Genomic DNA, 72,089 nt, shown 5'->3' on the forward strand with positions numbered 1-72,089 from the left:
TCTCAAAGTGGGGACCAGGGACCTCCAGGGGAACCTGAGAAGGTTCCCAATGGGTACCCACTGCTCCCCAGTAAAAAGAGGAATCCTTTATTTTCACTATAATTCCAACCATAAGTAACACAATGACAGAATGACTTTTGGGCATGGGTTTCATACACTTTCCTTAACAAAACATCCAAATGCAAAACATCTTATCAGATGGGACCCCGGGACAAAATCAAATGTGGGTAGTGCTCTAATTTGTGTCAGTTTAGGGGTCCTTGAGATGAAAAGGTTTGAGAGCCACAGGCCTCTATGGAACCTAGATCTGCCTTTCCCTTCTTCCCTGTCTGTCTCTCTCTCTCTCTCTCTCTCTCTCTCTCTCTCTCTCTCTCTCTCTCTCTCTCTCTCTCTCTCTCTTTAAATAATGACACATAGGCCCAAATAAATTAAGTACCCTATAAACAAACCTAAACATGTATCATTGTTTATCCTTGTGTGGTAATTACATCATGCAGATACAAATAACAAAATATTTTTTTTACTTTACTTAAGCAGATTTTTAAACCAGTAATTTTACTTTCATCAAATTAACAGACTTCTACTTAGATTGTATTTGTAGCCTACTTTTATTTATATGTTGGTAGGCTACTCTTTCCACCCCTGGTGATGTCACTGACTGATAGCTTCGCAGCTATTGTTTATTTCAGGATTAGCTGCAGAGCTATTCTTTGTTAGGATTGTTGCATTCCTGCCACAGAGCTGTGTGTGTGTGTGTGTGTGTGTGTGTGTGTGTGTGTGTGTGTGTGTGTGTGTGTGTGTGTGTGTGTGTGTGTGTGTGTGTGTGTGTGTGTGTGTGTGTGTGTGTGTGCGTGTGTGTGTGTGGAGCGTCTCCCCCTTTGTCCAAGTGGTGTTGCCGTAGCTAGCTCGCGCATGTGCAGAATGATTCTCAGGGACCGATTTCCTCATGCTGAGGACGGCGCGTGTGTGTAAACAAAGGTCTCTGCTGTAAATATTCGAGGTCTACTTTGCTGATTGCCCCTCTTTCATTAGTAGTTGACATTTGTAATTGACCAACAGAAGACTCTGTATGTATGGATGATATTATCACGAATATATAAACTGGAGACGAGGCTCCGTTTAGCACTGAGAGAGGAAGAAGCTCCTCTCTTATGGACTCAGATGAGTGGTTTAGTTAGCTGTGAAGCTAATGGAGCTAACTAACGTTCATTTGAGCTTTGAAGGACAACGTTTGTGAGTAAAACGTCCAGGAGGAACGTTGCTGTGTCACTGTATTGAAATGTATCATGTCCAAAACCTGACAGAGTTGGTGAACTAGCGTCTAACTGCTGTTGAAGAGATATTTGGACTGTTTGAAAGAAGATAGCAGAGTACGAGGAGGAAGCTTCTTTGCCTGAGTCCAGACCTTCAGATCTTCACTCCACTGAGTTGACTGCTTCTGGAGAAGGAAATGGAGTGTGACGAGTTAAACATTCAGTCTGATATCAGGCTACAATCTTCTTCCAAAAAGATCGAGCAACACTGTTGGACACTGCTGGACATTAATTTAAATCCTGTAGTGCGGTTACATAGAGTAGCCATACCTCCAGACTTCCAGCAGCTGTTGGTCATTAAAGAAGAAGTTCCCCTTAAGCTGCAGGAGTGGAGCCCCAGTCTGGATCAGGAGGGCACAGAGCCCCCGCATATTAAAGAGGAACAGGAGGAACTCTGCATCAGCCAGGAGAGAAAGCAGCTTCACGAGGACCCAGAGCCTCCACATATTAAAGAGGAACAGGAGGAACTCTGGATCAGTCATAAGGGAGAGCAGCTTCAGGAGGACCCAGAGCCTCCACATATTAAAGAGGAACAGGAGGAAGTCTGGACCAGTCAGGAGGGAGAGCAGCTTCAGGAGGACCCAGAGCCCCCACACATTAAAGAGGAACAGGATGAACTCTGGACCAGTCAGGAGGGAGAGCGGCTTCAAAGGCTGGAGGAGGCTGATATCACCAAGTTCCCATTCACTCCTGTTCCTGTGAAGAGTGAAGATGATGAAGAGAAACCTCAGTCCTCACAGCTTCATCAAAGCCAAACTGAGGAGAACAGAGATCCAGAGCCTCTAACCAGCAGCGCAACTGAACAGATGAAAACAGAAGCTGATGGAGAGGACTGTGGAGTATCAAAACCAGCCTCGAACTTCTATCTTAGACATCCAGCTAGTAAATCACATCCAACTAGTGAAGACAAGACTTCAGACTCTTCTGAGGCTGAATACAGTCATGATGAATGCATGGAAACTAGTGAACCTCAGTCAGGTTTATACTCACACAAAAACAGTGAAGTTCTTGGGAAGAAACACCTCAGCTGCTCAGTTTGTGGTAAAATATTTGGTAATAAAGCACGCTTGAAGAAACACATCTTAGTTCACACAGATGAGAAAAAATGTATTTGCTCACTCTGTGGTAAAGGTTTTGGTCGAAAAGGATCATTGAATGCACACATGATAGTTCACACAGGTGAGACACAATTTAATTGCTCACTCTGTGGTAAAGGTTTTGGTCGTAAAGACAGCTTGAAGTCACACATGATAAACCACACAGGTGAGAAACCATTTATTTGCTCAGTCTGTGGTAAAGGTTTTGGTCATGAACAAAACTTGAAGAAACACATGATAGTCCACACAGGAGATAAACAATTTAATTGCTCAGTCTGTGGTAAAGGTTTCAGTCGTGAATTCAGCTTGAAGACACATATGATAATCCACACAGGTGAGAAACAATTTATTTGCTCAGTCTGTGGTAAAGGTTTTGGTCATGAAGCAAACTTGAAGAGACACATGATAGTTCACACAGGTGATAAACAATTTATTTGCTCAGTCTGTGGTAAAGGTTTTGGTCTTAAAGCACACTTGAAGTCACACATGATAGTCCACACAGGATATAAAACATGTGTTTGCTCAGTCTGTGGTAAAGGTTTTGGTTTTAAAGCAACCTTGAAGACACACATGATAATCCACACAGGTGAGAAACAATTTAATTGCTCACTCTGTGGTAAAGGTTTTACTCGTAAAGACAGCTTGAAGTCACACATGATAGTCCACACAGGAGATAAAACATTTGTTTGCTCAGTCTGTGGTAAAGGTTTTGGTCTTAAAGAAAACTTGAAGAGACACATGAAAATCCACAAAGGAGAGTAAACATTTAATTCAGGGTTCCCACATGGAAAACCGTGAAAAGTCATGGGATTTTAAAATCTTGTTTTCCAGGCCTGGAAAAGTCATGGAATTAGTAAAATCCTTGAAAGTTTAGGAAAAGTCATGAAATGTTGTGTGTAATGAAATTGTTACAGTAATCTTCCTGTGGATAACCTTCCACATAATGTAACATAACAGCGAATTGATTCTCTGTAGCTGTTGACGTAACGTCACTCTAATATGTCTTGATTTTACTGCTTCTTGTATTTTATATTAATACTTTGATAGAAAATTGCTGTTTTAGTTCAAAAGCTTCTATGATGCAGTGACAGTAAAGCAGTAAAAACCCATATAAATAGCAGCTGTGTCCTATTTGTCCGAGGTCATCATTTCTGGTATTGATTCAGAGTCACCGCCTCACATTACATGGAAGTTCTATTATTGATGGTTGAAAAGTGTGTAAATGGTATCATGAACATGTTCATTGCTTTCTGTGCTGGAGGATATGACTGTTTATACATGTGGAGGTTGTTGTTTCTGTGCTTTGTTGTGCTGTCCTGTGTTGATGCTTGACAAAGAGCCTTGACATGGAAACGTTGCAAATAAAGAACCACTGATGGAGCCTCAGTGTGTGGACCTTCTCTCTTTCTTCTGTCCTGTGTTTATATCACCAATACAAAAATGCAATAAAAAAGGTTTGTGCTTCCCAGCTCTTAACTTAATTCATACTCTCTTCAAAAGTGTGTGATTTTCATCATAATCTGGTGTTCCATCTACACAGTCAGTCACTCATGTCAACCAAAAATATTTTAATATCTGAAATGAGGCGATCTCATCATGTTTATTGTCTCTATTGTCTCACACAGGATGCAGAGTAGACAGCTAGTGGACCAGAGCTGGATTGACTGACATGTCAGTCCGTGCTGAGTGCTGAAACCTGCTATTCATATGGGGCTGGATACCAGGCTAAGTGACATGGGCTCTGAAAAATTCTCAAAATTAAAAATGATCAGTTTTAACAGTAATTGACCTTAAATTCCAAACTGATGCAAACACAACCTAAATCCCACTTTCCCACTCTCTGGATCCATAGAGCCATCTGTAAAAATGTCTAGAGATCCCATTACTGTAAGCTACTCGTCTACTTTTGAGGATATCTCACTTTTATCTTTTTCTTGTAGAAAACTGACGTCAATGTCTTTGTCTGGCATTCGTCGAAATGCTACTGATACCCAGCATGTATGTTAAGCAATGCTTACCTGATCTAATCTCAGTTTCCTGGCCCACTGATTTACACTGTGAGAAAAGGTTTGTATTTGACCTTTCTTCTAGTCTTCTCTGCCTAGTCCTTTAAATACACACATCTATAGAGACGTGTGTCTATTAAAGAGTAAAGCATTTTTATTTCATTATTATTATTATTATTTTTTGGGTGGGGGGTTGTAACTATCTCTTTACCCCATAATTTAGGCTATTCTATGTGCGACTCCTTTTGATAACTAATGTAATATTTTTTCACTTCCATTCACTGAGCCTCCCCTGAAACTGCTTGGAGCACCCCTGTGGAGGCCCGCCTCCCACTTTGAAAACCTCTGGTCTAGTTTATTGTAGTGTGTGGTTACAGAGCTCAACAGTTACACAGTCACGTGACTTTTCATGACATAATTTGCCCCAGAAATAAGTAACTCATTCATTTTCTCCATAGACATATCGATAAAAAAACATGTTAATTAATGATTCATAAACATGTCTATGGAGAAGATGAATGTGGAACTTACTTCCGGGGCAAATGACATCACAAAAAGTCACATGACTGTTGAGCTCTATAGCCTGCTCTACTGTAAGTTTCTGCTTGGAGTGAGATTTCCACCAGGGGAGGGGGTGTGTGCTCCTGGGGCTCCACAGCAAATTGATGAATTGTTATTGTTGTTATTATTCATTATTATTCCATTTACAAGAAGTTAACACAATGACAGAATGTAGGCTACAAGAAGTGTTTTGATCCTAGTGTCACTGTTATCTCTACCTACAAGGCTACATATCTAGTCCTCATGGAACTGGACAAGATCAGATCTAAATATTCTCAGATTTAGGTACAAATTCTCATCAAATGGGGGTCCATAGCCCTGATGTGGACTAATAATATGAGTCATTGATATGAAAAAGGTTGAGCATCACTGGCCTGGGGCAGTGGTTCTCAAAGTGGGGACCAGGGACCTCCAGGGGAACCTGAGGAGGTTCCCAATGGGTAGCCTACCCACTGCTCCCCAGCAAAAAGAGGTATCCTTTATTTCCACTATAATTCCAACCATAAGTAACACAATGACAGAATTACTTTTGGGCATGGGTTTCATACACTTTCCTTAACAAAACATCCAAACGCAAAACATCTTATCAGATGGGACCCCGGGACAAAATCAAATGTGGGTAGTGCTCTAATTTGTGTCAGTTTAGGGGTCCTTGAGATGAAAAGGTTTGAGAACCACAGGCCTCTATGGAACCTAGATCTGCCTTTCCCCTCTCCCCTCTCTCTCTCTCTCTCTCTCTCTCTCTCTCTCTCTCTTTAAATAATGACACATAGGCCCAAATAAATTAAGTACCCTATAAACAAAGCTAAACATGTAGCATTGTTTATCCTTGTGTGGTAATTACATCATGCAGATACAAAAAACAAAATATTTTTTTACTTTACTTAAGCAGATTTTTAAACCAGTAATTTTACTTTCATCAAATTAACAGACTTCTACTTAGATTGTATTTGTAGCCTACTTTTATTTATATGTTGGTAGCTACTCTTTCCACCCCTGATGTCACACTGATAGCTTCACAGCTATTGTTTATTTCAGGATTAGCTGCAGAGCTATTCTTTGTTAGGATTGTTGCATTCCTGCCACAGAGCGGTGTGTGTGTGTGTGTGTGTGTGTGTGTGTGTGTGTGTGTGTGTGCGCGGGCGTGTGTGTGTGTGTGTGTGTGCGTGCGTGTGCGTGCGTGTGTGTGCGTGCGTGCGTGCGTGTGCGTGCGTGCGTGTGTGTGTGCGTGTGGATGGAGCGTCTCTCCCTTTGTCCAAGTGGCGTTGCCGTAGCTAGCTCGCGCATGTGCAGAATGATTCTCAGGGACCGATTTCCTCATGCTGACTGAGGACGGCGCGTGTGTGTAAACAAAGGTCTCTGCTGTAAATATTCGAGGTTTACTTTGCTGATTTCCCCTCTTTCATTAGTAGTTGACATTTGTAATTGACCAACAGAAGACTCTGTATGTATGGATGATATTATCACGAATATATAAACTGGAGACGAGGCTCCGTTTAGCACTGAGAGAGGAAGAAGAAGCTCCTCTCTCTTATGGACTCAGATGAGTGGTTTAGTTAGCTGTGAAGCTAATGGAGCTAACTAACGTTCATTTGAGCCTTGAAGAACAACGTTTGTGAGTAAAACGTCCAGGAGGAAAGTTGCTGTGTCACTGTATGGAAATGTCTAATGTCCAAAACCTGACAGTGTTGGTGAACTAGCGTCTAACTGCTGTTGAAGAGATATTTGGACTGTTTGAAAGAAGATAGCAGAGTACGAGGAGGAAGCTTCTTTGTCTGAGTCCAGACCTTCAGATCTTCCCACTCCACTGAGTTGACTGCTTCTGGAGAAGGAAATGGAGTGTGACGAGTTAAACATTCAGTCTGATATCAGGCTACAATCTTCTTCCAAAAAGATCGAGCAACACTGTTGGACACTGCTGGACACTGATTTAAATCCTGTAGTGCGGTTACATAGAGTAGCCATACCTCCAGACTTCCACCAGCTGTTGGTCATTAAAGAAGAAGTTCCCCTTAAGCTGCAGGAGTGGAGCCCCAGTCTGGATCAGAAGGGCACAGAGCCCCCATTTATTAAAGAGGAACAGGAGGAACTCTGGACCAGTCAGGAGGGAGAGCAGCTTCAGGAGGACCCAGAGCCCCCACACATTAAAGAGGAAATATGGACCAGTCAGGAGAGAGAGCAGCTTCAAGGGCTGGAGGAGGCTGATATCACCAAGTTCCCATTCCCTCCTGTTCCTGTGAAGAGTGAAGATGATGAAGAGAAACCTCAGACCTCACAGCTTCATCAAATCCAAACTGAGGAGAACAGAGATGCAGAGCCTCTAACCAGCAGCGCAACTGAACAGATGAAAACAGAAGCTGATGGAGAGGACTGTGGAATATCAAAACCAGCCAGGAACTTCTATCTTAGACATCCAGCTAGTAATTCACAACCAACTAGTGATGACAAGACTTCAGACTCTTCTGAGGCTGAATACAGTCATGATGAATGCATGGAAACTAGTGAACCTAAGTCAGGTTTATACTCACAGAAAAACAGTGAAGTTCTTGGCAAGAAACACCTCAGCTGCTCAGTTTGTGGTAAAATATTTGGTCGTGAAGCACACTTGAAGACACACATGATGGTCCACACAGGTGAGACACAATTTAATTGCTCACTCTGTGGTAAAGCTTTTACTCGTGAAGTCAGCTTGAAGAAACACATGATAGTTCACACAGGTGAGAAAAAATGTATTTGCTCAGTCTGTGGTAAAGGTTTTACTCGTAAAGACAGCTTGAAGTCACACATGATATTCCACAGAGGAGAGACAAAAATTAATTGCTCAGTCTGTGGCAAAGGTTTTGGTCATGAACAAAACTTGAAGAGACACATGATAGTCCACACAGGAGATAAACAATTTAATTGCTCAGTCTGTGGTAAAGGTTTTGGTCCTAAAAGAGGCTTGGAGAGACACATGCTAGTCCACACAGGTGAGAAACAATTTATTTGCTCAGTCTGTGGTAAAGGTTTTGCTCGTGAAGACAGCTTGAAGACACACATGATAGTCCACACAGGTGAGAAACAATGTATTTGTTCAGTCTGTGGTAAAGGTTTTGGTCAAAAAGGATCTTTGAATACACACATGATAGTCCACACAGGAGATAAACAATTTAATTGCTCAGTCTGTGGTAAAGGTTTTGGTCGTAAAGAGAGCTTGAATAGACACATGATAGTCCACACAGATGAGAAACAATTTAATTGCTCAGTCTGTGGTAAAGGTTTTACTCGTAAAGACAGCTTGAAGACACACATGATATTCCACACAGGTGAGAAACAATTTATTTGCTCAGTCTGTGGTAAAGGGTTTGGTTGTGAACCAAACTTGAAGAGACACATGATAGTCCACACAGAAGATAAACAATGTATTTGCTCACTCTGTGGTAAAGGTTTTGGTAGTAAAGGAGATTTGAAGAGACACATGATAGTCAACACAGGAGATTCAAAATTTAATTGCTCAGTCTGTGGTGAAGGTTTTGGTTGTAAAGGATCCTTGAAGAAACACATGCAAGTCCACACAGGAGAGACAAAATTTAATTGCTCACTCTGTGGTAAATGTTTTACTTGTAAACACAGCTTGAATAGACACATGATAATCCACACAGGAGATAAACAATTTAATTGCACAGTCTGTGGTAAAGGTTTTAGTACTAAAGGGGATTTGAAGAGACACATGATAGTCCACACAGGTGAGAAACAATTTATTTGCTCACTCTGTGGTAAAGCTTTTACTCGTGAAGTCAGCTTGAAGAAACACATGATAGTCCACACAGGTGAGAAAAAATGTATTTGCTCAGTCTGTGGCAAAGGTTTTGGTCATGAACAAAACTTGAAGACACACATGATAGTCCACACAGGAGATAAACAATTTAATTGCTCAGTCTGTGGTAAAGGTTTTGGTGCTAAAAGAGGCTTGAAGAGACACATGCTAGTCCACACAGGTGAGAAACAATTTATTTGCTCAGTCTGTGGTAAAGGTTTTGGTCGTGAAGACAGCTTGAAGACACACATGATAGTCCACACAGGTGAGAAACAATTTATTTGCTCAGTCTGTGGTAAAGGTTTTGGTCTTGAAGCATACTTGAAGAAACACATGATAATCCACACAGGTGAGAAACAATTTAATTGCTCAGTCTGTGGTAAAGGTTTTGGTAGTAAAGACACCTTGAAGACACACATGATAGTCCACACAGGAGATACAACATTAGTTTGCTCACTCTGTGGTAAAGGTTTTGGTCTTAAAGCAAACTTGAAGAGACACATGATAGTCCACACAGGAGATAAAACATTTGTTTGCTCAGTCTGTGGTAAAGGTTTTGGTCTTAAAGAAAACTTGAAGAGACACATGAAAATCCACAAAGGAGAGTAAACATTTAATTCAGGGTTCCCACATGGAAAACCGTGAAAAGTCATGGGATTTTAAAATCTTGTTTTCCAGGCCTGGAAAAGTCATGGAATTAGTAAAATCCTTGAAAGTTTAGGAAAAGTCATGAAATGTTGTGTAATGAAATTGTTACAGTAATCTTCCTGTGGATAACCTTCCACATAATGTAACATAACAGTGAATTTATTCTCTGTAGCTGTTGACGTAACATCACTCTAATATGTGTTGATTTGACTGCTTCTCGTATTTTATATTAATACTTTGATAGAAAATTGCTGTTTTAGTTCAAAAGCTTCTATGATGCAGTGACAGTAAAGCAGTATAAACCCATATAAATAGCAGCTGTGTCCTATTTGTCCGAGGTCATCATTTCTGGTATTGATTCAGAGTCACCGCCTCACATTACATGGAAGTTCTATTATTGATGGTTGAAAAGTGTGTAAATGGTATCATGAACATGTTCATTGCTTTCTGTGCTGGAGGATATGACTGTTTATGCATGTGGAGGTTTTTGTTTCTGTGCTTTGTTGTGCTCTCCTGTGTTGATGCTTGACAAAGAGCCTTGAGATGGAAACGTTGCAAATAAAGAACCACTGATGGAGCCTCAGTGTGCGGACCTTCTCTCTTTCTTCTGTCCTGTGTTTATATCACCAATACAAATATGCAATAAAAAAAGTTTGTGCTTCCCAGCTCTTAACTTAATTCATACTCTCTCTCTTCAAAAGTGTGATTTTCATCATAACCTGGTGTTCCATCTACACAGTCACTCATGTCAACCAGAAATATTTTAATATCTGAAATGAGACGATCCCCTCATCATGTTTATTGTCTCTATTGTCTCACACAGGATGCAGAGTAGACAGCTAGTGGACCAGAGCTGGATTGACTGACAATCCGTGCTGCGTGCTGACACCTGCTATTCATATGGGGCTGGATAGCAGAAGTGACGTGGGCCCAATCTCAATGTCCGCACTCACAGACTCACAGACTTTGAGGCGCGTGTCGGTGAGGTGTGCGAGGGCTTAGGGCTGTCCTAGCCTGGGTAAACCCAGCCTCCACATGACCTCTATGTGCTATCAGTCATAGAGGTCACGTGGAGGCTGGGTTTGCCCAGGCTAGGGCTGTCCCCCTGTGAAATTGCCAAGTGCATGAGGGCTCTCGGCAGACATTTTCGAGCCCTAAATGCAGACTTTCTGTAAGTCTGCAGCTCTGCAGACTTTGCCCGAGGGGATTTCCCACAGTTCATAGTGTTGTGATGCTACATTTGGGTTACCGTGGTTACTAGGGGGTTTCCCGGAGGTGTGAAAGAAACGGTAAACACAATGGAAGGAGCAAACGTTACCGCTACCAAAAACAAGTTCACATGTAGGGTGTATAAATTTTTTAGGTTGTGTTTTTTTATTAATCCGTTTTTGTTTTTTTGTCTTGTGAAGGGATGGGGGAATGGGGTGAGGGGTGGGAGGAAGGTGGCTGGAGCGAAAATATATACAATTGTTTGCAAAATAATCTATTATACTGTCACTGTTACAATCATTTGCAAACTGAAACGAATACAAAATATTGTAAACAAAAAAGTAAATGTAAGAGAACAAATCCCAACCCCACAAAGCTGAGAAACATGGCTGCACTTGTTGTTGGTGTTGTCAGGGTAATGTGAGAGTGCTGTCCTATTCCTCTTTATACTATTTTGACCCCTTGCAGCCTCTCCCACTCAATCACTTCTTACCAGCTGATCTCAATTAAGTTTGTGAGGGCTCAGGGCTCAGTGCTTAGGGGGGACATTGAGATTGAGCCATGGACTCCCAAATAAAATGAAAAGGTGTGTTTTTCTCTTCAGCTCCACTCCTCGTCATGAGGGTGACCATCTGCTCTGAAATAAAAGTGCTTGAGTTGAATTTTACTGTTAAAAAGCTGCATGAACCCTGAATGTAGGTGATATGTTTTGTGCAAGTATAGACATTAAAGTTCTGTTTTTTTATTTATTTTACTTTGCGGTGTATAAGTCTGGGCCCCTCTCTCTCTCTTGATACATGTGGGGAAAAAATGCAGTAAAAGAAAGTGTGCGCTTCGCAACTCTAATCTTATTTCATACGCTCTTTTTATACTACTTATAATCTTAGACTTGGCTTGATTTGTGACTGGCCATATTGAAAACCTCTGACCAGTATGCTAGTAATTCTGTAGTTTTGATGACATTTTGTTGAGTATTGTTGGAAGATCTTTCCTGCTTCTGCCGTAGTCGAGAAGCACAGGGGAGGTTTCTTCTCCTCCAGGGCCGAAGTAGTTTACTTTTAGCTTCGAGACCAACCACCCACAAATACACAGCAGCGGGAGACACGTAGTAGCACACCGGGACACACCTTTAGTCTTGAGATGATGTTGCCTTTATTTCCGACCACTTCTTCCGTACAGTACAGTTGTGATTATTATTCTATGTGCTAACTTTGCTAACGTTAGACTTCTCGTTCATTCATTCACAGCCTCTTCCTTGACTTGCTGAGCGCGGTCTCCCTCACGCACACTCGCTCTCTCTCGCTCCACCACCCACTCGCTACGTAAAATCACTAGCACCTCCCATTCTCTTAAATGGCTACGCACGTAGTTACCCTGATTCCATAACAGTATCATCAGATAATGTATTTATTGAACGTAGGAAATGCTGTGCAAACTAATGAAGTTGGAGACAGCCAGCAGGAACGCAGAGAAGACCCAACCTTTGAAGAAGGCTGCTGTGAGTGGCCGTGTCCTGATACAGATGTGTTTTTTCTTGTGACCAGCAGGTGTCAGCAACGTTCTGCTCAGCTGAATCATTATTCAGTACCTTCACAGCTGCTAGGGAAACCTGATTTTAGGACATGAGATGCCCGTAGGCTATATACTAAGTATAATGATCAGTAGGCTACATTTATTTTGATGAACACCAAGTGTATAATGATGATTACATGATCTCACTCACTCCCCAATTCTGGCTAAGTTTGAAGAAGCAAAAGATAAATCTATATGGGTACAAGTCAAATATTATTATCTCGCCGGTCTTCCATCATGTATCACTACCGAATCATACTTATTTGTCCAAGTGGGGTTGCCGTAGCTATTTCGCGCATGTGCAGAATGATTCTCAGGGACCGATTTCCTCATGCTGACTGAGGATGGCGCGTGTGTGTAAACAAAGGTCTGCTGTAAATATTCGAGGTCTACTTCGCTGATTTCCCCTCTTTCATTAGTAGTTGACATTTGTAATTGACCAACAGAAGACTCTGTATGTATGGATGATATTATCACGAATATATAAACTGGAGACGAGGCTCCGTTTAGCACTGAGAGAGGAAGAAGAAGCTCCTCTCTCTTATGGACTCAGATGAGTGGTTTAGTTAGCTGTGAAGCTAATGGAGCTAACTAACGTTCATTTGAGCTTTGAAGAACAACGTTTGTGAGTAAAACGTCCAGGAGGAAAGTTGCTGTGTCACTGTATGGAAATGTCTCATGTCCAAAACCTGACAGTGTTGGTGAACTAGCGTCTAACTGCTGTTGAAGAGATATTTGGACTGTTTGAAAGAAGATAGCAGAGTACGAGGAGGGAGCTTCTTTGTCTGAGTCCAGACCTTCAGATCTTCCCACTCCACTGAGTTGACTGCTTCTGGAGAAGGAAATGGAGTGTGACGAGTTAAACATTCAGTCTGATATCAGGCTACAATCTTCTTCCAAAAAGATCGAGCAACACTGTTGGAAACTGCTGGACATTGATTTAAATCCTGTAGTGCGGTTACATAGAGTAGCCATACCTCCACACTTCCAGCAGCTGTTGGTCATTAAAGAAGAAGTTCCCCTTAAGCTGCAGGAGTGGAGCCCCAGTCTGGATCAGGAGGGCACAGAGCCTCCACATATTAAAGATGAACAGGAGGAACTCTGGATCAGTCATAAGGGAGAGCAGCTTCAGGAGGACCCAGAGCCTCCACATATTAAAGAGGAACAGGAGGAAGTCTGGACCAGTCAGGAGGGAGAGCAGCTTCAGGAGGACCCAGAGCCCCCACACATTAAAGAGGAACAGGAGGAACTCTGGACCAGTCAGGAGGGAGAGCGGCTTCAAAGGCTGGAGGAGGCTGATATCACCAAGTTCCCATTCCCTCCTCTTCCTGTGAAGTGTGAAGATGATGAAGAGAAACCTCAGACCTCACAGCTTCATCAAAGCCAAACTGAGAAGAACAGAGATGCAGAGCCTCTAACCAGCAGCGCAACTGAACAGATGAAAACAGAAGCTGATGGAGAGGACTGTGGAATATCAAAACCAGCCTGGAACTTCTATCTTAGACATCCAGCTAGTAAATCACAACCAACTAGTGAAGACAAGACTTCAGACTCTTCTGAGGCTGAAGACAGTCATGATGAATGCATGGAAACTAGTGAACCTCAGTCAGGTTTATACTCACAGAAAAAGAGTGAAGTTCTTGGGAAGAAACACTTGTGTTCAGCTCATAGCTGCTCAGTTTGTGGTAAAATATTTGGTAATAAAGCACGCTTGAAGAAACACATGATAGTTCACACAGGTGATAAACAATTTATTTGCTCACTCTGTGGTAAAGGTTTTGGTCGAAAAGGATCATTGAATCCACACAGGAGACAAACCATTTAATTGCTCACTCTGTGGTAAAGGTTTTACTCTTAAAGAAAACTTGAAGAGACACATGATAGTTCACACAGGTGAGAAACAATTTATTTGCTCAGTCTGTGGTAAAGGGTTTGGTCTTAAAGCACACTTGAAGTCACACATGATAGTCCACACAGGAGATACACAATTTAATTGCTCACTCTGTGGTAAAGGTTTTGGTCATGAACCAAACTTGAAGAGACATATGATAGTTCACACAGGTGAGAAAAAATGTATTTGCTCAGTCTGTGGTAAAGGTTTTGGTCATGAACCAAACTTGAAGACACACATGATAATCCACACAGGTGATAAACAATTTAATTGCTCAGTCTGTGGTAAAGGTTTTGGTCTTAAAGCACACTTGAAGTCACACATGATAGTCCACACAGGAGATAAAACATTTGTTTGCTCAGTCTGTGGTAAAGGTTTTGGTCTTAAAGCAACCTTGAAGACACACATGATAATCCACACAGGTGAGAAACAATTTAATTGCTCACTCTGTGGTAAAGGTTTTACTCGTAAAGACAGCTTGAAGTCACACATGATAGTCCACACAGGAGATAAAACATTTGTTTGCTCAGTCTGTGGTAAAGGTTTTGGTCTTAAAGCAACCTTGAAGTCACACATGATAGTCCACACAGGAGATAAACAATTTAATTGCTCCGTCTGTGGTAAAGATTTTTGTCGTAAAGCACACTTGAAAAGACACGTGATAATCCACACAGGTGAGAAACAATTTAATTGCTCAGTCTGTGGTAAAGGGTTTGGTCTTAAAGCATACTTGAAGTCACACATGATAGTCCACACAGAAGATAAAACATTTGTTTGCTCAGTCTGTGGTAAAGGTTTTGGTCTTAAAGAAAACTTGAAGAGACACATGAAAATCCACAAAGGAGAGTAAACATTTAATTCAGGGTTCCCACATGGAAAACCGTGAAAAGTCATGGGATTTTAAAATCTTGTTTTCCAGGCCTGGAAAAGTCATGGAATTAGTAAAATCCTTGAAAGTTTAGGAAAAGTCATGAAATGTTGTGTAATGAAATTGTTACAGTAATCTTCCTGTGGATAACCTTCCACATAATGTAACATAACAGTGAATTTATTCTCTGTAGCTGTTGACGTAACATCACTCTAATATGTGTTGATTTGACTGCTTCTCGTATTTTATATTAATACTTTGATAGAAAATTGCTGTTTTAGTTCAAAAGCTTCTATGATGCAGTGACAGTAAAGCAGTATAAACCCATATAAATAGCAGCTGTGTCCTATTTGTCCGAGGTCATCATTTCTGGTATTGATTCAGAGTCACCGCCTCACATTACATGGAAGTTCTATTATTGATGGTTGAAAAGTGTGTAAATGGTATCATGAACATGTTCATTGCTTTCTGTGCTGGAGGATATGACTGTTTATGCATGTGGAGGTTTTTGTTTCTGTGCTTTGTTGTGCTCTCCTGTGTTGATGCTTGACAAAGAGCCTTGAGATGGAAACGTTGCAAATAAAGAACCACTGATGGAGCCTCAGTGTGCGGACCTTCTCTCTTTCTTCTGTCCTGTGTTTATATCACCAATACAAATATGCAATAAAAAAAGTTTGTGCTTCCCAGCTCTTAACTTAATTCATACTCTCTCTCTTCAAAAGTGTGATTTTCATCATAACCTGGTGTTCCATCTACACAGTCACTCATGTCAACCAGAAATATTTTAATATCTGAAATGAGACGATCCCCTCATCATGTTTATTGTCTCTATTGTCTCACACAGGATGCAGAGTAGACAGCTAGTGGACCAGAGCTGGATTGACTGACAATCCGTGCTGCGTGCTGACACCTGCTATTCATATGGGGCTGGATAGCAGAAGTGACGTGGGCCCAATCTCAATGTCCGCACTCACAGACTCACAGACTTTGAGGCGCGTGTCGGTGAGGTGTGCGAGGGCTTAGGGCTGTCCTAGCCTGGGTAAACCCAGCCTCCACATGACCTCTATGTGCTATCAGTCATAGAGGTCACGTGGAGGCTGGGTTTGCCCAGGCTAGGGCTGTCCCCCTGTGAAATTGCCAAGTGCATGAGGGCTCTCGGCAGACATTTTCGAGCCCTAAATGCAGACTTTCTGTAAGTCTGCAGCTCTGCAGACTTTGCCCGAGGGGATTTCCCACAGTTCATAGTGTTGTGATGCTACATTTGGGTTACCGTGGTTACTAGGGGGTTTCCCGGAAGTGTGAAAGAAACGGTAAACACAATGGAAGGAGCAAACGTTACCGCTACCAAAAACAAGTTCACATGTAGGGTGTATAAATTTTTTAGGTTGTGTTTTTTTATTAATCCGTTTTTGTTTTTTTGTCTTGTGAAGGGATGGGGGAATGGGGTGAGGGGTGGGAGGAAGGTGGCTGGAGTGAAAATATATACAATTGTTTGCAAAATAATCTATTATACTGTCACTGTTACAATCATTTGCAAACTGAAACGAATAAAAAATATTGTAAACAAAAAAGTAAATGTAAGAGAACAAATCCCAACCCCACAAAGCTGAGAAACATGGCTGCACTTGTTGCTGGTGCTGTCAGGGTAATGTGACAGTGCTGTCCTATTCCTCTTTATACTATTTTGACCCCTTGCAGCCTCTCCCACTCAATCACTTCTTACCAGCTGATCTCAATTAAGTTTGTGAGGGCTCAGTGCTTAGGGGGGACATTGAGATTGAGCCATGGACTCCCAAATAAAATGAAAAGGTGTGTTTTTCTCTTCAGTTCCACTCAGGGCCGGTTCCAGAACTAGATGACTAGGGATGCATCCTAGATAGGAAGGGGTGCACATGCACGGGCCGATCCGGGTGGCCGGCCGCCCGGAAAATTTGAGAATGATACCAGCCAAGCAAGAATATTTCAAGTGTTTCAAGTGCTTTACTGAAATATTTGGACCATATAATGACAATTATCTCAACGTTAAAAGGTTACATATAGGTGCCAAAAAGTCATAAATTCACATCTAAGAACAAAGAAAAACAACAATTATAATTCAAGTTTAAACAGTAGGCTAAGTGTGCAGCTGCAGCATTTTTTTTTTTTTACTTTTCAACTGAGCATGCAGACAATTAAAATAAGGGTGCAATGCGTGCTTTTGCACCCCTGTAAAACCGGGCCTGGCTCCACTCCTCTTCATGACAGCGACCATCTGCTCTCACTGCTCTGAAATAAAAGTGCTTGAGTTGAATTTTACTGTTAAAAAGCTGCATGAACCCTGAATGTAGGTGATATCTTTTGTGCAAGACATTAACGTTTTTTTGTTTTTTTTTACTGCGAAGTGTAGAAGTCTGGGCCCCTCTCTCTCTCTCTTGATAAATGTGGGAACCCCTACATGTATAAACAAAATGCAGTAAAAGATAGTGTGTGCTTCGCAGCTCTAATCTTATTTCATACGCTCTTTATATACTACTTATAATCTTAGACTTGGCTTGATTTGTGACAGCTGGCCATATTGAAAGCCTCTGACCAGTATGCTAGTAATTCTGTAGTTTTGATGACATTTTGTTGAGTAGCCTATCATCAGATATGTATTTATTCAGTGTAGGAAATGCTGTTCAGGAGAACGTGCAAACTAATGAAGTTGGAGACAGCCAGCAGGAACGCAGAGAAGACGCAACCTTTGAAGAAGGCTGCTGCGAGCGGCCGTGTCCTGATACAGATGTGTTTTCTTGTGACCAGCAGGTGTCAGCAAAGTTCTGCTCAGCTGAATCAGTATTCCTACCATCACAGCTGCTAGGGAAACCTGATTTAGAACATGAGATGCCTGTAGTATAATCAGTAGTAGGCCTACATTTCTTTTGATGAACACCACTCACAACACTCACTCCCAAATTCTGGCTAAGTTTGAAGAAGCAAAAGATGTGAGGCGGTGACTCTGAATCAATACCAGAAATGATGACGTCGGACAAATAGGACACAACTACGGCTATTTATATGGGTTTTTAGTGCTTTACTGTCACTGCATCATAGAAGCTTTTGAACTAAAACAGCAATTTTCTATGAAAGTATTAATATAAAATACAAGAAGCAGTAAAATCAACACATATTAGAGTGACGTTACGTCAACGGCTACAGAGAATAAATTCACTGTTATGTTACATTATGTGGAAGGTTATCCACAGGAAGATTACTGTAACAATTTCATTACACACAACATTTCATGACTTTTCCTAAACTTTCAAGGATTTTACTAATTCCATGACTTTTCCAGGCCTGGAAAACAAGATTTTAAAATTGACTTTTCACGGTTTTCCATGTGGGAACCCTGAATTAAATGTTTACTCTCCTTTGTGGATTTTCATGTGTCTCTTCAAGTTTTCTTTAAGACCAAAACCTTTACCACAGACTGAGCAAACAAATGTTTTATCTCCTGTGTGGACTATCATGTGTGACTTCAAGGTTGCTTTAAGACCAAACCCTTTTCCACAGACTGAGCAATTAAATTTTGTCTCTCCTGTGTGGACTATCATGTGTCTCGTCAAGGATCCTTTTTGACCAAAACCTTTACTACAGAGCGAGCAAACAAATGATTTATCTTCTGTGTGGATTATCATGTGTGTCTTCAAGTTACCTTCATAACCAAAACCTTTACCACAGACTGAGCAAACAAATGGTTTATCTCCTGTGTGGACTATCATGTGTGTCTTCAAGTTGTCTTTACGAGTAAAACCTTTACCACAGACTGGGCAGTTAAATTGTTTATCTCCTGTGTGTATTACCATGTGTATCTTTAAGATTCCTTTTTGACCAAAACCTTTGCCACAGACTGAGCAAATAAATTGTTTCTCACCCGTGTGGACTATCATGTGTCTCTTCAAGTCTCTGTTATAACGATAACCTTTACCACAGAGTGAGCAGTTCAATTGTTTCTCACCTGTGTGAACTAGGTTGTGTGTTTTCAAGTATCGTTTACGCATAAAACCTTTACCACAGACTGAACACTTAAATTGTTTATCTCCTGTGTGGACTATCATGTGTCTCTTCAAGTGTCCTTTCTGACCAAAACCTTCACCACAGACTGAGCAAATAAATTGTTTCTCACCTGTGTGGACTATCATGTGTGTCTTCAAGCGTGCTTTATTACCAAATATTTTACCACAAACTGAGCAGCTAAGGTGTTTCTTCAGAAGAACTTCACTGTTTTTCTGTGAGTATAAACCTGACTGAGGTTCACTAGTTTCCATGCATTCATCATGACTGTCTTCAGTCTCAGAAGAGTCTGAAGTCTTGTCATCACTAGTTGGTTGTGATTTACTAGCTGGATGTCTAAGATAGAAGTTCCTGGCTGGTTTTGATATTCCACAGTCCTCTCCATCAGCTTCTGTTTTCATCTGTTCAGTTGAGCTGCTGGCTAGAGGCTCTGCAACTCTGTTCTCCTCAGTTTGGCTTTGATGAAGCTGTGAGGACTGAGGTTTCTCTTCATCATCTTCACTCTTCACAGCAACAGGAGTGAATGGGAACTCCTTGATATCAGCCTCCTCCAGCCCTTGAAGCTGCTCTCCCTCCTGACTGGTCCAGAGTTCCTCCTGTTCCTCTTTAATATGTGGGGGCTCTGTGCCCTCCTGAAGCCGCTCTCCCTCCTGACTGATCCAGAGTTCCTCTTTAATAAATGGGGGCTCTGTGCCCTCCTGATCCAGACTGGGGCTCCACTCCTGCAGCTTAAGGGGAACTTCTTCTTTAATGACCAACAGCTGGTGGAAGTCTGGAGGTATGGCTACTCTATGTAACCGCACTACAGGATTTAAATCAGTGTCCAGCAGTGTCCAACAGTGTTGCTCGATCTTTTTGGAAGAAGATTGTAGCCTGATATCAGACTGAATGTTTAACTCGTCACACTCCATTTCCTTCTCCAGAAGCAGTCAACTCAGTGGAGTGGGAAGATCTGAAGGTCTGGACTCAGACAAAGAAGCTTCCTCCTCGTACTCTGCTATCTTCTTTTAAACAGTTCAAATATCTCTTCAACAGCAGTTAGACGCTAGTTCACCAACACTGTCAGGTTTTGGACATGAGACATTTCCATACAGTGACACAGCAACTTTCCTCCTGAACGTTTTACTCACAAACGTTGTTCTTCAAAGCTCAAATGAACGTTAGTTAGCTCCATTAGCTTCACAGCTAACTAAACCACTCATCTGAGTCCATAAGAGAGAGGAGCTTCTTCTTCCTCTCTCAGTGCTAAACGGAGCCTCGTCTCCAGTTTATATATTCGTGATAATATCATCCATACATACAGAGTCTTCTGTTGATCAATTACAAATGTCAACTACTAATGAAAGAGGGGAAATCAGCAAAGTTGACCTCGAATATTTACAGCAGAGACCTTTGTTTACACACACGCGCCGTCCTCAGTCAGCATGAGGAAATCGGTCCCTGAGAATCATTCTGCACATGCGCGAGCTAACTACGGCAACCCCACTTGGACAAAGATGGTCCAGAGGGAGAGAGAGATGCATGGAGAAAGAACGACAACGGGAGACACTTTACGCACGCACGCACGCACGCACGCACGCACGCACGCACGCACGCACGCACGCACGCACACACACACACACACACACACACACACACACACACACACACACACACACACACTCTCACACACTCTCACACACACTCACACTCACACACACTCACACTCACACACACACACACACACACACACACACACACACACACACACACACACACACACACACACACACACACACACACACACACACACACACACACAGAGCGCTGTGGCACTGGCAGGATTGCAACAATCCTGACAAACAATACCTGAACAGCTAATCTATCAGCGTGACATCACCGGGTGGAAAAATAGTTAAAAAAAGAGTCTACTCAAGTGTTACTTTGATGGTGGTGTTGGGTCGCCCCCCAGTGACACGCTGCTCAACCGACATTTTGATTTGTAAGAATACATTTTTCTTTGGCAGATGGATACACGGTTGAATAGCATAACTCTGGTTAGCTTGAATGTAAACGGAATTCAGAATCCAATTAAAAGATATAAAATATTGGTGTACTTACAATCCCTTAAATGTGATATAGCCATGCTACAGGAGACTCATTTGAACTCTACAGATTCTAAAAAGTTAAGACAGAGATGGGTAGGGCAGGTATTTTCCTCCCCTGGTGATAAAGGAAGCAGAGGCGTCAGTATTCTAATTTCTAAGAACATGTCTTTTATATCTACAAGTGTGCATTCTGACCATGATGGAAGATATGTAATTGTCTCAGGCAGGTTAGAAAATGAAACCATGACACTTGTGAACTTGTATGCCCCAAATACATCACAGTCTAAATTCTTGTCTGCTCTGTGCCCCATGATAACTCAGTCCATGGTAGGTCCTCTCCTTATAGGAGGTGATTTCAACTCTGTTTGTGATCCTACATGGGATCGATCCAACCCCCCCCTCCCTTCAGATAAACGTATATTGGTGGCCATGAGGGAATTTCAATCTCAGCTTGCTGTAACAGATGTGTGGCGCTTAATCAATCCAGACGCCCGAGAGTATTCCTTTTACTCGGGTGCACATAATTCTTACTCTAGAATAGATTATATTATGATGTCGACAAATTTGATCCAAAATGTTCTGGAGGTCAAGATGAAGAGTATCTTTATAAGTGACCATGCTGCAGTCTCTGTAAAATTCTTTCCTCTGGCCAATCCCTGTAAATCCAAACTGTGGCGACTCAACACATCTCTTCTTAAAAATACAAATTTTACCCTCCGTATAAGAAGTCAAATTGTTGAATTTTTTGAGTTAAATTTAAATTCGGTATCACGTGTGGCCACGGTCTGGGAGGCTTTTAAGGCTACGTGCAGGGGCTGGCTTATCAGCTTCGCCTCAGCAGAGAAGAAAAAACGTGGCGAGGTTAAAGTTAAGCTAAACCTCAAACTCAAGAACTTAGAGGAGCTGCACATGCTGAACCCCTCCAACTTAGAACTGAGGAACTCCCTCCTGACCACCAGGGCAGATTTACAGAGGCTCATTCATGAGGAGACAGCTTTCTCCCTTTTTCGTTTGCGTAGGTCATATTTTGAAACTGGAGATAAGGCAGGGAAGATGTTAGCTCATAGATTAAAGCAAATAGAAAATAGACAGGCAATTCCACCAATTAGAGATGAGAACGGGGTGTTACAATGTGATGCATCTGCAATTAATCAATCTTTTAAAAAGTATTACTCTAAACTTTATAGTACAGTAAGCAACGCAAATGAATCTGAATTAGAGAGTTTCTTTAAAAGTTTCAACCTTCCCACAATTAGTTTAGCTGACAAGGATCTGATGGAGGCTCCTGTTACACGGGCTGAGATTGAGAGTGCAATTTTAAAGATGGCCTCAGGAAAAACTCCAGGGGATGACGGCCTGAGTATTGAATTCTACAAATGTTTCAAGGAACAACTTTCTCCTTATATTTTGTTGTTATTTAATGAAATACTTAAATTTGAATCTATGCCTCCTTCCTTGTGCAGGGCCATCATCTCTCTGTTGCCAAAACCAGGCAAAGATCAGGCGCAGCTGAGTAATTATCGCCCTTTAAGTTTGTTAAATTGTGATTATAAGATTTTGGCCAAGATTTTAGCTCTTAGATTAGAGAAAGTTGTCCCATCTATTGTACATATAGACCAAGTGGGTTTCATCCCAGGCCGTCTCTCCTCAAATAACATGCGGAGGGTTTTTCAGGTTATGTTAGAAGCAAGTTCCAGTAAGTCACCAGTCATTGCAGCATCTTTAGATGCTGAAAAAGCGTTTGACCAGATAGAATGGTCTTATTTATTTTATACATTTAAAAAATTTGGTTTTGGCCCTAAATTTACCAGCTGGATAAAAGCTCTCTATAACTCCCCATCCTCCTCAGTTAGAACTAATGGTTTAATCTCAGACTCCTTCCTGTTACAACGTGGCGTGAGACAGGGATGTCCTGTCAGTCCTTTACTCTTCATCGTCGCCCTAGAACCACTAGCGTGTGCAATACGCGCTAGTGGCAATATACACGGTGTGAACTTCCATGGTCATAATTTTAAATTGAATATGTATGCTGATGACATCTTGCTCACCCTAAGCAACCCAGCTATCTCTATTCCTGCCATTCTTAATTTGATTAATTTATTTGGAAAATTTTCAGGCTATAAGATCAATTGGAACAAGAGTGAGGCAATCCCTCTTAACTCTTATACATTTAAATCAGATCTAAAGGATGCTCCTTTCATTTGGAAAACAAATGGAATGAGGTACCTTGGAATCAATATCATTTCGCCTATTACTAAAATATTCAGCCTTAATGGTCCTGGTACGCTTCAATCTATCAAAGATGACATTAACAGATGGACAGTATTGCCACTGTCTTTATGGGGCAGAGTGGAGATATTGAAGATGAATGTTTTACCAAGACTTACGCATATAATTTCATCTATTCCCCTTAGAATTCCGCAGAACTGGTTTAAAGATGTCAAATCTCTTTTTATTAATTTCCTTTGGAATAGCCAAAAACCCAGAATTGCTTACAAGAAACTAAATATACCAAGATCGAGGGGAGGACTGGGAGTCCCTGATGTATTCCAGTATTATCTTTCATATAATGCAAAGTATCCTTTGATGTGGGCCTACAAACCCGACTCTGTGGTAGGTAGCTGGGACTGGTTGGAGAAATCCATCATGTCTAAATGTAAAACAATTTCCTTGGCATCACTGTGGTACTGTCCTAGTCCACCTCCATTAGACAATATCATCATCAGGTTTTCTTGTTCTGTGGTAAAGCAGCTGCATAGGAGATTTAACATTGTGGGGCTTGCTCTCCCATCCTGCCCCATTTGGAGTAACCCCATCTTCTCAGCAGGAGGTGGTACTTTAAGTAATAAAACCTGGCAGAGGCTTGGCATCACAACAGTTGGTCAGATTTTTAAAGATAATTTGCTTTCATTCCAAGACCTTAAAATTCAATTTAGCCTTACTGACTCCTCCTTTTTAATATACGCACAATTATGTTCTATCATAAACAAGAAATGTGGGGAGGGAGTCATGCCAGCCTCTTGCTCAGAGTGGGACCAGCTCCTCAAGAACACAACACTGAAAAGAGGTGTGGTCTCAAATATTTATAGTTTATTGTCCAGGGCCGCCCCTGATGCATATTCTCCTGTTCAGCAGGCCTGGGAGCATGACCTCAATGTATGCTTGACTGCTCCTCAGTGGAGTACAATTTGGAAATCAGCTCTAAGATCGTCTAAATGTGTTAGATTCAGGATTATACAATTTAAGATACTTTGTAGAGCATATATCACTCCTGTTAGAATATCAAAAATGGATGATAAATGTCAAGACTTATGCTGGCATAACTGCGGCAATCGAGGTTCATTACTACACTTGCTTTGGGACTGCCCAGCTGTAAAAACATTATGGTCAGATGTAATAGCCCTAATGTCGAAGTTTCTTAATTTTCCTTTCTCTGTATGTCCTAAGGAATGTTTGTTGGGCTTAAAAACAGGCAATAATAACGTTTCTGTCGACCGACTCTGGACACTGGCTTGTTTAACCACTAAGAGACTAATCCTTTTAAATTGGAAGGAACGTAAACCAACCTGCTTCTCCAGGGACTCATGGTTGGAGGAATACTTGGACTTACTAAATATGGAGCGTGCAGCCTGTTTGTTAAAGGACTTTGATAAGGGTTTAGAGGACGACCACTGGGATATTGTTCGCAAGTTCCTAACCTGATTCTCTTTTTTTTTGTGTTATTCTGCTCTGTATCTTTTTTCATTATAATGTCCTTTACTGGTAATGAATCCCATGTCTAATATCTGTGGCATCTTTGTTGTACAAATACCTATTGTATAATATGACGGGCTCAGGTTGACACCCCTGCATCACCCCCCCCCCCCATCCCCATCCCAACCACTATCCTTTTTATTTTATTTTTTGTTATTTAGTTTTAGTTTTAGTTTTTATTGTCTTGTCCTGTAATGTTCTTACTTTTCGGTTATTGTCTTTGTTATGTTTAAAAATGGCAAATAAAAAACCTAAATGACAAAAAAAGAGTTGGACCAAAACACAAACCGTCTGAAATGCGACAACTTACTGTGGAGAAACACAGATATATCCGCTGTTAAGAAGAGTCAGTGGAAAAAAGAAGAATCCCACTCATTTGTTCTGAAGCGATCTCGACTTGGCGGGGAGGGAGAAAGAAAGTCGCTGCAACCTGCAAACGCGATTGGAAATGGCAGTGTGACTTTTACCTCCATGTCTGAGGAGCAGCTTCTACCCTTTACGACTAAGAGCTCAAACATGATGTCTGCTACATCTGGGCTTTGGGCCTGGCAGCCACTCACCAGGCTTTGTGGTGATTATGGAAATATGTGAAGATCTCTCTCTGCCCTGAAGAAGACCAAAGGAGCGTTTAGCACCCCCCCCCCCCCCCCCACTCAAGACCAATATTCAGTTCTTTTTCAAGGACCTTGCCATGGTGAACCACATTGCATGAAATAAAATGCTCAAACATGAAAAAAAAAAAAAAAAAAAAAAAAAAAAAAAAAGTGTTACTTTGATGAAATTTTACTTAAGTATAAGTAAAATTACTGGTTTCAAAATCTACTTGAGTAAAATTAAAAAATATCTGATATTTGTATCTGCATATGTCATTGAATTACCACACAAGGATAAAAAAGGATAAATGTTTACAGGGATGCAAATTCATGCAGAGTGAAAAAGGTGACAGATAGGCCTACACAAAACCACTGAGAAACTTAAGTGCCCTATTTTGGGATAAAAAAAGTGACGGTCACCTACAAGTGACTAGTTTGCATCCCTGTGCATAGGTTTGTTTATTTAGCCTATGGGTTAGGCTACTTAATTTATTTGGGCCTAGATGTCATTATTTAGAGAGTGAGAAAGGGAGGGAGAAGGGAGAGAGAGATCTAGGTCCCATAGGCCGGTGGTTATCAAACTTTTCACATCAAGGACCCCTAAACTGACCCCAATTAGCCCACATACCACATTTGATTTTGTCCTTTAAGGAAAGTGTATGAAAGGCCATGCCCAAAATGTCATTGTGTTAATTATGTTTTTAGAATTGTAGTGAAAATGAATGATTCCCCTCTTAGCTGGGGAGCAGTCTGGACCCCCTCAAGGACCCCTGGACCCCACTGTGAGAACCACTGCCCTAGCCCCTAGGCCAGTGATTCTGAACCTTTTTCTATATCAAAGACCCCTAATTCAGTCCACATCAGGGAAATGGACCCCCATTTGATGAGATGTTGAATCTTGAACCTAAATCTGAGAATATTTAGATCTGATCTTGTCCAGTTCCATGAGGACTAGATCTGTAGCCTTGTAGGTAGAGATAACAGTGACACTAGGATCAAAACACTTCTTCTAGCCTACATTCTGTCATTGTGTTAACTTCTTGTAAATGGAATAATAATGAATAATAACAACAATAACAATTCATAAATTTGCTGTGGAGCCCCAGGAGCACACCCCCCCCCTCCCCTGGTGGAAATCTCACTCCAAGCAGAAAATTACAGTAGAGCAGGCTATACCCCACACACATGGCCGTAACTAGCTATGAGGACGGGGAGGTCCGAACCTCCCCTAATATTTCAGAGATTTTTTTTCTTTTTTTCTTATATATATATATAAAACAATCTGCATGGAAAAGCATGAAAAACACGGGATCGCTTTTATTTTGAAACGAAAGGCAGGTCAGGCAGGAAGTCATCTGACGCCGCGTCCGTGGTAACTTGATTCCGAGAGAGCAGCAGCATGGTGGTGAGTGATGACTGTTTGTCTGCCTGGCGAGATAATTGAAGGTGAGCGAGCCGCGAGACAGTGAGCGAGTGAACGACAGACAGTGAGTGACACTGACAGATTTTTTAGCAACAACCAAGAAAGTAAGTGTCTAGTCTGTCTCTTAACACATTGACTGCCAGCCTTTTTTCAATGCTGTAGGTAAGTTCTGCCAGGGTTTTTTTTGAGGATTCTAGGCTCATTTTACAAGAGCCTAGGATTCTTTTCTGTTAGGACTTCGTGAACACCAATCATCTAAAAATAACTAATAGAATGTGTGCTTTCTCTGTCTAAAAGAGTTAGTTTGTAGAGTTAGTAGTTATGTAAGCATTAGCAGTTGAATACAGCATGGTTTCAGCGTCTGAAAATTTATTCAGAGATAAACGGCTTTTTGTGAAATTCGATAGAACAGTCACTTTAACCATTCATTTTTGGCATCAGTAAGACCTAAACAATAGTTTTGAACAGTAATTTCCTCCATAACAGCAGGAAACTCCCCTCTGCTCAACTCCTCCCTCCGTGGGCGTTCTTCTTGGCTGCAGCGCCCACTTTCCTACCTGTGCAAATGCACTTTCTCATACTCTCGACCTCTCAAATAAATTTCTGAATAGAAATTAAATTACTCTAAATTAGAGCGAAAAAGAAACAAAAAAGAATGGGTTGAAAATCCCATTCTAAAAGCCTTTTATGGCTGTTTCCAATTTGGTGCTATTTTGCAAGGCAAAATTGCCTGCTGCACCACAAGCTTGTCGCCAGTCTCACTGCCCCGCTGCCGCTGTGCGTGTCTGCGTGGCCGCTCCCCGAGGAAGCCCGGCTGGACTCGCCCGCCTCCCGGAGCCCTGGCCGAGAGCTCCGATGAAGCCCCTGCGACTCTGGTCATATTTACGCTGCGTGCCTCAAAGTGTGCTCCATCCGCAATCCACCATGCAAGTTTGCAATGCCGCACCGCCAGCAATCAGCGCGAAAACGAAAGTGTTTTCGCCCCATCCATTTTCATCTAATGGCTTCCATGCTGCTGTCTTGGCTTGCTTGGCTCTCAATAGTCTGAGCACCGTCTCCACTCAGTGGGTCGGCGGAATGGATTGCACACGCCCGGCGGCTCTAACACTATAATAGAAGATGCAAAAGGGCCAGACCAACGATCCACCGTCAAAAAAAAAAAATCGATTTTTTTGACGTGTTAACACGTTAACTGCCAGCGACGTATGCATACGTCAAAAAAAATCCAGCGCTTGACTGCCAGCGACGTATGGATACGTCAAAAAAAACGTTTTTTTTTTTTTGACGGTGGGGCGTTGATCAATCCCTTTTACGTCTCCTGTACAATTATTGGAGGTATTGAATGTGTATAATCTATTTTACCGACCCACTAAGTGTTGACAGTGCTCCCCCAGACGAGCGAAATCAAAGAAAAAGGGAGCAAAGCCATTCAAGGAAATGGCGAGGCGATTTTACAGTATTACATTCTCATGAAAATGGTTGGGGGAAAACGCTCTCGTTTTCGCACTGATTGCTGGCGATGCAGGATTGCAAATTTACATAATACATTACAGGTGGAACACACTTTGAAACACGCAGCATAAATATGACCAGAATCGCAAAAGCTTCTCTCAACCAAAACTCCCAAGAAGCGAGCGAGTCCATGCCGACTTCCTCAAACAGCAGCCTGCAGACAGGCACAGGAGAGCAGCAAAAGCACTGAGACTGTGACGGCCGCGGCAGCCAAGAAGAGGGAGGAGTTGAAGTAACTCTGCCTCTCGCTCTCTCCCTCTCTCTCTCTCTCGCTCTCTCTCTCTCCCTCCCTCCCTCTCTCTCTCTCTCTCTCTCTCTCTCCCTCTCCCCCTCTCACTAGGATTAAACCTAGTGCGTCTCCCTCCCGAGAGGGAGGGAGAGCGAGAGGGAGGGAGAGAGAGAGAGAGAGAGAGAGAGAGGGAGGGAGAGCGAGGGGAAGGGAGAGAGAGAGAGAGAGAGAGAGAGCGAGAGGGGGAGGGAGAGAGAGAGAGAGAGAGAGCCAAAAATGAATGGTTAAAGTGACAGCTCTATCGAATTTCACAAAAAGCCGTTTATCTCTGAATATTTTTTCTCATGCTAAAACCATGCTGTATTCAACTGATAATGCTTACATAACTACTAACTCTACAAACTAACTCTTTTAGACAGAGAAAGTACACATTCTATTAGTACTTTTGAGATATTGTATGTTCACAAACTCCAAGCAGAAAATAATCCTCGGCGCTTGTAAAATGAGCCACAATCCTCAAAAAACGGCTTGGCAGAAGCTACCTACAGCAAGAAAAAAACGGCTGGCAGTCAATGTGTTAACACGTCGTTGGCAGTCAACAGCTGAATATTGAAAACGTGTTAACACGTCGTTGGCAGTCAACGTGTTAAGTAATGTTACCTGTGTGACATGTTGGGATGCTACTGGCTAATCATGCATGATGCCAATTGCCAAGCTCCCGAAGTCAGGTATGCAGGTGGCTATATGCATGGTTTCAGTTTCATGACCCAATAAGTAACAAAAAGAGGTGGTGTAAAGTTAAAAACAACATAATATATTTTATTTTATTTTTCAATCGTTCCTATCAGGAATAAATAAATGTCCCTCTGTATGTTTTTTTTTATTATCGATGATGACTTTGTGTGTTGTGTATGGCTTGGGTTGTGTACCTGTGTTTGTAGGTGTCATTTTGATATGAATTTGGCTAAAACAGTTTGTGTTTGTTAGTTACAATTATGTTGACAGAGAATATACTGAATAATGACATCACAACAGTATAATCCTAATGTTGATTTAAAATGATATATTACTCTAAATATGGCTAAAAAAGGGGGGAAAAAACCCTCAAATTGTTTTTCGGCGGCGCCCGTCCGCCTCCCCTTGCTGGAACTCCCCTATTTCGGAACCCTGGTTACGGCCCTGCCCACACACTACAATAAACTAGACCAGAGGTTTTCAAAGTGGGAGGCGGGCCTCCTCGGGGGTGCTCCAAGCAGTTTCAGGGGAGGCTCAGTGAATGGAAGTGAAATATTACATTAGTTATCATTTATCAAAAGGGGATCAGATAGAATAGCCTGTGTGATTTGGGTAAAGAGATAGTTACAAAGATAGTTACCCCCCCCCCCCCCCCACACACACACACACACACACACACACACACACACACACACAAAATAATTAAAAATACGTTGCTCTTTAATAGACATGTGTCTCTATAGATGGTTTTAACTTGACAACAAAAACATTCTAAATTGAACCCCCGCTCACTTCCTGTTGCAGTGTTTGCTATGGACATAAAAGAAAAAAAACATTAAAGTGCAGGACTGACCATTCCGTGAAAACCGTCTATACAGCTGAGCGGCGAAAAAAGTAACGATGTCAAGTGAATATTTCTGCAGTTTGCCGAATGCTGAGAAAAAGGAAGTGCTGTGGCGTTGCGCTCTGGTGAAAACCGTCTATAGATGTGTCTATTTAAAAGATGCAGCGCCTCTGTTTTTGAAAACTGCACCCTCAGACGTGTGAACCAGCAGAGCCGAGAGAACAGTGTGGTTTAACTGTTCCACTCATACAGCACGCTCGTCAAAATAGACTCAATTATTATTATTGCTCAGATGGAGGCTGATGATGATGTGAACCATGTATACGTCCATATTGAACAGCATGTGTACTTAACCTGTATCGTAAATCCACATAATTTCCAGTTGTCATCAACAATGAATGTACACAATACCTATAAATATGAGCGTACAAAACACCTGTATTTTATTATGAAATATACACTTAACTAATGCTCTTACAAAGAGATTTGAAAATAGCTGGCGACGTATAGCAGACTTATTTGGTTCTTCATCGACCGCTTCATCAGTTTATTTTCATCTACTGTTTCTCTAAATACAGTGTGGGCTTTCTAAAATGGTTAAATATTAAATTTGTCTTAATAAACAACAACATTAATGACTATTTTGCTGTTAGCTAACCGACTCACTTAGGGAACTAGACAACAACCAAGCAAAATAATAATACTGTAGCCAGCTACAGTATTATTCTCAAGTATGTTTGAGCACTAAAATATTGCAGTTAGTATACATTTAAAATCCCCCCCACATGCTTATGCAGGTTATATCATGCATGGCCAGTTTCTGATGCAGTAGAGTAACTTACAATACATAAGTCAAAACATACTCAAAGAAGTAACATGCTACCAGAATGTTACTTGAAGCACAAGTACACAAAAAAAACAAATCTATTTCTAAAGCAAAGGCAAGTCTTCCCTTCTTCAGCCAGGTGTCTGTTCATTCAGTGACCTATAACACACACAGGATATACACAGACAACAGTTAAGATGGTGAAAGAAATCACTATGCACTGTAAAACTATCCATCTTTATGATATATTTAAACTTCCTGCCCTTTGAAATGCGAGTGACTTGTTCCCAGATGGTTATATGAAAACAAAGCATCCAGCAGCGCTAGGTTAAGAACCTACTGTATATCTGCACAGTTAATCAAGACAGATCCTATAAAATAGCATTTAGTCAAATTTAGAGAAAAGAGATGATGACAGCTCAGTCTCACCTACTGCACATTTGCATAGATGCAGTTCTCTGTTAGAAGCAGGTTGTTTCCTGATGAGGGCATGTAGGGTCTTGCAGGAAAGCTGGGCAGTCCTGGTTCTGCTTTGGAAACAAGTAGAATGATCTCAGCCTGTTGGCAGAACTGTTTATTTTCCATAAGAAGAAAACGACATTAAGATCATCTGTAGAAACGGTCCATAATGGCCCACCGTCAGGCCTGTTCTTGGGGCAGTCGATGCCTACCAGCCGACACGTCAGCGACGTAATGATGATGACATCATCAGCGATGACAATGATGTCATAGCATAGAGTTCACCTGTGAGGTCATCGGCGATGTCAGACATAACACCGATGATGTCATAGCTACCTCGAACGTTGTGACATCACCAATGACGTGATGTCATACAACGGAACGCGACCATATAAACAAAGTGTTCCGTGACGCTACACCACATCCGAGAGATTCCTGCTTGATTCCTTCGAGATTCCAGAGATTCCATACCTCTACACCCTAATAATGTCAACCATTAGCACAACCTATTGCGGACCCGAATTGAACCCCTGCTGTCTTACAACCAGCCAGGCCCTGCTGACCAACTGCCTTACACACAGACAGGTCAACAGTGGTAATTCAATCGCGTCCCAGGACCGACCAGTCGGCCCCTATCTCCATCTCCGTGATTCTGATCGATCACAGGCCGTGAGCCTTCATACACGATCCAGCACACTTCACGAGGCAAGCCCCAAAGCTTTGCCCCCAGCGAGCACACTAGCTTCGCTACAATTTGGTCCTTCGAGCCGGATCAGAGGACTTGCGATGCTCAGAGATGGAACAGGAGTCAGGTGAGCTCGCTCTGGTCACGGCACCTCACCGACCAGAGGAGCAATCCCTTCCCCACCAGATCATCGAATCTGGATACAGCAGAGTATCCAGCAGGAGTAGTACTCAGGGGTCCCCCCTACACTCCCACCAGAGGATCCACCAGGGGCAGGAACTCATCCGTAGCCACCAGGAAAACCGACTCCCTGCTCAGGCAGACCAGGCAAGGGCCGATCTTCTAGCTCGAGAAAAGGCTAAGTTTGACGCTACGATCGTTCGCCAAAGGGAGACCAACCAGGACATCACTGAATGCAGCCCCCAGGAAAACCGATTCTGTGCTCGGTTAGCACAACATGAGGCAGATTATGCTCAGCTAAGGGCTGAGTTTAAGGCAGATGAAGCTGCAGATAACCTTATGGAGCTCCTATTGATCAAGTTCAGAGCCCTACCGGCCTCTGGCCATGCTATCGCTAGGAGGAAGGCACACCAAGCAACATTACATGAAGAGACCCTAAGGATGGAAGCCGTAATGGCGCAGGTCTGTGCTAGGTTCCAGGCCGAGGTCCTCCAAGTTAGAGAGCAGATAACTGCTCCAGAGCCAACGACCCAAACTACGGAACCCACTGTTCCAGTGCCAATACCACCAACACTCCCACGTAGGACATGTCCACCGACAAAGGTCGCCGACCCTGAGCATACCATAGAGTGCAACGGGGCGGCCAAGCCTGCCACCGGGATACACCAGACTCAGGGAGGCATGGCGAACGCTGGGACCAACAGCACAGGGCACAGCCAGCCGGACGGCGTCAATCATTCCCACAAGATAGCTGGACACGACAGCTGGGACCCCCCCAGAGGACGGGACCAGCCATCTCAACTACCTATTCCCAGAATTCACCTCCTGGCCCTGCCCGGGCTCATGGAGACAACTCCAGCCAAGGCCTCCAGGGAGGCCAAGAAGTCCGAGCAAGTGGAGCAAGTGGACATGCCTTTGCGGACGGCGAGGCAGGAGCCCCAGATGCTTCACGGGGCGGCCATCTCCCTCATCGCCTCGCCGGCAATTTGCCCAGAGCAGACCTATTGCACCAAGAGAGCCTTTACGGAACCGAACCTTGGTCTAGGCGAGCAACCTTACCCCATCACCGCCCTGCAGCAGGAATCCCGCCCGAGGAATTTGCCCCTCCATCAGTTCAGGAGGATCCATCTTATCCTGCTCATACAGCACCTATGGAAATGGGAACCAGGCTGGGATGATCCAGTCCTACCTGAGTCCTTCCTGCAGGCCTGGGAAGAGTGGGAGGACAAGACACCGCAATCACAGGTAGCTGTTGTGGTCGACACTGCGTGGGGAAGGCCCCTTCCCGCACTCACCACCAGCAGTCGGGGTTGCGGATCCCCCTTCCCTCTTCTCAGCCCAGATCGCTGGCCAAAGACACCCCGACTCCACACGACCGCGGATAAGAGCGAGGAGTTGAAGCCAAGCTACGGTGGCCTCAGGTCGGCTCCCCCCATGCTGGAGGAGTGTACGACCTTCGGTGCTCTCAGTGAGGATGCCACACCGGCGCTCCACGGGGCGGCCAACGAGGCACTAGGGGCAGAGGCCTCCCTCCAACGAGGGCAGACAAATGGCTTCCGCACCGACCCTACGCCGCTGAGGTTCCTTGACTGGAAACTCAAGCCACCAGAACCAGAGGCTCCTCACTACCGCAGTAGCTGGGTAGACCCCCGGCTCCTGAGCGGCTCCCGCGCTGACCTCACGCCGCTGAGTTTCCTCAACTGGAAGCTCAAGCCCCCAGAGGCCATTACAGCTCGCTACTGCAGTAGGATCCCACACACATCCTGGCCAACGAGGACAGTCACCAAATCTTGGCTCTTGTGATGTACGGGACTGGACAACGGCGCGCGAAACCGTGCCTACACCCGGCTGGTGGCCAGGCGGACCACAGCCCCCCTCACTCCCAGAATAATCAACCAAGCCCTGCCTATACCAGGTGGGACTGGAGGGCCATTCCGGCCATTTCTGGAAGAATACAGATTCCCCACAGGAATCTGGGAGCGGCTGTAGAAACGGTCCATAATGGCCCACCGTCAGGCCTGTTCTTGGGGCAGTCGATGCCTACCAGCCGACACGTCAGCGACGTAATGATGATGACATCATCAGCGATGACAATGATGTCATAGCATAGAGTTCACCTGTGAGGTCATCGGCGATGTCAGACATAACACCGATGATGTCATAGCTACCTCGAACGTTGTGACATCACCAATGACGTGATGTCATACAACGGAATGCGACCATATAAACAAAGTGTTCCGTGACGCTACACCACATCCGAGAGATTCCTGCTTGATTCCTTCGAGATTCCAGAGATTCCATACCTCTACACCCTAATAATGTCAACCATTAGCACAACCTATTGCGGACCCGAATTGAACCCCTGCTGTCTTACAACCAGCCAGGCCCTGCTGACCAACTGCCTTACACACAGACAGGTCAACAGTGGTAATTCAATCGCGTCCCAGGACCGACCAGTCGGCCCCTATCTCCATCTCCGTGATTCTGATCGATCACAGCCCGTGAGCCTTCATACATGATCCAGCACACTTCACGAGGCAAGCCCCAAAGCTTTGCCCCCAGCGAGCACACTAGCTTCGCTACATCATCATTCAAGCTGCAGTGTTGTTCATAGTTCTTATGGATGCCCTTAGCTTGGAAATAGCTAATTTATATGGGAATACAAATATGGTAATAAAAGGTCCTAATGCAATAAGTGGCTGGCAGTTAGATAGATAGATAGATAGATAGATAGATAGATAGATACCTCCAGACATAGTGCCTCTAAGTTACTCCATCAACCTACATGATCTATTGTAGTGTGTGTGACAAGCTAAACCTTCATCCTTGCTACAGAGCCTATAGAGAGAGGACCTTCTATCTGTTTCTGTCTGTGGGTTTCTCGTGTGGTTTGTGTCAGAGAAGCTCAAATGATCACCAGCATCTGAAGCGGCTCGAACAAAACTCGCCTGCTAAACAGACGAGACAAACCACACCATTTTACTTATGAAGCTAGAAAAATCTAATGGGATGGCCTAAATTGGCTTTTTATTTTGAAACTCTTGTGTCGTGAGTGTGCTTCTTCCTGAATAAATGCACGATATGTTTTCTATAATTTAATCAAGTGATAAGAACAGAGGTTTACGGCATGACAAAGAAAATAATTGGGCCCCTGAACAAAAGCCAAGCAAATGTAAATGAAGAATAACATAAATAAAGTCACATACCTCTCTCCCTCTTGTATTTTGTAACAGCAGCATACGTTGTCTTGGTTGAATTTGTGACAATGTCGTCTCCAGAGACTGAAATATAAACACGAAACAAAAGGTAGGTAGGCAGACGGATAGGTTAACCTGGAGGGGGGGAAATCCTCCTTTACATCTTAGCCAGCCATTTATGCTAACATAGAGTGTTAAGATTTCATTTTGTCTTCACAAAAGTTCAAACATCTGCTAAAGGGAAGAATGAGATAATTTACTTACAATGCAAATAAACATTTGACAAATGTATCTGCAAACTTCTGAATATGACATTGATACTACGGGAGTGATCTGTCATATTTCATTATGATTACTGACATTTATTTCAAGAGTATTCAACCGACACACAATGTTTTGTAACAATTGTGTCCAATGTTGTAGTTTTCTTTTTTAATTTACATTTGTACCTCAAGACATAACACAATTACTCTATTGAACTTTTTAACCTTTTATACTATATACAGTCCTGCAAACGACATCATGTCTTCCCCATTGCTACAGAGTCTGCAGAGGGTTTGACAAACCCTGTTTGGACTCATTGTTACAGTCGCAGCAAGAGGCGATGCAGCTCGCCAATTCAACTGACAGGACTATGTGGGTCCAAGTACTACAGGGATGGAACAGACAAATTAATCAAAATAAATTAAAGTAAAATGAAAGTAAATTATAATAGTTAGGCTGTGCTGTTTTCCTTTAAGAAAAACAAGATATTAAGACCCTATATGCGACTGAATGGCTTGTTAAGGTGGGCATTGTTTTTTTTTGCGGGGTTGCTAGGTTGGAGTCTAGGCAAGTTAAGATCAGAAAATAACAATATAGTGATACTTGGTTGGAGTTCCTCACCTGCTCGCTCCTCCCTGCCTGAGGAAATGCAGAACACCACTGAGACAGAAAAGCATAAACAGATGCATCAATAATAGGAAAAGAAGAGGCATTTAAGGGCAGATATTTCCAAAACACTGCATCAAATATATTAGCGTGTTCCTGTGAGTAGTTCTGTGTTGACCTATCTCCCTCTGTGTGACAACATGGATTGTGTGAACTACACCATTGCATAAAAAAAAAAAAAAAAAAAAAAAAAACTTTGTAGAAAAAAAGTGTTGTCAAGTTTATCAGATACATTGAAGCCATATTGTTCATAGCATAATGGTCAGGTTATTCACAATGACTAAACTTTCTTTTGGAATATCTGCCTCTTGTTCTTGGCAATTTATGACTGAAAAAGATTTGTGTTTGCAATTTTATTTTTCAATGAACTTAAGAGTAAATCAATACTAAATCACAAGGTAGTGTTTCTGCTGCTCTGCTCTCTATGGGCTCAAACCTAAGAGCACTGATGTCAAATCAGTGATTTTAACTTTGCCAGACGATGCTAAACACCTGCTAACTACCAAACCTATGTGGAAGAACCTGCTTTCAATATACTTTGTGTCCTTGTTTACTCAAGTGTTTATTTGGGCGGGTACTTGTATTATATTAGTAGGTAGGTGTTTTTCTGTACCTTTGTGTTTCACATAGTAAAGCAGTCCCACCACCGCCAACAGCAGAGCCACCACTACAACAGTGACAACGGTCCATGGGAAGTGACGAGGGGAAGGAGGAGTTTCTTCAACTGCTGGAAAGATGATAGAGAGTACATGAGACAAAGTGGTATCTTAAAGCTGCAATATGATTTAAAAAAAATCAACATACTAAAATATATACTGTACATTATCAGACTGTGTTCAGGCCCAAATGCCCTGTTTGTCTGAAACTGGCTTTTCAATAACGTTGGGGTGTTTTTTCTTCTTTTCTTTTTCTTCTTCTTCTTATTGTGTGTGTGTGTGTGTGTGTGTGTGTGTGTGTGTGTGTGTGTGTGTGTGTGTGTGTGTGTGTGTGTGTGTGTGTGCGTGTGTGTCGGGGGGTGTCAACCATTTTCTCCAGGCGCAGTTTATACATTACATTACATTTTAAGTTACATTTTAGCCCCCCAGCTATTCTCACATACAGTGAATCAAAGTTGACATTTGCTTATCTCTTGATAACATTGCTATATGAATGGACTTCTATTTTCTTGTTACTGTATTATTAAAAATACATAAAATATTTACTGACATACTGACAAAGAAAGAAGAGAATAAGAAAAGAACAAACATAAGCTAAATGATCTCTACCCCATTCCTTTTCCATTGAGCATTTTCGATAATAAATAAATAAATAAATAAATAAATAAATAAATAATAGGTGCCCTTCTACACAAGTACAGCACACACACAAAGATTAAGGCAGCCAATCTCACACAAAATGGCACAGTGACCTACTCTACATGAATGGACTTCCCACCAAGTCTCAAAGGATGGGTAAGTAAGTATTTAATATCATCTACATGAATCATGCAAACAGCCAAAGATCATCTTGATTAAGTTTGGAAACACTGTTGTCTTACCTCTCACAGCCAGCGGGCTCTCTGGTGATTCTCCAACAGCAGCGATGTTGCACTTGTACCGGCCTTCATCATCAGATTTAGAAACATTGTTGAGGGTCATCTCTCCTGTAGAGCCGGTCCCGATGAGGAGGCCATCTTTATAGAAATCAGCTGGGAGGTTGGGAGTCGGCTTGCTTCGACAGCGTAGAGTCACAGCATCTCCCTCCGTCACAGGGAGGACAGGACTTTCCAAGATCACAGCTGGACATGTGGACATGTAAAAACTGATTGTATAATAATGTTAAACGTGACTTTCATACAAAAGCCTGCTGTCTCATAATCAGTGTTGGGCAGTAACAGAAAGTGTGTGGTTTTATTACTTTCCCCAGTAACTAGTAATGTAAGGGATTACAATTTCCAAAAAGTAATTATATTACAGTTACTAATCCAACTAACTTCAAGTTACTGCATTACATTCTCCAGCACTGCCACAGCACTAAACAAAGTGTGGAGATAGGTCTGGCTATGCGAGACTACTGCTTTGCCAGAACGTGATTTGTTTTTTCTCGTACAGGCAAACAAATAAAAAAGTATAGAGGTTGGCTGATTGTTAATTTAATTTAATTCAATTATTCATTTGAGGAGAATGCACATTGGATAATTTCCAACTGCTGTCCCTTGAAACCTTGAAAGTTAGAATTGCCAGTCCCACACAAACACGGGGAGAACATGCAAACTCCACACAGGAAGGACGTGGGACGGCCCGGGGTTCGAACCAGCCGATATCTTCTTGCTGTGAGGCAGCAGCGCTAACCACTGAGCCAGCTCCTCCTGTAAGGTTAATTATTGTTCCAATAAAGTGGATTCAGTTCTAATAAGCTGGCTAAACAGGTTGTAAGGGGGAGTAGCGGAAGTAATATAGTAATGTAACGAGTAACATAACGAATTACCTTTGATACCATAATAAGTAAGGTAATCATGTTAGTTTTTAATGGAGTAATCAGTAATAAGTAACTAATTACACTTCCCGAGTAACTTGCCCAGCACTGTTCATAATGGAAATCAGTAATGGCAGAGGGGAAATATACAAGAGGGGGGCAAGGAGGGGAGGGAAAAGGGGCCATAGCTATAGGGATAGGAAGATGCTAGAGAGTCTGGGAATGGCTAGGGGGGTGTGGGTTGGTGGGGGTCATGGGAAAAGGGGCCGTAGCTGGGATAGGAAGGTGCTAGAGAGTCAGGATTCGAGGGGTGGGTAGGGGGAGTGGCTAGAGGAATGTGGGTGGTGGGAGCAGGCTTGCTGCCGTGAAGCTGAATGACACCACTGTGCTGTGAACTTAAAGCTTAGCGCTTGTTGGAGTTGAACTCTTCAGTTATAAACATACCAGTGAAAATGATGGTGACAGCGTTGCTTCTTTTCCCCTGTCCTTCACACCAGTATTCACCACTGTCACCGACATAGGGAGTTTTAACTGTGTAGGAGGGCCCAGGTGCTCCCCAGTCAGCGGGAAATGGACTCTCTTCTTCCCTGATCGTCCTCATAACTCCCCATCCAGTCGAGCCAGCAAAGCCCTCACACTTAAACGAGACAGACTCATATTCTAAGAACTGCAGTCTGTTAGGAACAACAACAATACGAGGATCTGAGAAAGAGAAGCGGAGAGAAAGAGAGACATTCAATTAAGTGATCTGCTCCAAAATGAGATATCTACCGTTTGAGAAATATATATACGTACTCTAACAAAATAATCAATAGCACAAAATCTAAATGGAGATCGAAACAAAACTGACGTTTATAAGATGGATCCTCTAGATCAGGGGTGCCCAAATTATTTCCCATGAAGGGCCAAAACTCAATCTGGGTGGAGGGCCGAGGGCCAAAAATAAACGTTGTGGAATTACATTAAAATGTATTGTGTTTTATAGAAAATTAACATTCTAAATCTAAAATAACAGTTCAATATAATAATCTACTTTTTATCTGTTTGGTAATTGTAATAATTTGCAATTGGTTATATATATATAAAAAAAACATCTGCATTTGTGGGGAGCTTAAACATTTAATCAGTAAACACCCAGTTAAAAACAGTTGTATTTTCCACCTTTGTAATCAAGAGAGAAATTTGACTTAATTCACAACTTGAAAAATCCTCAAGGTACTTTGAAAATCAGTTTCGTAGTGGCGACGTATATTGTACTCTTTCAAAACAGCCACATGAGACAAACCGCTGTTGAATTTACTTCGGGAAAAAAAATACTCTTGCTGAGCTGGTGTAAAGCCAGTGACTGGGGAGGCATCAAATATCAGAGCTCACCCCCCAACCAGGTGATTCAGCCAACCAATCAGGAGCAATCAATCCTCAGATAGCAATGCCTCACACCCGTGTGATAGTCAGGAAGAGAGAATACCAGCTGCACAAAATTAACGTTAATCATAGATAGAAGAGTCCCGACATCTCCATGCAGGCATGGACTGGATAATCGGGCACGTCGGGCAACTGCAAAAAAAAAAAATCGGGCCAAAAAAAAAAAATGTTTTTTTTTTTTTACCCCCAAATCCGTGGCGGGCCAAAAAAAAAAGAGCGCGGGCCAAACTTGGCCCGCGGGCTCCAAATTGGGCACCACTCTAGATTTTACAGAGAGTGAATGATGAACTTCAGGGTTTTGCTTCAAATATGGAAATATAATGAAGAGCCATGAATACGAGGCAATGGCATGCGCTTCTCTAAGAAAACACTTTCAAAGCCTTTATTTGACTGCACAAGGCTGCACCAGTTCAAAGTTGCACCCGATTCGTTTTCATTCAAGTGTGAACACCCCAAAATTCTCTGAGCATCTCTCTACAACAAACTGCAGCCAAGGCTGCGTTCCTCCTCTGGGCCAAACACTTAAACAAACAGCATAACATGTATGTAAGCTATAGGAAAATAAACACTTATACAGCATAACATGTATGTAAGCTATAGGAAAATAAACAGTTGTACACATACAGTACAACATGTATGTAAGCTATAGAAAAATAAAGTCGCATTTTTTTCTTTCTTTGGCTTCTATTTCAATTATTATTTTATTCTTTATTTTAATTCTCTATTGTTTTTTACAGACTTAAATTTGGAGAAGCATAAAGCAAGGATGCGCTCAGGTGTCCCCTCTCAACCTGGATGCTTTGGAATCAAACCTCACTAAACATAAAATTGTGCATCTCTCTGCAGTCTACTTACCACCTGTCCGAGCAGAGTAACCGTCTCTGCAGTCTACTTACCACCTGTCTGAGCAGAGTAACCGTCTCTGCAGTCTACTTACCACCTGTCTGAGAAGAGTAACCATGTCGGCAGTCTACTTACCACCTGTCTGAGCAGAGTAACCATGTCGGCAGTCTACTTACCACCTGTCTGAGAAGAGTAACCATGTCGGCAGTCTACTTACCACCTGTCTCAGCAGAGTAACCATGTCAGCAGTCTACTTACCACCTGTCTGAGAAGAGTAACCATGTCGGCAGTCTACTTACCACCTGTCTGAGAAGAGTAACCATGTCGGCAGTCTACTTACCACCTGTCTCAGCAGAGTAACCATGTCGGCAGTCTACTTACCACCTGTCTGAGAAGAGTAACCATGTCGGCAGTCTACTTACCACCTGTCTCAGCAGAGTAACCATGTTGGCAGTCTACTTACCACCTGTCTGAGCAGAGTAACCATGTCGGCAGTCTACTTACCACCTGTCTGAGCAGAGTAACCATGTCGGCGGTCTACTTACCACCTGTCTGAGCAGAGTAACCGTGTCGACAGTCTACTTACGACCTGTCTGAGCAGAGTAACCGTGTCGGCAGTCTACATACCACGTGTCTGAGCAGAGTAACCATCTCTGCAGTCTACTTACCACCTGTCTGAGCAGAGTAACCGTGTCGGCAGTCTACTTACCACGTGTCTGAGCATAGTAACCATCTCTGCAGTCTACTTACCACCTGTCTGAGCAGAGTAACCGTGTCGGCAGTCTACTTGCCACCTGTCTGAGCAGAGTAACGTGTCGGCAGTCTACTTGCCACCTGTCTGAGCAGAGTAACCGTGTCGGCAGTCTACTTGCCACCTGTCTGAGCAGAGTAACGTGTCGGCAGTCTACTTACCACCTGTCTGAGCAGAGTAACTGTGTCGGAGTCTACTTACCACCTGTCTGAGCATAGTAACCGTCTCTGCAGTCTACTTACTTTACTTTACTTTACTTTATTTCATTTGGCAGACGCCTTTATCCATAGCAGAGCAGAGTAACCGTGTTGGTAGTCTACTTACCACCTGTCTGAGCAGAGTAACCGTGCTCAACTTGCACAACCAGCAGCAGCAGCAGCAATGCGTTCATCCCTGGAGAGACAAAGGAAGAGAGTATATTCAGGGTTGCCAGAGGAGATTGACAGTTTCCAGCTCAAATCTTTGCCAGAAACCTGTAAAAAAAAGTATTTAATAATTACTATTAGCAATTTATTTGCCGCATTCCTACACCACCTAAACTCTTGGATTAAGTCACGAAACAAAATGCTAAATGTTAACCAAAAATGCAAAATTATGTTATATTACTAGATTTCAGCATATAGGCTACGTATTCATGATTTTGCAATAGGCATACTAACCTAAAAACCTATTATTGGGAATTGTGAGAAAGTTTCAGAGCGACCCTCACTCCTGCGTGATCGAGAGACGCAGTGTTTTTGTGTGTGTGTTTTTGACCATTAATGACAGCTTGTTTGGTAATGTTTTCACAATATTTTTCTAAACGAAGCAAAATGTTGTCAAGCAGCCCAAATCTACCAGCCCAAGTTCGCAATTTTTCCTGCCCGCACTGTAATCAAAAGTAGCCCAATCGGGCAGTTTAATCTGGCAGCAACTTTCAACTGTCATTGTTTTATCTGGCACAACCTTTGGCCTATGACCTTTGACCGTTGTATGCATTCATATTGGTTGCTTGTGATGATGTCGATTCGGGAATTTGAGCAGCAACTAAATGCCTAAAATGTAAATGGCAGGAATTAAATTGAATTCAGCTTTTCTTGCAGTCTGATGATGTTCTAATATGTCTTCATCAGATGGAATTAATTATGCTGAGGCCTAAAAAGCAAACGTATAAGACGGCGTTCACACCAAACGTGCTTTTTTCAGTAAGAACGCTACGGAAATCATGTTGAGAGCGCTTCCATTGTGCACAAAACACAGCACACGGAGCGTTTTTTGTGTGTGTTTGGTTTTGTTTCCCCCTGCAGTCGCGTGCAGTACAGTTTAGGACACAACGATCACATGGACGGTAGCCAGCTGGTTTTGTCTGTTTGATGTTGTTGACTGTGAACATGAAAGCCAGATTATACAATTCTGGCAGCAGCGGAGGTTGAAGATCCCTCTGGGAGGAGAAAATGTAGGAGGAGTGAAAAGACGCCCAGAACTAATAACTAGACAAATTCCCTACAGGGAAGGGTGGGGAGATGGGGGGGGGGGGGATTCTCTATCCTAGTCTGAGCAGATGCCCTCCTCTCTCACCACAAAAAGAGAGGCATCTTACCACGGAGTCATTACGCCAAAGATACTAATATATAATTCCATAAACACATGCAGCCAGACACCTGACAATACATTGTCAACTCTGTAATCAACCAAGAGACTTTAGGAGCTATAAAACTTGATCTTGTTGCTATCAGTACGATTATGTCTAACTATCAGTGTTGGTGGTAACTCATTATAAAAGTAACCTATTACATGTAATATATTACTTTTAGCAGTAACTCAGTAATATAACTAATTACCAATATGATGTCAGTAATATTAGATACAATCATTTCCTAATCAAATTGTGTGTTTTAATGCAAATAACCACTATAGATGACAAAAACAAAGGAAAAGGATAACATTTAGAATTTTGGACGGTTTACACACTGACTTGAAGATGGTATAAATCATCTTTCGGGATGTTCCGGAGCAGCGATCTCATACCTGCTACTGCAGTTATTTTGGTGAAAGTAATGCAAAAGTAGTGTGATAAGTAATGAGTTACTCTACACAGACAGTAATATTGTAAAGTAAGTTATTACTTTCAAATAAAAGTAACTAGTAATACATTTTGAAAGTAACTTGCCCAACACTGCTAACTATAGGCTGGGCAATAATTCAACATTATTGTTTATCGTCTTTCAGGGGAATCATATCATGATGATATGGTGATTTTGGGTTATTTACTCACTTCACTTACTTTACAAAATGAAATAAGAAACATTTTTTTGTATTATTTAAATATTTCTATTTTCTTTTGGGATCACACCTAACATTACCATTCAGTTAAACTGGATTTAAGGAGTTTTTGCATACGTGAGCCATATCGTGAGATATACTGATACCAAAAATAATCTTTGACATTATCGTGATGTTGATTTCAACCATATCTCCCAGCACTAATAATCCTCGTTTTGATTGTTAACATTGTTTTGATTACTTTTCAACTTCAAGCGTCCTCCTTTTTTCATCGTTTTGTGATTTGTAAAACAGAAATGAGGAGAGTCACTACTCACCCAGTGTGAGGCAGAGAGCTGCACCCTTCATGCTGTCTTGCTGCTGACTGTCTGAGAATCAGACTGAAGAACAGCCAAGTCTAATATCATGAAGGTGGGAACCTCCCCTTCCTGTGGAGCGCATTTCTGCTGTGGACACAACAGGCAACAGCATGTTAAGAGTTAACAGCTTTTGCTTCAGTAAGAATCAAAGTTTCTCAAACTTGAGGGGGGGGGGGGGGAGATCAACTCTAGTCCAGGGATTCTCAACCTTTTTCATCCCAAGGACCCCCAATTTAGTCCACATACCCCTATTTGATGATAATTTGTCCCTCGGACCCAAATCTGATGAGATTTTCTATTGTTAAATATGATTTAGTCCAGAATCCCATGCCTATCTGTATTGTAGGTAGAGAGACTTCTTGTTCACTTCTTGTATATTAAAGTTTAATCATTAATTTTGCTGGAGTCCCCCTGAAGCACCCCTGGTGGTCATTGAACATGATGTCCTAATCACCAAATGTTGTCAAAATTGTGTCCCTCTCTATAAATCAGAAAATCTTAAACATTTCCACATGGATCTGAACCACAGAATCTCCGCTTGCAACCATATTATTTTATTGATTTATTGAATGTCTTTATTGACTGACATAGTACAAGATGACCAAAAGTGCATTGATAACCATTCATTATATCACAACATGTTGTGACCTGGAGCTCAAAGTTGTTCTCTGCAACCCAAAGATTTTCTACCTTTCACATTTCTTACCTCTCAGTCTCCACTAACAAAAGCCACGATCCCTCAGAGTGTGCTGTTACAAGGTGTATTATTATTGTAAATAAATACACAATAAAACAACACACTCTATGACTGTGCTTCAGCACAAACAGAACTGACTATGCATGCCCTAAAATCCTGCAAAATGTATTATGGGGACCTTTTAGAAACAATTAATAGTATTTAAAAAAGTAGAAAATGCATTCCAAATGTCTTATTTTGCCTAAATGTAATGAATGAATAAAGTAGGCTGTTATGCAATGTTTTGTCCGAAAATATTGGCCAAGTGAGTAAAGAGGGTGAATACTTTGTCTTTTATAAAAATGTTATAGTTGAAATTACACACCACTTAAATATTTTGATGATTTTAAACCAAAATTCTTGAATAGAACAGAATATTGTAATTGTAATGTAATCTCATATCACCAAAGCTTTTTCTTATATTTTCCTCGTTATTTTATTGGAATTTTAACATTGACAGTGAATCAAAAAAAGAAAAAAGAAAAAGGGAAAAAAAAGAAAAGATGTCTGCGCAGGATTTACTGAGTTTGTGTCTGTGAAAGGTTTTGATTCATGGACAAAAAATTACCTGCAGCTCTAAACACATTTTTCTCAAATCCAGTTTGTACCAAACTCTCTTAAGCAATGTATTGCAGCATCTGTGATTTTGAAGTTGCAGACGTTCACATTGCGATTTTGATTTATTTTGATTAACAGCTCTACTAAGAAGTCAGTGGTTGATGGGGATAAATACTTCTTAATAGCCCCTGTATGGTTTTCAACACAGTGACAAATTCATGTCTGCCCACCTCCTCCACACTTTTGTCAGTACTTTGCACATAGTTATAATAACACACTAAAGATTGTTCAGAAGCAGAAGTGCCATGATCGTTTGCAATGCAGTTTAAAATGAAGTCTATCAGAGCTTGGAGATCAGAGGTCACTCCAGTCCGCTGTAGATCTTGCAGTGCAGGTGCGCTAGCTTCTCCGCGCGGCTTTTCCTCAGTAAGGGGAACCACTCCCAGTGGCTGAGCTCCAGCACTCTGTAGCCTGCCAGCTGCAGCTGCCTCCTCTTCATGGCGTGCAGCCCCAGCAGCTGCCTCGACTGGTAGCAGTAGTGGTTCCTGTGGGACACCTGGATGGCTAGTTTGACCGTGCCTTTGCCCGAGTCGCGAGGCGCACCCTTTAGCCTGCTGGGTTTGTCTCTTGCAATACCACTGGCCAGCTCCTGCCCTATGCTCAACAGCCTGCTTCCATCATCCGGCTCTATTCGGTGAAGGGGCAGCAGCTGAGATGCGGGAGATGCAGGGGTTAAATGGTTTGCTGTGTTTTTGGTGTTTATTAGCTGTGCTAAAAGCCCCTCGGTGAGAGTTACCCCCACGTCGGTCCTCTCCCAGCCCAGAGGAGAAGGCCCTGTGGAGAAGCTCGTCTCGGGAGAGGGCGTGACGTTGCCCTGGGACGCCAGGTCGACGGGTATGGGCCGCCCGGTGGAGTCCAGATGAACCTCCAGGTCGATGGAGCGCGTGTGCGGGAGGATCATCCGCTTCCGCACAAACTCCTCCCCTCCGAGCAGCTCTCGCAGGGCACCCTCCGCCTCCAGGACCTCCGGTTTCTGGCACAGGTCCGACTGGGCGAATTTCCACAGCATCGCCGTCACCTCTTCCCTGAGTTCGCGGGCCAGCCGCGGGCCGGTCCAGCGGGGCAGCTCCAGAGCCACGGTCCCGTCTAAAGTGAACAAGTCTTTCTTCAGCTCCAGCTGTGTGGATTTCAGCGCCAGGCTGACAAACTCACGGCTCAGGGCTAACGCGATGAGATCCTCGGGCAGCTGAGAGACGAAGGCCAGGCCCAGGAGACCAGTAAGAAGGTGCTCTGGGTACCGCTGGAACTCGGCTTTCCTCTGCCTCAGGGACTCTATAAGGCTGGGGTAGAAGGTCGGGCTTTGGCTGGGGAGGACCCCCAGTGAGCCGAAGGCCCACAGCAGTTTGCACGTGTCTTTACTCCTGCAGTGAGACACCAGCGAGGGCAATCTCTCGGCCACCGCCATCAGGATGGAGTCGTTGCGGTAGTGTAGCGCCGAGCACGTCAGCGCCACGTGCATCAGCCCCTGGACGCCCATCTTCTGGGCCCGTCGTGGCACTTCCCGTGCCATGGCCTCCAGCCACAGCCTGTGATTAGAGATGACACGGTGTGAGAATTTCATGTCATGATTATAGTGACCAAAATGATCGCGGTTATCGGTATTATCGCGGTGTTGTTAAAATATGCTGAAAATAAGGCTGGGTATTGGCAAGGACCTCACAATACGATACGTATCACGATACGATTGTATCACGATACATTGTGATACAATACATATTGTGATATATTGCAATACTATACATAATTTACTGAAAAAAAAAATAGAGCTGAAAATACAACTCGCTGGTATAGTGTAATAATATGTACATCACTTTATATTGATAACATAGTGGACAAATTGAGTCAAAACTAGAGTAACTACTGAGTGCGTTACTGAACGCACTGAAATAAAAAGTATTCTTATTGTGTCACTGAACAGACGGCTGTACAAAAAATCATTATGGCGATATATCACGATATTGTCCTGAAATATCGATACAGTATTGCGGAAAAAAATATTGTGATATATTGCCATATTGATTTTATTGCACAACCCTAGCTGAAAATGTTCAAAAGGTACTGATACACTCTCTGGAATGATTTCACCAAGTTTTATATTGAAAAGCACAAATAAAATTAGCAGCAGAATGAACTTTTTTGTTTTTGTTTTGATAAACATTAAAATAATAACAGAGCCAATATGATTTTGTGGCAGGACACGTGACATGTTCACTTTTAATAAACTTTGAATAAACAAGTGAACAGCGCTCTGTGCAGCAGTGATAATAATCACTGTAGTCAAACCTACACACTTTTAATAACAATAAAAAAAATAACGGTAATACTAAAGGCTTTTGCACACCAAAAGCTCCAACTTCGAAACTTTTGTCTGTCATTAAAGTTTTTGGAACAGGTTCAATTTTCTGTGGTTTTCACATCGGTCAATAGCATTTTGCGAGCTGTTTGACGGATTCAAAAAACGCATATGAAAAAAAAAGGACTGTGTGTGCAAAGACCTTAACCATCAGAAATTGTACCACAGTTTATCATTAAACCGGTAATAGTTTCATCCCTACCTGTGATCCAGGTAACTGAAACGCAGCAGCTTCAGCACATTCACCATGGCAAAGTCACTCATCTCCTCCACTACAGAGTGCGCCTTATCCACTATCCGCGTCACCGCGCCCTCCGAAAGAGAACTCTGCGATTTAAAGAGTGCCAGGCACACGGCGCCCACCTCCTCAGGCTCCAGCGTGTGCAGGTGACGCATCAGTAGCTGCTCCACGGGGCGAACCAAGTCTGCCGGGCACCGTCTACCCTCCCCGATGACATACAACAGTTGGACCAGCTCAGGGACCCCCATCTGCCCCCCGAGATAGGTCTCGACACAGTCATAGAGGTGCTGTAGGAACTGGGGGACCTGCCTCCCGAGGCAGCGCCACAGGTCAGCAGCTAACAGCAGCTGGTGGAGAGTCATCTGGCCGGACCGGCGGCGCAGCTCCGCCTCGTACAGCCTGAGCACGCTGTGGGTGGAGGGCAGGCCCAGCCACACCAACGAGCGCAAGATCTCCAGCAGCTGAGGCAGAGTGAAGCGGTGAAGGTTCTCCACAGAGTATCTGAGGAGCATGAGGAAGCGCGTGTCGCTCCTCACTGCCTCCGTCTTGTCCGGGTGCAGGCGGCCGAGCTCCGCCAGGAAGCGAGTCACATCAGCCGGGTCCATGTCGCCCTTCAGGACGCTCACCTTGCGGAGCAGCAGCACGGCCTGATCCCATTGGATCGGGCGGGGCCGCCGGTCGAGGTCAAGGGTCATGGACGCATATTCGGGACGGCATTTTTGGAAGGCGCGCGTGTCGACTTTAACGTCTGGCTTCGCGGGTTTCCTGCGGTACTCCGACGGCGATGACGGCGTCACGTGCTCGGAGCCTTTGTCGAGCGCTAGGTCCAGTAGCATGTTTTTGGTGCTGGAAAGGCGGCGTGAGCAGCTGACGCTGTAGCAGTTGCTCTGCTGGCGGAAGGAAGGCGCGAGAGCCGAGAGACACGGCTCATCCTCGTCATCGTCCGTCTGGCTGCTGCGCGAGGCTGCAGGGTCCCGTGTGGGGCGCTGCTGGTATGAGGGGGGGTTGTAGTGCAGCCTGTAGCCTGCGAGAAGAGCTGCTTCCTGCGGTCGCCGGCGCTCCACTTCCTTCCCGTCCAGCTCATCGGCGCCGGCATCTGGCTTGCCTTGGCCCTCGTGCAGGTGATGGGCCTGGGCAAAGCCTCTGCACAAGCCTGGGAGACGGCGTAGCCTGGCCACCCGTCGATACAGCACACAGGCAGCCATCCATTCACTGGACTGAAAGGAAAAAGGAATGGCTTTAAAATACGGTATTTCTACACAATTTCTAACATGTCAAGTACATGTAATTCACTCGCACGCACGCGCACACACACACACACACACACACACACACACACACACACACACACACACACACACATAAAATGTAAAATCCAGAGTGTTAACAAAAAAATATGCAATTGCAAAAATATAACAAGGCCATAATGTTGATGTATACAGTATGTTGTACTATAACTGTTGCACTGCATTGATTGATTGGTTGATTTGTCTCTGGATCACTGGTCGTCTTGCCATGCTACTGGTCTTGGGACACTGTGTGCCCTAAATGTCTGCAGGTCTGACAGGTTACAGTAACAAAGTGAGACGGAGCGATCATGAACAATATCAATCCTCATAGTGTCACAAATAGGACAAAACAGGCTGTTTTTTATTGAGGTTTCATGCAGTAGTGCGAGTGCAACCTCTTCTTTTCAAAATAAGAAGATACAATTATCTAAACAAGCATGTAGCGTTAGCTAACGCTAGCTACTACTCAGAGCCGACTAGCAAGACAGGCTGTGCTGTGTAGTTGAACTGCCACAGTTTAGCCTGTAGTTTAGCGTCAGACTGATATACTGGGCTCTATAGGCAGAATAAAGTGGGTATTTTGTAAAGTAAACCACAATATTACGTTAATATAGGATGTGTTGGTTAAACTCACCTTCAACTCTCCAGTGTCTATCTACATTTACCAGTACGAGTAGTCTGACAGATAGCTGCATCAAGCTAGCGCACATAACCAGAGTGATTCCGTCATTTCGCCTTCAAAATAAAAGCTTAAAAGTATCTTTAGAACCAGAAGCGGGGAGATTCGGGTGTACAGAACACCAACAAATCTTAAAATACAAGATGCATAAAATGTATATATTAAAACTGTGTCATGCTGCATAGCGTGTCACGGCGGATACATGATTTTTTTTTTAATGCAGAATCTCCGGTATTTTAATATTGTGGTAGCTTGACAACCTGCAGGGAGCAGCGTGTGACCTACAGCAACCGGGAGTGGACAAACTGCATCGGCGAAACGCAATACAAAAATGAGACTACTCTCTGCATCTGCATCCCTCTTATCTTTGATATGTGACCACCGTCAATAGAATAATAACAACATAGACCATCTTGGATCTGACTGAGACCTATGACTGGTTAAATCTGGATTTTTTTTTTTTTTTTTTTTTTTTTATTTATTTATTTATTTATTTATTTATTTATTTATTTATTTATTTATGTATGTATGTGTTTGTTTGTTGTTGTTATATTATTATTATTATTATTATTATTATTATTACCCCGCAAACGGCCCCCCACCCCCCAACTTAAATCACTACTTCAAACAGAAAGTGCCAGATGATGGTTGGGCATCTCACTGGTGATATTATGCAGGAACCTGGCCAAATTCAACTTCCATCCTGACAGACAGACAGACAGACAGACAGACAGACAGACAGACAGACAGACAGACAGACAGACAGACAGACACACACACACACACACACACACACACACACACACACACACACACACACACACACACACACACACACACACACACACACACACACACACACATTTGAAATATTTATTTATGTCCACATAAATACAAGTACGCAAAGGACATAAACAGTAATAGTGCAGTCAAATGCTGGGAGTCAGTCAGTTACATGAGTGCCCAGACGGCAAACACAATAATGCATACACATAAGAAACACACACACACACACACACACGCACGCACGCACGCACGCACGCACGCACGCACACACACACACACACACACACACACACACACACACACACACACACACACACACACACACACACACACACACACACACACACACACACACACACACACACGAGCATAAATAAAAGGTCCTACTCTGCCCCCTGCAGTAGGCTAAATCAACAGACATATCGCCTGTTTCATAAAGACTTCATTGGCAAGATGACAGAGCATTTTTTTTATTACTCATGATTTGGTAAATAAATGAAGACAAAGAATAATTTGTTGCCCTCACAAAATAGTGGCTGTAAATGAATAACGGCAATCAGTTAACTGTATTCCAAAGTTCAATTGTTTTAAGTTGAGAGTAGTTTAAGTAGTGCACAAATATGCTGAGCGCATTGAGCCGTGTTAGTTCAGGGCAGGCTGAAGCAAACAGACATTTAGACTCACTATAATGTTTAGGGCTAAACTGATACATCACTTTGACAATTGACCACTTCTGAAACGAGGGAGGTTCTCCCTGATCACAGAAAATAGTGTGGAAGAAAACCTGTAATCAAAGCTTTTTATATTCATTATATTGTTTTCTTTTGATTGTTCAACAATGTTTTCTTTAAGGCCTGATGTGGTGGTTCAGTCTGCACCCCCACCCCTCAATATGAGCAGTATTTGCTCCGATTTCCTTCCCAAATTTTGCTTTTATGTGAAGCACATTAGTTTCTCTGTAGGAAATGTGCTCAATCTTACTTGTACTTGACTGAAAGAGCTGCTGACACTAAAACAAATCAATTAGTGTAGGTTTCAGTGGAGACTTCTAGTGTTCCATGATGTTCTGAATGATGTTTCACAGGCTTTTTCACCATGAAGACAACTCACATGAGACCAGATCACATCACAAGGAAGACAAAACCATCCATCTGGCAGCGTCAGGTTAATTAGCCTATCATCCAAACATTGGCTATCGGCACGGCAGCTTCATAAAAAACTATAGTAGCCTTCACAAAATTGTATGCATGAAAGTCATTACAGTAATTAGAATATAATAGAATAGAATACTGCAACATCAATATGTAATACACTACTGCACTACTGTATTAGCCTAAATAATAAGCAAATTGAGAAACACACGCACATCAGAGTTAATGTATGATATAAAAGCAAACAGACAGAGTGCTTTCCAACACTGTCCCTGACATCAGGTGACCAGGATGAAGTTAGACTTTGGCCCTGTCACTTCCTCTATCTGTGCGGACAGGTGAGTCGATCATCCAGGTATGAATTATGTTATCAAATTAAATTATTATTCTTAAATTGCTTTTTATAATTATGCTTTTAGAATTAACGCAGGTCTGACATCAGGTGCAGGAGGTTTCCTTTCAAACACAAATAATTCTTCATATAGTCTATATGAGTCATTATTGCACTCAAAATGGTGAATGCGAAATGTGAAATTGAATCATAAAACATCAACAGCACTGTTGTTTTGAGTGGTTGAGCACAAAGTCCTGTCGGTCATTATGGATTTACATGTCAGTAATGTATTGAATAATTTATTCAACTGGACTTGCACTGTCTGGTCATTGCCAGGTCGTTATTGTAAGTAAGAATTTGTTCTTAACTAACTTGCCTGGTGAAATAAAGGTTGACGATGATGATTATGTAAATTATAAACAATGTGTTGTATCCAGTGTAATATATTCAACAAACATGGCAGCTTCAAAACACAATTTAAAGTTATTCTCTCTTTGCCGTCAGAACTGTTTTACACTTATTGGCCACAGATGAAATTTAAACTAAAGTTCTCAACCACACAATGGAGGCCATAATTTGTACTGTAGAAAAAAAATACTTTGTTGTTGTTGTTGTTGTTGTTGTTGTTGTTGTTGTTGTTGTTGTTGTTGTTGTTGTTATTCAATATTCTAAATGTGTAAGCTTTGAAACTGCTCACCAGGACACATTTGTATTCACACTACAAGCAAAATAAAATGTATTTGTCTATGAACTTGAACATAAAGGAACAGCCACCAGGGGGACCTGTTGAACAGTTTATGTCCTGTTACAATTATTCAACATGGTGGATGTAGCTTTACAGTTGATATATTAAATCCAAATAAATTGATGCACTATGAAGGATGAAGATTATGATTCTCCCAAAATCAGATAAAGCTTCATTCTAAAATGATATTGCAGAACAAAATAAAAAATAAATCAAATGAAAGAATCTTGATATGATTGTTGGCAGATAATAACAAAGACCCTAAAGCATTTTAAGAGTAACTTTGGAGGAAGAGATATTTTGGTTTTGATTATTTTGCATAAACATAACTTTTTTCTTCCAAAAGTTCTTCCTGGAAATCAACATTTCACATCTGGTTTATTTCAGTGTTCAGAACTCCAGGATGCTTCAGCTGAAGGAGGGCCTGTCCCTTAAATCTCAGATCAAGGTCTTCATTGTCTTGGTTCTCCATCACACTGTTGTCCTTCTTCTTCTGACACACTCTTGTGGAGGTAACTTACACACAAAAACATCATTAAGCTTGTTTTATACTCTGGTCTGAGAGGGTTTCAGATGTGTTCTGAAGGTCAGAGGGGCTTCTGTTTGTGGGATAAATGAGATTTGTAAATGTAACTCTTGAGTCCGAACACCCAGCCCATCTCTGCAGTGATTGGCCAGATGTAACTAAATGTGTTGGGCCTATACATTTTTCACGCTGCTATTGAAATAAGCCGGGGCACATAAGTATGAACACAAAACTGCCAGTGCCTTGCTAGCTCAATCTTGAAACTAAGATATCTACTCACAAAAAATATTTTTTCCATGGACAGATTTAGCTACTACATCTCATCTGCAAACTTTAGTTTTAGCTCATCGCTGCCAGCGTTAGCTACCGATAAGATATGTTTCCAAATCTTGCAGAGTGTGTTGCTGAGAGACAGTGACGAAGTTACAAAGTAAATTTTCTCCTCCTGACCAGGGCCGTAACCAGGGTTCCGAAATAGGGGAGGTCCAGCAAGGGGAGGCGTTTTTTTTAAGGGTTTTTTTCCCCCTTTTTTAGCCATATTTAGAGTAATATATCATTTTAAATCAACATTAGGATTATACTGTTGTGATGTCATTATTCAGTATATTCTCTTCCATGTCACCACCTGCTCAGCTCTCCTGTCAACATAATTGTAACTAACAAACACAAACTGTTTTAGCCAAATTCATATCAAAATGACACCTACAAACACAGGTACACAACCCAAGCCGTACACAACACACAAATTCATCATCAATAATAAAAAAAAACATACAGAGGGACATTTATTTATTCCTGATAGGAACGATTGAAAAATAAAATAAAATATATTATGTTGTTTTTAACTTTACACCACCTCTTTTTGTTACTTATTGGGTCATGAAACTGAAACCATGCATATAGCCACCTGCATACCTGACTTCGGGAGCTTGGCAATTGGCATCATGCATGATTAGCCAGTAGCATCCCAACGTGTCACACAGGTAACATTACTTAAGAGACAGACTAGACACTTACTTTCTTGGTTGTTGCTAAAAAATCTGTCAGTGTCACTCACTGTCTGTCGTTCACTCGCTCACTGTCTCGCAGCTCGCTCACCTTCAATTATCTCGCCAGGCAGACAGACAGTCATCACTCACCACCATGCTGCTGCTCTCTCGGAATCAAGTTACCGCGGACGCGGCGTCAGATGACTTCCTGCCTGACCTGCCTTTCGTTTCAAAATAAAAGCGATCCCGTGTTTTTCATGCTTTTCCATGCAGATTGTTTTATTTTTTTCTCTGAAATATTAGGGGAGGTCCGGACGTCCCCGTCCTCATAGCTAGTTACGGCCATGCTCCTGACTGCCTGTCAACATGCCATTTTAGTGTCAGAATGTTCAGAAGATGTGTGGCTTGTGAAAAATAGGTCCAATAGAAAGAATCTGTCATAATCTGTGTTCACGTTCACTTCTCCCATTGGCTCCAAATGACTCAAGATCTGCTGCTAGTCTCCTAAAGGGGCAGGGCAGTGGCAAAACCCATGTGACACAGATACAGGAATTGGACCGTCTCGCTGTTTCTAAACCATCTCTGGCTATTTTTTCTCAGGTCAGTCTCAGGTGATTGGTCCATCTCAACCACTAGTGGCAATACTTGGTGATGACATAATTTTGCCATGCCGTCTGGAACCTGCCATGGATGCTGTTGCCATGACACTGGAGTGGGCGAGACCTGACCTGAACCCCAGATTTGTCTGTATTTGGCGTGACGGTCAGGAGCTTGTTAGTTATAAAAACCCATCCTACGACGGAAGAACGTCACTGTTCATCGACAAACTGAAGCATGGAGACATCTCACTGAAACTCTCTAATGTGAAACTCTCTGATGAGGGAAGATACAGATGCTTCATTCCCACACTGGGTAGAGACTCCATTGTTCAGCTTGTTGTTGGTAAGTGGTCACATGATCATTGTCTTTTACATCTTTGTTCATCCAGAATCATGATTATATGACGTGCCAAATATCGTTACTCCATTTCCATTGAAACCAAATGTCTCCTCTTCCTCATCATTAGGTGCTGTCTCCTCTCCTGTCATTGGGATGACAAAGACCAGCAGTGGAGTGGTTTTAGGGTGTGAATGTAAAGGCTGGTACCCAGAGCCTGAGGTGTTCTGGCTGGATGGTGAGGGAAACATCCTCTCTGCTGGACCTCCAGAGACAGTCAGAGGTCCTGATGGCCTCTATACTGTCAGAAGCAGAGTGACTGTGGAGAAGACCCTCACCAATAACTTCACCTGTAGAGTTCATCAGCAGAACATCAACCAGACGAGGGAGACACACATGCTTGTTCCAGGTACAAAGGTTTTACGTCTAGTTTGATATAAAGTCATGATATGGACACTTTATTAGGTTTAAACAGCTGAGGTCTAGTTTGATATAAAGTCATGATATGGACACTTTATTAACTTTAAACAGCTGAGGTCTAGTTTGATATAAAGTCATGATATGGACACTTTATTAGCTTTAAACAGCTGAGGTCTAGTTTGATATAAAGTCATGATATGGACACTTTATTAACTTTAAACAGCTGAGGTCTAGTTTGATATAAAGTCATGATATGGACACTTTATTAGCTTTAAACAGCTGAGGTCTAGTTTGATATAAAGTCATGATATGGACACTTTATTAGCTTTAAACAGCTGAGGTCTAGTTTGATATAAAGTCATGATATGGACACTTTATTAGCTTTAAACAGCTGAGATCTAGTTTGATATAAAGTCATGATATGGACACTTTATTAACTTTAAACAGCTGAGGTCTAGTTTGATATAAAGTCATGATATGGACACTTTATTAACTTTAAACAGCTGAGGTCTAGTTTGATATAAAGTCATGATATGGACACTTTATTAACTTTAAACAGCTGACGTCTAGTTTGATATAAAGTCATGATATGGACACTTTATTAACTTTAAACAGCTGAGGTCTAGTTTGATATAAAGTCATGATATGGACACTTTATTAACTTTAAACAGCTGAGGTCTAGTTTGATATAAAGTCATGATATGGACACTTTATTAACTTTAAACAGCTGAGGTCTAGTTTGATATAAAGTCATGCTGGTTTGTGTTTGATTTCAGGTGAGCCATCCAGTTCTGCTGCTCTTATCATCATTGTCTTGGCTGTTGTCTTCATGTGTCTTGTTGCAGTTGTCTTTGTTGGGTGGAGATGGAGACGAAACAAATTCAGTAAGTCACAAATAAAAAAATTATACACTGTGTGTCTGCGTGTGTGTGTGTGTGTGTGTGTGTGTGTGTGTGTGTGTGTGTGTGCGTGCGTGTGTGTACGTGTGTGTGTGCGTGCGTGCGTGCGTGTGTGTGTGTGTTTGTGTGTGTGTGTGGGTGTGTGTGTGTGTGTGCGCGTGTACAGTATGTGTGTGTTTGTGTGTGTGTGTGTGTGTGTGTGTGTGTGTGTGTGTGTGTGTGTGTGTGTGTGTGTGTGTGTGTGTGTGTGTGTGTGTGTGAAGTTATAGGCTGGAACTTTTTTAATATTCCATATAGAATTTTACTCAATTTGTCAGATTTTCTTTTTTTTATATTTATTGTTCATACCTAATTTTGGAATGACATACTTCATAGCTATAAGCCAAGTACAATGTCTTATGTATGTTTCATACCTTTTTACTACAAAAGGCAACACTGTGAAAGTGAACTTTAAAACTGTTTATTGTATCTACATGTATTTGCACACAAAAGGAGAGAGGGAGACCAAATCTACCAACAATGACACGGAAACTGAACTTCAGCTGATAGCAAAAAGCAAGGCAGAGAACGATCTGGAGAAGAAAAGGGAAAAACCCGAGGAGCTACAGAAAGATAAGATTGACCCAAAACAGTTGCAATGGCGGGTTGATGTTTTGATGAGAGAGAAAAGAGAACTTGAGGAAGAGCTAAAGAATAAAGAGTGTGAATGGAAAAAGGTGAAAGAAGGACATATAGAAGCACTTGGTAAATTGACAGGAGAGCAGAAGGAAGTGGAGAAGCAGAGAGAGCTACTCAAATCCCAACTAGATGATGTAAAGAGACAGGAGGGAGAGAACAATGAGAATGAGAAGAAGCTTCAGTCAGCAAATCTGATAGTAGAAGAGATGAGAAACAAGCCTCCATTAAAGATCAAAAAGGATCTGGAGAGGAGAAAGGCAGAACTTCAGAAACAGCTACAGGATACAGAGAAAACACTGGAGGTCAAACAGGCTGAAATGATAAGAGAGACAGAACGAAAGAGAAAGGCAGAAAGCGAGAAGGAGCAGATCAATGTGAAATGGAACGAGAAAGAGAAGGATGAGAGAGGGAAGACAGAGAAGGAATTGAAACAGGTGACAGATCAACTTGGTAAATTGACAGGAGAGCAGAAGGAACTGGAGGACCAGAGAGAACAACTGAAATCACAACTGGAGGAGGTAGAGAGACAGGAGTTGGAGAACAATGAGAATGAGAGGAAGCTTCAGTCAGCAAATATGACAGTAAAAGAAATGAGAACAAAGCCTCCATCAGATGTCAAAAAGGATCTAGAGAGCAGAAAGGCAGAAGTTAAGAAACAGCTACAGGTGACAGAGAGAGCACTGAAGAGCAAAGAAGGTGACATTACAAGAGTGATAGAAAAGAAGAGGAAAGCAGAACATGAGAAGGAGCAAATCCACGCAAAATTGAATGAGAAAGAGCGGGATGAGAGACAGAAGAAAGAGAATGAATTGAAACAGGTCACAGAAGCACTTGGTAAATTGACAGGAGAGCAGAAGAAGCTGGAGAGCCAGAGAGAACAACTCAAATCACAACTGGAGGAGGTAGAGACAAAGGAGGAGGAGAACAACCACAATGAGAAGAAGCTTCGTTCAGCAAATTTAATAGTAGAGGGGTTGAGAATCAAGCCTCCATTAGAGGTCAAACAGGATCTGGAGAGGAGAAAGGCAGAACTTCATAAAGATCTAGAGGAGACGAAGAAAAAGCTGGAGTTCATAGATAAAGAAGTTACTAGAGTGACAGGACATGAAAGGGAAAAAGAAAATGATAAGGAACAAATCAAAGTGAAATTGAAGGAGAACAAGAAACAGATAGATGAGACAGAGAAGAAGCTTCAGTCAGTCAATAGAGAAGGAACAGAGGAGACAGAAGACAGCCCTCAACAAGTTCAATGAGAGAGGAACATAAAGTCAGGAAGAGCTAAGATAGAGAGGGGTCATTTAGGGAAGAGCTGAGACTAATCAAACAGAAGGAGGAGGAAATCTGAAAAGGAGAGGAGAGAGAGAGTGACAGAGAGACAGACAGACAGACAGACAGACAGACAGACAGAGACAGACAGACAGACAGACAGACAGACAGACAGGCAGACAGAGACAGACAGACAGACAGACAGGCAGACAGACAGACAGACAGACAGACAGACAGACAGAGACAGACAGACAGACAGACAGAGACAGACAGACAGACAGACAGACAGACAGACAGACAGACAGACAGACAGACAGACAGACAGACAGACGGACAGAAGGGACCAAGAATAAATAGTGATGCAATATGATTTGCATGCACCCATTTTAATGTCTCCACTTTTAATGATAGAAACTGTGGACATTGAGCAGCTTATTGATCTCTATTCGTCACATGACTAAATTATACATATTAACATATCAGGAAGTGAAAATGAGGTTGATCATGCAGCAGAATGCTTGGATTTCTGCTAAGCTCTCCCAGTACTTATGTTTCAGTCTCTATGCTACACAAACTTATATACTGGGAAAGATTAATGTGTAAATCAGGAAGAATATTGAAAACAGTTGTTGATTTCAGAATCAGTTGTGTTCACCAAGTCCAACAGGTGAAGAGTTTGAGCTGGTTAAGAGTTAACTGCTGCTGACAGATTACAAGACAAACTGAAACTGCAAGAAAAAACATAACTGGAGCTCACATGTGGAGACAAGACCAACTGTAAGACACCACATTAAGCATCAACACACTAGCTGTCAACATTCATTTGCAATTCCAGTTTTTGAGAATGTTAGTTAGTTTGTGAAAATTTTTATCATACGGTTTACGGTATTTATATTTTTCTACTTTTCCTATCATGATTGATTGTGTTGCTTAGTTTTGCTCGTTTTGAATATAACGTGATAATTAATTTGTGCATTATTCCTTCGTGAAAATTCACATCAGGGATCTCCATCAGTGCATCACAACTGTATGTTGGTGACTATAATGTTTTTGTATGTGAATGAATGATGTTGGATCATAAATAGCTGGATAAATGTCTGTACTAATGCTCATAAAATGTCTGTACAATACTAATGAAATTCCTTTATTTGGATAAAGCTCTTTAATTATTTGATAAATTAGTTTCAGCAGCTGTTAACATGAAAAGCAATTGACCTGCTTGACCTTAGTGCTTAGTAAGTAACTTGTCAAAGCTGAAACAAACCCACAGACTCTATTCAGAGAGATGTAGAGGATGTGCTCTGGTTATTCTGCAGAGGGTTTCTCACGGTTGATCAACTTTATTTTGTCTCTGATGTAAATATATAAACACCTCTGAAAAACTCAGCCTCAGTTTAGAGATGGTGTGGTTTTGAAAACATTACAGATGTCTTCATCTGACTTCCGAGAATCTTCATTTCTTGAAATATGGATTTTCACTGTTACAAGAAAGTAATGAAACAAATCAAATAAAGAATATAAAGTTTATTTTATTCATAAGTTAACAGACAGAAACAGGAGACACTATCACATAACATATAGCTTGTTTTTCCTGTTCAAAAAGCTGAACACATACACAGATGAGAATAATAATATAATAAAAAAGCATGATGAGCGTTAAAACCCTAGATGCACCTGACACTAATGAACCAGGTTACATGGCTTCCTCCATTATGACATCATCACAGCTGCTCTTCTCCCTCACATGTTGAGCTGCAGATACACAAACAGAAACCTCCATTTAGAAAAATACATCTTATGTAAAGAGAATTAATAACTATCTTTACCTTAATTACTCAGCTAATCAATATTTAGGTATTAATGCTGGCTCTTTTATCCCTGATAGCCCACATTTCTGTTCGGATAATTTGCATACTTTATCTAGAGAACATAAAGATGTCTGTAGTTTATTTTTTTAGAAGGACTAAATGATCCATAAGTGACAAACTGATGTTTATATCAAAATATATTTATATTCTCCAAAATATATACATTTTCAAAAACTTTCAAGGGCTGATTTCCGCCTGCAAATTCACAAACCTTCAGGGATTTCAAGGACCTGTGGGAACCCTGTTTTTCTTGCTGCTACAGAGTGTAGAGAGAGAGGCCCTTCTACCTTTTTCTGTCTGCTTTTCTCATGTGGTTTCTCAGAGAAGCTGAAAGTATCATTAGTATCTGAAGCCAGCACTTTAAAATAGTACTCGACTCTGAACTCTGTATCTGCTGCCCCAGAAGCAACTGGCCCCCACCTAATAATAAAGATAATGATGCTGATGTTGGTCCACCAGAACATCTTCAGTGCTCCTTGGCATCAATTCTAAGTGTTTGAACTCTATTAGGAGGGATGCCACACCCTAAGCATGATTGGATATGAATTGTTTAATTAGGGACCAAACGTGTTTTGAAGAACCTGCTTTAATGTGCTTTGCAGCCCTTATTTACTCAAGCGTTGCCTTTATTTAAGCAGTTACTTATATTAGTCTATATTAGTCTATTTTCTGTACCTCTGTGTCTCCAACATCCACAGTTCCACCATCAACACCAGAGCCATCGATAAGAAGATGACAACAGTCCTTATCAGGAGGAGATGATGGGTAGCATGGGTGTCTTTGTGAAGTGCTGGAAAAATGAGAAAAAGTTGATGCTTAATGCAGTAGTGTATGTAGTGAGCCATATTAAAATTGTTATACACAACAAAACAGATTTGAGCCCCCAAATATTTTTCCCCCAGGTATTCTTACATGATTTAGCCTTCTGGAACATCAAGCGGATAAAATCTGTTACAAGTTGACATTTAGTTGTCTCTTCACAAAACTGTTACATTAATGGACTTTCTACCAAGTGTAAAAGTGTCAAACACTGGTTCTTGACATAAGTAGGTAGCCTACATGACGTCACATCATCTTCATGAAAAATGGCTATGCAAAATCGAATTCTGTTCATTATTTTGGAAACAGTGTTATGTCTCACCTCTCACAGCCAGCCAGCTCTCTGGTGATTCTCCAACAGCAGAGTTGTTACACTTGTAGAGGCCTTCATCAGATTGAGAAACACCATAGATGGTCATCTCTCCTGTAGAACCAGTCTGGACGAAGAGGCCATCTTTATAGAAACCAGCTGGGAGGTTGGAGCGAGGCCAAACTGTACAGTTCAGAGTCACATCATCTCCCTCCATCACAGGACAGACAGGAATCTCCAGGGTCACAGACGCAGCTGGTTGTTTGGAAAAAAATAGTTTCTGTGTGCATGTCATATAGTCGTGGCATTACCCTTACAGAAAAACTACATGAACTTCACATGTGCAGAATCGCATGTGATCACATGGGCAGAACAAGCACCATCGTTAAAATGTAAAAAAAATAAAAACACGATTAAATATGTTTCAATCATGAGAGACCAGTGGGTAAAATTTAACGAGCGAGCTTTATTCACAAATGGCATGGTAACTAATTCTATGGCATGGCAGCATGGCAACTGATTCTTTGGCGTAATGACTCCGTGGTAAGATGCCTCTCTTCTTGTGGTGAGAGAGGAGGACATCTGCTCAGACTAGGATAGAGAATCCCCCCCGTAGGAGATTCTTCAGGACTCAAGACGTTGGTGGTGGACTGGGGAGGTGGGTGGGGCAAAATGCAGCTTCAGAGGATGGGATGCAATCAGCCCAGGTACAGTGACCATAGAGGTGAAGGATCAGGGAAAGAGGATGATGACATGCTGACCATGGCTATATGTACTGCCACGTCATAGCGTCGGCAGTGACGTCATTACCAACGTCATATTGACATATTGACAGGGGCTGATTGGCTATTGAGGATGGGGTGATGAGTCAGGAGACACACGTCATAACAGACGTCACACTTGGATTACACTTGATTTATGCTGAGCGCTGATGCCTATTGTGATATGAGGTAACAGTGTTTTGATGCCTCCCAGTTATTGGGACATATGCAAACTCCTCCCTTGATCTTCTTCATAACTCTTCATCCAGTCGAGCCATCAAACACCTCACATTTAAAAGACACAGACGTGTATTCAAAGATCTGCAGTCTGTCAGGAACAATACGAGGATCTGAGAGAGAGAAACAGAGGAACAGAGACCATAAATTAAACAAATTCTTCCTAAAGGAAATATACTGTACCTTGTATAGGCTACTGAATTATGAATTGTGCTTTTCATGAATGTAATACAAAAGAAAGAAAGAAAAGAAAGTTATCCTTTATTTATCCCCTTGGGGAAATTCATCCTCTGCATTTGACCCATCCTCAACTAGGAACCTTCCTAGAACTAGGAGCAGTGGGCAGCCACTGCAGCGCCCGGGGACCAACTCCAGTTCTTTTTGCCAGTACCTTAACCAGGGGCACTGACAGGAGTATTAACCCTAACATACACCTGGAGAAAACCCACATGGACACGGGGAGAACATGCAAACTCCACACAGAAAGGACCTGGGACGGACCAGGGTTCAAACCCGGGACCTTCTTGCTGTGAGGCAACAGTGTTAACCACTGAGCCACCGTGCCGCCAAATGAGGGGGAAATGGAAACTGGCACTCTTCTTTTGCAAAACCAATGATGAAGGCATCTATGCCAAAACATTTAACATTTAACATAGAGACTAAACGCTTCTTTAATCTTTGCACAAAAAAGTATTTTTTCTTTGAGTATTCTTTTACGCTTGACTCAAACAAGTAACTTTTAGCAAAGACGGACTGAAGCATCCGCTCTCACAACACGTTCTCACTCCGAGCTAATCAAATAGCGTCACATTGTGATGCATCTTGTGCGTCGGACGTTATCGTTGGACGTCAACGTGCACTGTGCCCTCATGCATCACCCTGCATGGTGTTGCTAGTCATGTGACATAGGTTTCGTGGATGAGGAGAATTCAGAGAAACAAGGTTGCACCATGGCAGTGAAGTGGGGAGGGAGGCTAGCCTGGAGGGCCCTTTTTTTTAATAGCCCCTATAAATTATGGACTTCGATCGTGTGGCCTACTTCCCTCTGTGGCGATGAGACTATCGCACAACAGGTACTGTATGGAGGCTTTTATAAATTTACTTCTTATTCTTAAATTGCTTAGGCTACTGATGTTTTTATTCAAAATAACGAAGTTGTCGCATTTATTTATTAATTTATTGTGTGTAAAAATGTACAAAGTATACATGAAATAATTTCCTCATGTAAAAGTTCAACAGCACTTAGCTGACTTTGAAAACAGACTGCACAGTTTTTTTGAGTGACTCCTTTGTCTTCCTTTGTCACCAAACTGTCGGCCATTATGGTTCACTACACCTCAGTAATTTATTGAAGCAATTACTATAAACGGTGGATTATAATAAGTGTAATACTGTATGCTCAACAAAGATGGCAGTTTCAACCAGTGATGTAGTCTAGTTTATTGTAGTGGGTATACTGTAAGTTTCAGCTTGGAGTGAGATTTGTTACAGCATGGGGTGGGGCTCCTGGAGGTCCCCAGCAAATTGACGAATGGTTATTATTATTTCATTATTATTTAATTTGCATGACGTTAACACATTTAGAGAATGTAGAAGAATTACTGTTTCAATCATATTTCCGTGTTATCTCTCTAAAATCACATCTAGAAATATTCTCAGATTTTGGTTCGAGAGACAAAATCTCATCAAATAGGGGTCTGTTGCCCTGATGTGGACTAAATTAGGGGTCGTTGATATGAAAAAGGTTGAGAATCACTGGCAGAGGACAGATCTCTCTCTCTCTCTCTCTCTCTCTCTCTCTCTCTCTCGCTCTCTCTCTCTCCCTCCCTGTTGCTCTGTCTCTCTTTGAATAATGACATATGGACCTAAAACTGTCACATAACTATATTGTTACGTATATTTGCCCAATTTTAAGTGGGTATACTCAAATCCTGGGGCCTTCTTAGTGGGTATACTGCGTATAAATGCGTATCACATACACTGTAGACTACACCACTGGTTTCAACACAATTTATGGTCACAACTGTTTTACAGTCTTTGACTAATGGCGATAGATGAAAGTGAAACTAGTTCTCAAGCACAAATAAAAGACAACCTAGTTGAGGAAATTATTATTATTGTAAAATTGAAAGGTTTGAAACAGTTCACCAGGCAGGTTTGCATCACTGACCTAAATAATATGGGCAACCCCATCCACCACTATTTTTTGGACTCAGCAAAGTGTTGTCTGTCGCCATCTTGGGGTCGTTGCACAGCTCACGTGAGATGGGGGTTTCCCAGAGCCGCAGCTCCGCCTGCTATTGGTCCATGATCGGCAAGCTGCGCGATCACTGGACAGGCGACCTGTCAATCACCCCCTTTGATATTGTCTATTTTACTCCAAACGGGCAAATTATATAAGAAATTACTTACCTAGAGTTGTTATGAAAAGCTGAAATTATAGACCAAAACCATGTTTCGGTCGAGGCTGTAAAGATGCTTAATAACTGTTACAAAGTAGCGCATTCAGGAAAGACAGGACTTCTGAGTCCTGCCTCAAGTGGCCATTTGAGGAATTAGAGCTTTCAGCGGTACTTCCGCGTACTCGTGGGAAAACCACAGAGCTTGCCCACTGGTTTGCATTCATTTGTAAGGTAGATTATGTTCTGGCGGGTCGGGGTCTTAATCGGCCTCGGCTGGGTCTAATGAGGGTGTATGATGTGTGACAGACCCGAAACACCTTACGACCCCAGTCAACATCACTGATGACGCGTCCCAGCGCATGCTGAAGTATGTATGTATGTAACTGGCTGTATTTATTTTTTCCCGTTAGGCAGGGCCACATTTAGTTGCCAGATTTATGAGTGGAGTTTGGTGTGGCTGCCTCTCCACATAACAAAATGGGGCAAGCTAATGTTTAGCTGATCTCTTTGCAGTTTTAACAAAATAGCAACAGGCTGTTGACTGCCAGGGGAGAAGCTTTGAAGCAAACTTATATTATGGGATGATGATCTTACAGTATGATTGTGGGCAGATAAGAACAAAGACCTGAACACATTTTTAAGAGTAATAATAACTTAAGTTTTGGCTAGTTGAAGAGAAGGTTTGGATTTCATTATTTTTCATAAATGTAACTTAAAATGCACCCCGCCCCAAAAAAAGAAAGGGAAAAAAAAGAAAGAAATTAACATTTAACAATTGGTTTGTCAATTCTCAGAAGGATGCTTCACTTGAAGGATGGCCTGTCCCTTGAATCTCATCTCAGAGTCTTCAGTTCCTTGGTTCTCCATCACACTGTTGTCTTTCTTCTTCTAACACACTCATGTGGAGGTAACTCACCCCTAACACAGTAACAACACCCACATGTGCAGGGTTAGAAAGAGTACAAAAATATCTATTCAAATAACAGTAGCTTTTACTTTGCTGAAATTTTATTTACTGGCTTAAAAGAAATCGACTTATGTAAAAGTAAAAAGTAACTAATTTAAAATGTATTCAGAGTAAAAGTTATGTTACTAGAACTCCACACATTTTAATAATGCATTACACTTAGCCATGAGCAGCATTTCCCTGTTCAATTCCATAAAAAGAAGCCATCAATTAGATGAGAGATGTATACTCGACACACAGCCTTATTAATAGAGCTGAACCACTTCAGTCAACTCAGTTCTCAAAACAAGAATAACAAACACATGTATTACTTCCCAGGTCAGCCCCATGTGATTGGTCCTTCTCAGCCAATAGTAGCAATAGTTGGTGATGACATCATTTTGCCATGCCACCTGGAACCTGCCATGGATGCTGTTGCCATGACACTGGAGTGGGCGAGACCTGACCTGAACCCCAGATTTGTCTATGTGTGGCACAACCGTGACGAAATTAAGCGCCCGAGATATAAAAACCCGTCCTATGAGGGAAGAACGTCTCTGTTCATCAACAAACTGAAGCATGGAGACATCTCACTGAAACTGTCCAATGTGAAAGTCTCTGATGAGGGGAGATACAGATGCTACATTCCCTCATTGGATAGAGAATCTATCACTGAACTTGTTGTTGGTAAGTGGGAAGATGTATATGAAGAGATTTATTTAGACACACAGAGACTACGGGCCCTATCTTCCCACTGGCCTTAGGCGCTAAACTGGCGTTAAACGCAAAAAAACTCGCTTTGCGCCTGCCTCGGGAAGATAGCATCATGTTTTTAGGCCCCGAAATGCGCTTTACGCCGAAGAGGCGTGGCACAGTGCCAGAATAGGCGTTTCGGCCTTAAATAGTGATGGCACCTTGTGTTAATAGCTCGGGGAACGGTCCGGCCCCTTAGGTTTCTGACAATGTGGCCCCATGAACAATTAGGTTGAATAGCCCTGTTATAGGATTTGATGATTATAATGAAATTACTCCATTTCCATTCAAACCATTGTTTTAAAGGTATCTTCTTCATCATTAGGTGCTGTTTCCTCTCCTGTCATTTGGATGACCAAAAACAGCAGTGGAGTGGTTTTAGGGTGTGAATGTAAAGGCTGGTACCCAGAGCCTGAGGTGTTCTGGCTGGACGGTGAGGGAAACATCCTCTCTGCTGGACCTCCAGAGACAGTCAGAGGTTCTGATGGCCTCTATACTGTCAGCAGCAGAGTGACTGTGGAGAAGAAGACCCTCACCAACATGTTCACCTGTAGAGTTCAACAGCAGAACATCAACCAGACCAGGGAGACACACATTCATGTTCCAGGTACAAATTACGTCTAAAGTCATGATATGGACACTTTATTAACTTTAAACAGCTGAGGTCTAGTTTGATATAAAGTCATGATATTGACACTTTATTATCTTTAAACAGTTGAGGTCTAGTTTGATATAAAGTCATGATATGGACACTTTATTCACTTTAAACAACTGAGGTCTAGTTTGATATAAAGTCATGATATGGACACTTTATTAGCTTTAAACAGCTGAGGTCTAGTTTGATATAAAGTCATGATATGGACACTTTATTAACTTTAAACAGCTGAGGTCTAGTTTGATATAAAGTCATGATATGGACACTTTATTAGCTTTAAACAGCTGAGGTCTAGTTTGATATAAATTCATAATATGGACACTTTATTAACTTTAAACAGCTGAGGTCTAGTTTGATATAAAGTCATGATATGGACACTTTATTAACTTTAAACAGCTGAGGTCTAGTTTGATATAAAGTCATGATATGGACACTTTATTAGCTTTAAACAGCTGAGGTCTAGTTTGATATGGACACTTTATTAACTTTAAACAGCTGAGGTCTAGTTTGATATAAAGTCATGATATGGACACTTTATTAACTTTAAACAGCTGAGGTCTAGTTTGATATAAATTCATAATATGGACACTTAATTAACTTTAAACAGCTGAGGTCTAGTTTGATATAAAGTCATGATATGGACACTTTATTAGCTTTAAACAGCTGAGGTCTAGTTTGATATAAATGATATGGACAATTTATTTGCTTTAAACAGCTGAGGTCTAGTTTGATATAAAGTCATGATATGGACACACTATTAGTTTTAAACAGCTGAGGTCTAGTTTGATATAAAGTCATGATATGGACACTTTATTAACTTTAAACAGCTGAGGTCTAGTTTGATATAAATGATATGGACACTTTATTAGCTTTAAACAGCTGAGGTCTAGTTTGATATAAATGATATGGACAATTTATTAGCTTTAAACAGCTGAGGTCTAGTTTGATATAAATATAAAAAGTAGAGCGCGCACATCCACTCAAATTGCAGGTGCAGGACAAAAGCAATGAAACATATAAAAAGAAATAGAGTCCGCACACTGCTTGACTTGCTCCCAGTCGATTTATTTTTGACGTTTCGGTCAACAAGGACCTTCTTCAGAAATGAAGCAGGAAATGACAGAGCACTCAAATTTATACAGTATGGGTCACACCCAACAACCAATTGGCAGAGGGGGAAAAAAAAGGGTGTCATGTGAGCACAATCAACCAGTCAGAAAATAGAGTGCATCTTGCTTCACACAAGTAAATAAATCAATTAAGTATACAAACCCAAGACAAACAATTAAGAAAATGCAAAATATGCCCAGTGTAGGAGATCAGATGGGGTGGAGCTAAAAAACGGCAAAGAAACTCCTGTTAAATCCTGTGTAGGAGAAACAAAGTCCCCAATAGCCTACAATGGACAATGCACTACACAAATATTAAACAAAGGCAATAGTTACGAAGAAAGAGAACAGACTATTCTCCAAGCATATAATCAGTAAAAGTACATTAAATATGAATATAGGTTACAAAAAGAGCACCTAGGGCATACAACTCTGCTAATAGACAGGAAGTAGGCAGTTCAAAAATACACATCTGAGTTACAAGAGTAGAAATACAAAAGTGGAAATAAAGATTAAAATAAGAGTAGCTACAGGAACGGTCTGAGGTCAAATGATTCATTCAGGCCCCTAGCAACTGTGTCTAAAGTCGAGATCCAGTACGCTTCTCTCCTTAGGAGTAGAGCGTTGAGGTCTCCTCCTCTACGTGGCAGTTTGACATGCTCTATGCCAATATATTTCAATGATGAAATACAATGTTGAGCCTGAGAAAAGTGAAGGGCTACAGGATTTTTAAAGTCCTTAGTCCTTATGTCACTCCTATGTTCAGAAATCCTGGTCTTCAAGGCTCTGGAAGATTTGCCAATGTAGGCCAACCCACAAACACACTTAATCATATAGATGATATTGACTGTAGTGCAACTGATAATACCTTTGATTTTGTAACATTTACCAGTGACTGGGTGGTTGAATGTGTTACATTTATAAGTGAAGTTACACTGGGCGCATCTACCACATTTGTAATTTCCATCTGGAATCTTAGACAGGAAGTGAGAAGGGGCAGGTTGTGGTAAATGAGACCTGACCAGAAGGGTCTTGAGGTTGGGAGGTCTTTTATAAACGAGACGAGGTGGAGATGAGAATGTTTTGCTGAGGGCAGGGTCAGAACTGAGAATATGCCAATGTTTTTTTATTATCTTCTCAAACTGCCGGCCAAGAGGAGAGTATTGAATAATACAATTAATGGGTTGCTCTCCACTCTGTCTCTCCCTAGTGGTGAGACAATCATGTTGCGTACAGCCATGATACTTAGTGGAAGCTGGTTGTATCCAGTATTCTGGATAACCACGCTGTCGGAACCGTGCTTCAAGGTCTTTGGAATGAGCAGAAAAGGATTCATCTGTAGTGCAGTTCCTACGTAACCGCTTAAACTGGCCAATAGGAATGCCCTTTTTGAGAGGTGTAGGATGAAAGCTCTCGGCATGAAGTAAGGAGTTACGATCTGTTGGTTTTCTATACAGATCTGTAATCAATCTGTCATTGGATTTGCAAATCAAAATATCCAGAAAATTAATACAAGTCTGATCTGAGGCCAAAGTAAATTTCAGAGATGCACTGCTGTTATTAAGAAATGTGTGAAAAGCACTCAGTTCTGTAGCAGACCCAGTCCAGATCAAGAAGATATCATCTATGTACCTTTTCCATAATTGGATATGTGGTAAAAAAGGATTGTAGAGAGGATTCAAAATTAGATTAGTTTCAAGAAGGCCAACATACAAATTAGCGTAGTTGGGAGCCATTTTACTCCCCATGGCAGTGCCACATTTTTGTAAATAAAAATCTTTTTCAAACAAAAAGAAATTATTAGTGAGCACTATTTCAGTGAGCTGTTTTAAACAGGTCGTACTGGGGATACATACTGTCCTCTGATTGAGAAAATGTTCAACAGCTTCAAGACCACCTTGATGTGGGATATTAGTATAAAGACTCTCCACATCAAGAGTGACCAGGAGAGAATCCCTTTCTACCAATTCCAAAGCTTGTAGGACCTGAATGATATCAGTGGAATCCCTAACATAGGAAGGTAGTGATAAAACATGTGGTTTGAGGAAATGATCAACAAAAGCAGAAATTTTCTCTGTAAGGGAACCAATACCCGAAACAATGGGTCGACCAGGAGGGACCGTAGTGTAACTCTTATGAATTTTGGGTAATGTGTAGATGACAGGTATAACTGGACAATCCACTTTCAAATATTCAAATTCATTTTTATTTATGTCACCCGAATCAAGATAGCTCTTCAGTACAGAATCAATGTTCTCTTTAAAGGTAGAGATCGGATTACCACTCAATTTATGATAGAAGTCAAGATTAGCAAGTTGCCTGTTAATTTCACCAATGTAGCTAACTCTATCCTGAAGAACAATGGCACCACCTTTGTCAGCTGACTGGACTACCACAGAAGTGTCTTGGTTAAGCTCTAAAAGAGCCGAACGCTGAGATTTAGAAAGATTATTGGTAACCATGTAGTGGCGTTTCTTGCCAAGAAGATGGGAGACTTCACTCTCTACTAAACATAGGAACTCCTCTGTTGACACATATTGCAGATTAGTAGAGAGTGAAGTCTCCCATCTTCTTGGCAAGAAACGCCACTACATGGTTACCAATAATCTTTCTAAATCTCAGCGTTCGGCTCTTTTAGAGCTTAACCAAGACACTTCTGTGGTAGTCCAGTCAGCTGACAAAGGTGGTGCCATTGTTCTTCAGGATAGAGTTAGCTACATTGGTGAAATTAACAGGCAACTTGCTAATCTTGACTTCTATCATAAATTGAGTGGTAATCCGATCTCTACCTTTAAAGAGAACATTGATTCTGTACTGAAGAGCTATCTTGATTCGGGTGACATAAATAAAAATGAATTTGAATATTTGAAAGTGGATTGTCCAGTTATACCTGTCATCTACACATTACCCAAAATTCATAAGAGTTACACTACGGTCCCTCCTGGTCGACCCATTGTTTCGGGTATTGGTTCCCTTACAGAGAAAATTTCTGCTTTTGTTGATCATTTCCTCAAACCACATGTTTTATCACTACCTTCCTATG

General features: G+C 41.9%; 4 protein-coding genes across 4 annotated transcripts; 1 reads left to right on the plus strand and 3 right to left on the minus strand.

Moving 5' to 3' along the window:
* Positions 1–17,020: 17,020 nt before the first annotated feature.
* LOC310779484 (uncharacterized protein) lies at positions 17,021–20,966 on the minus strand (the record flags this gene model as incomplete). The annotated part of the gene is made up of 4 exons (XM_083640016.1): positions 17,021–17,026; positions 19,167–19,364; positions 19,434–19,691; positions 20,916–20,966. The coding sequence occupies 4 exons, from the start codon at positions 20,964–20,966 to the stop codon at positions 17,021–17,023; spliced, it is 513 nt and encodes a 170-aa protein (XP_083496142.1).
* Positions 20,967–31,099: 10,133 nt separating this feature from the next.
* Positions 31,100–44,529, minus strand: LOC310779485 (low affinity immunoglobulin gamma Fc region receptor III-A-like; the record flags this gene model as incomplete). The annotated part of the gene is made up of 9 exons (XM_083640017.1): positions 31,100–31,154; positions 31,425–31,525; positions 35,526–35,600; positions 36,402–36,440; positions 37,060–37,173; positions 37,984–38,223; positions 39,345–39,602; positions 42,244–42,312; positions 44,499–44,529. The coding sequence occupies 8 exons, from the start codon at positions 44,527–44,529 to the stop codon at positions 31,425–31,427; spliced, it is 927 nt and encodes a 308-aa protein (XP_083496143.1). The 3' UTR covers positions 31,100–31,154.
* A 1,666-nt stretch (positions 44,530–46,195) lies between these two features.
* Positions 46,196–50,432, minus strand: LOC310779486 (FAST kinase domain-containing protein 5, mitochondrial-like; the record flags this gene model as incomplete). The annotated part of the gene is made up of 3 exons (XM_083640018.1): positions 50,412–50,432; positions 48,450–49,705; positions 46,196–47,420 (listed from the first exon to the last, which is right to left on the minus strand). The coding sequence occupies exons 2-3, from the start codon at positions 49,691–49,693 to the stop codon at positions 46,196–46,198; spliced, it is 2,469 nt and encodes an 822-aa protein (XP_083496144.1). The 5' UTR covers positions 49,694–49,705; positions 50,412–50,432.
* A 16,522-nt stretch (positions 50,433–66,954) lies between these two features.
* Positions 66,955–69,853, plus strand: LOC310779487 (butyrophilin subfamily 2 member A2-like; the record flags this gene model as incomplete). The annotated part of the gene is made up of 3 exons (XM_083640019.1): positions 66,955–67,216; positions 67,608–67,889; positions 69,813–69,853. 3 exons carry the CDS (start codon positions 66,955–66,957, stop codon positions 69,851–69,853), a joined length of 585 nt encoding a protein of 194 aa, XP_083496145.1.
* Between the last annotated feature and the right edge of the window lie 2,236 nt (positions 69,854–72,089).

Source organism: Poromitra crassiceps (assembly GCF_964638095.1).
Source record: "Poromitra crassiceps genome assembly, chromosome: 7".
In the NCBI taxonomy this organism is placed as follows: Eukaryota; Metazoa; Chordata; class Actinopteri; order Beryciformes; family Melamphaidae; genus Poromitra; species Poromitra crassiceps.